We start from the raw sequence: 60,365 nt of genomic DNA, 5'->3' as shown, positions 1-60,365 counted from the left end.
CCAGGGCAAAACTGAGTGGAATTTAAATATAAACTAATTTTACCTTTGTACAGTAGTCGGGTTCCTACCACACGCTCACACACTCCTCTCTATCCTCCATCCAGTACGAAAGAGGCATTATGAGTTCAAGGACACATTCTAGCAGGTAAAAACACTCAAGGAAAGGTGAAGCAGGGCCAGTGATGGGGTTGTGGCCTGGGGAGAGGGGAGTGTCCTGGATATAGTCCAGGAGGGGCAGATAGAGTAGCCTGGGGGGCACATTTAGCCCTAGAGCTAAGGTTCTCCACTCATGGTTTAATAGCCCTTTAAATAGCTGAAGAGGGAACTTCCTACCTTGGACTTGTTCAAAGCAATGCAACGCTATCTCCTTTAAGGGAAAGCACCTTATAATATGTTCCATTGTGATTGCACCCGCAGGTCTCCACCGTGACGCAGTCGAGGCCATCGAAAAAGAACCCGTCATCACACTGGCAGCCCTCTGCGCACGTCCTGGGGCATATCCTGGAGTCGGTGATCCCAGCACAGTGAGTGGAGCAGAGATCAGCACAGAGTGAATACTGGCTGTTTGGAGGGCAGCTGAGAGCTGCAACAGAGAACGGTTTGAAGAAAAAGGCACATGACAAATTTTTTAAAAAGATTTTTATAATAATAATACTACCTGTAGTTCTCAGTACTCACGACAAAAGGATGGACTCCTCCAGGTCTGGATGGGGATCCCAGCTTCTTGGCAGGCAGAGGCGTAGCTCTGGATATTTTTGACACAAGGCCTCGCTGTCCCCATTGCCCAGGCACACATCATAGATGCAGTCTCTGAAGTACACACTGGGGTCCACCTTTGCATGGCAAGCACTAAAGGGGCCGTCCGATGCAGTGAGGATCCCGCAGTAATGGCGCTGTTTGAAAACCTCCTCCTTCTTTTCCTCGCAGACTGGGCAGCTGTTCCCAGAGCATCCATCTGAGCAAGGTCCAACTGCCCCACGGACTGGAACCTTCCAGGCAGCACCAAATTTAGCTACATCAGAGGTTGTCTTGCCATCAGGGAGCAGGAAGTCGTCTTCCTTCTTCCCGTTGTAGTTCCCACACAGGCCTTGCATTTGGTTCCAGTAGCTTCCTGGGACGGCAATTGTCACACGGTAAACCAGGTCGTAGCTCACAATAAGACCAAAGTCAGTTTCTATCAGGACTTTAGTGCCATGCTGATAAGCTCTGAGACGTCCACCAGAAAATTCAACGGGTAGGGAATGAAACACTCCGTTCACCTGGAAGAAGGGGACATGCTGTCTCAAAGGGCAGATGTTCAAAGGACACAAACTAGTCTCAGGGATCTTTGACCCTCCAGCAATAGGCCCTTATCCCACAAGTATTGTTGAACTCCACCCAAGTTGACATTTTCAGAGGATTTGCATGCGCTGGGGCACCTTGTGAATGGTTCAACATGTAACAAGCTCATGACCAAACTTATCTTTAAGGTCTGTTGGAAAGTAGATTCTTGTGTATAGCCATATGTAAACATATCCACTCACAAGTATCCATTCATATGCAAATCTAGTGTGCACATTGTATTACTGGAATTGGCAGAAGGTCATACTTCCTGGATGCTAAGGAAGACAGATTGTATTATAGCAGCCCCATCTCAGAGCGGCTGAATTGGTGGCTCTTCTGCTTAAGACACTCATCACTGGTTATTTTTGAGTAGCGCAACCCCTTCAGCACAAAAACTACAGGACTACAGATTAGTGGTAGTGTCCATGATTTGCATGCAAAAGATCCCAGTTTCATTCCCCAGCATCTCCAGGTAGAGCAGTAAGAGACTACCTGTCTGAAATGCTGGATAGCTGCTCAATGTCATTGCAGAGCAAATAATACTGAGCTGGATGGACCAAAAGTTTTACTCAGTATAAGGCAGCTTCCTTTGGCCTAACCAAGGTGAAATGCAACTGTGGTCTTCTGGGGAGAAAAGGGCAGAGGGGATGTACAGTGGTACCTTGGTTTACGAACTTAATCCGTTCCTGAAGTCCGTTCTTAAACCAAATCCATTCTTAAACCGAGGTGCGCTTTCCCTAATGAGGTCTCCAGCCATCAGTGCCCTTCCACTGTTTGGCTTCCATTCATAGACCAAGGTAAAGTTCGCAAACCAGAACATTACTTCGGGTTTTGCAGAGTTCATAAACGGAATAGTTCGTTAACAGGACTGTTCATAAACCAAGGTACCACTGTACTAATGTAAAACTAGAGCCATGATTAAAGCAGTGGGCTTTCCCCCCAAGTCTGGATTTATTCAGTGAAGAAAATCTCATGTTCAAACATAGCAGCTGAATTTTTCATTGAAATGATAGGGCTGTAACTTTTCACTGGCTTAATCAATAGCTTCATTAATGTTTAATTGACTTAAGATGTGCAGGAGATAATATATACAGATAGCTATGTTTGCATCAGCTACTGGCCATTACACTTTGTGTACAAAAGTGTAAACATATGTTAGCACCAATGAGGAGATAAAATTGCCAAGTGAAACTGAAAATTACACAATTAAAAATTCAGAGAGGATAGTTGTGACCCTTATTTTAAACATAGGTGTGCATGAGTGAGTGTTAGATATAATTCATTAAAATTAGCTTTATAAAATGAACTGTAGATGGCAAACTCCATCCAATGTGCACTTTCTGGACAAGTACCTGGATCGGAACACAGTTATCTGTCAGCTCTCACACATCTCTGAATTTGGCAATGCAATTCTTGGCTCAGAAATACCTCAAATGCATATATGACATCAGGTGTCGGCAGTGCTATTTTTATAGAAAAGAGGTGCTGGAACTCACCATAAATATCTCCCTGGTTCTCTTATAATAGCAATGGCGCCCACCTGAGAGGTGCCAGAACTGAGTTCCAGTGAGTTCTGGCTGAAAAAAAAGCCCTGGGTGGATGTAACGAGCAGGTGGATGTAACTTGACCAAAATAGCCTGGTATGCCTAATTAGGCAAATCTAAATAAATGTAGTATAAACACCGACAACTGGGAAACACTGGCCTATGAGTGCTCCAATTGGAGAACAGGTTTTACCAAAGGTGTCATGGACTTTGAAGAGACTCGAACTCAGGATGAAAGGGAGAAATGCGCTTAGAGGAAGGCACACTTGGCAAACCCTCACCGTGGTCAACTCCCACCCAGAAACCTATGTCCCCACTGTGGAAGGATGTGTGGATCCAGAATTGGCCTCCACAGTCACTTATGGACTCATTGTTAAAACCGTGTTTATGGAAGACAATCTTACTCAGCTACGAGTGATTGCCAAAGAAGAAGAAAGAAGAAGACCCTGGAATTAAAAGGGAGAAGTATGTGTGCTGCTCAGAGCTTCTTGGATAAGAGTATGGGCAGCATGGAAACATCTACCTTGATCTGTCCCTTCTTGTTCTGGATCAGAGTAAGTATGGTGCCATAGACTTCTACAGAGACCATCTTGGCAACCGAGGCTTTTCTGCTCCCCCAGGCCTCATTTTCTTCAGTGATGGTGAAAGCCTTCAAGTTCTTCTTGTCTGTGATGGCAGCCTTAGCAAGGACATAGGTGCAGGTGCCCTGGAAGTTGAAGCGTACTCCATCGAAGGAGATGTAATGGGGATCGCCAGAGACTGAGCAAGTGGCTGAGCCAACGGGGTGGCATTTATGGACGCCGTCCACTGCCCTACACTCCTCGCCAGGGCCACATGAGATTTCCTTGCAGGCAACTGCTCCACCAGCCTGGCACACACACTCCACGTTGCACTTGCTGGTTGGGTAGAAGGTTTGCCCAGCTGTATAGTACCGCTCCTGGTAGACGCAGCCACACTGAGACATGGGGACACAGCGGTCGCCGCTGAGCACAAAGCCTTCATCGCAGACGCATCCTTCTGCACAGTGCGCTGAGCAAGGCAGAGGAGAGTAGAGGCTGCTGCAGGTCTGTTGGCAGCTCCTGGCACAGAGCTCGTAGTGGCTGTTTCGGGGACAGACCGGCTCTGGAATGAGAGGGTTAGGAAATGCATTTCCCATCAACATCACAAACTCTTCTATTTCCGTTACTACACCGGAGACTAACATAAACCCAGGTTGTTGTGACAGCATTGCTCACCCTGTTCCCAATGTTCAGGATACGAGTGCTGTTGCTTATGTAGCCAAAGTGGCATCACCCACCCATACAGGAAAGGGAGATGTCAGCAGGCTCAGGAGAACCTTAAGGGGCAACCCACCTACCCTAAACAGCCCCATGGAGACAGAGCATGCTCAAAGGGGCCACAGATTATTGGCTGCCTGTTGCGGATGTGGAAAACTGTGGGATAGTGAGGAGGGAATGGGAGGGTTGGAACCAAGGCTGAGGGCCACCTCAGCAGGCAGATGCTGGTAGGTGGAGAGGAACGAGACATGGAAGGAAAGAGCAATGTGTAGGGACAGAGAAATATGCCAGTTCTGGTTTCTCATTATTCCAATGTTAAACCCAGTTCTCCATATTTCCACAACAGTTTGCACCCCCCCCCAAAAAAAACACAACAACGCTCAAATGTTCCCACAAACATTCTTCAACATTTTAGAGCATATTCTCCTTATATATTTTAATGCAACTTTCCCTTTTATAGCACTTTTTCATGTGTTATTGTCATTGATATATGCATTCGTTATCCTTTACCCGACCTAATATATGCTTTTTGAGCACATTACTTGGCTGGAGAAATGCATTGTTGAATTTGGGAAAGTGTAGATTTTGAGGGGTGGCTGCCTTTTGGTTCACCCATTGCTTTGGAAAGTGTGAATTGTGTAATTTCACCTTCAGATGAGAACTGGATCAATTTCTTATCGCTCCTATCCTTTATGCCATGTGCACCCTCTAAACTAACCCCATTCCACCCAATCCAGCAATACTGAGGGGCCCAAGGTTAAAAACAAACACTGCCCTAGGGAGCGCACCCTCTTCCCAACTGGAGCAAACTGGATTATACTTACTCCAGAATATGTGTATCCTCCAGATATATATGGTCACCTGTATGGCTTGGCAGGCTGCAGTGTAAGCAGCAATGACATGGCCCAGCACAGCCTTCTGACCATTAAAGGTGCAGTAGTCATAAACACAGTCCAGGAAAAAACACCTCAGGGTCAATTCTGCCATGGCACTCCCTAAACGGGCCACTCTTGTCCACTAGGAGTCCACATTCTGCACTGACACCTCGCTGGCGCTGGGCAATGTTTTCCAAGTCCGGACAAACCCTGGGGCTCACTTCTCCGCAACCCAGAGACTCGGCCACCTTCCAGCGCCGTCCCAAGGCTGTCGAACCTGAGGCTGGCCCAGTGTCACTGGGTCCCAAGTCGTCTTGTTTGTTGCCGTTGAAGTTGCCACAGAGACCGCCGAGGGCCCCTTCATAGGACTTTGGCACAGTGACTGTGAGGCGGCTTTGCCAGTCAAAGCTGATAGTGAGGCCGAAATCTGTTTGGATCACAACATCCCAGCCCTTTTGATAGATGAGGACTTGGTCCAGGCCCATCCTGTAGGGCAAGTTGGTCAGCAAGCCGTTCACCTGGGAGGAGAGATAAAGTGGGAAAGGTGAGTGGGGAAGATCATGCTCAAAATCTGGTGCTATGGCTTTGAGCTATGCTAAATGATGGCTTAGCGCAGACATTTTGGTGCATTCAATTGACATGCGATTGCCGACACATGGGTTCTTTTGGACCCAGAAGAAGGCAGAACGAGGGTGGAACGGAGGGTGGAACAGGGTGGAATGGGGATGGGGCCCACATATATGTGCTCTATAGATGTGTGCAGGCTTTTAACAGACTCGCTCACCAAAGGAGGCCTCATTTAGACTCACCAGAACTCTTCCACGATGAGCCCAGCTGACTGTTATCTCCAGGCCATAGACTTGAACCTTGACCAGTTTGTTGAGGGATGCAGACCAGCCGCCCTGGCCTGAGTTCTGGACTAAGACTTGGAAATCCACCAAGTCATTGCGCTTCTGGCTGAGTCCTGCAAATGTGTAGAGGCAGGTGCCCTGGAAGTTAAAACTCTGACCATCAAAACCGTGGTAATGAGAGTAACCGGCAGCGGAACAGGTGGCATAACTGGTTGGGTAGCAGTTCTGGAGGCCATTTTCCACCCTGCACTGTTCCCCAGCCTTGCAGCTGGCAGGCTGGCATTTCATCTGCTTGCTCTGCGGGTCACAGACGCAGCGCTTTGTGCATGTGCTGTCTCCCCAGAACTGCTCTCCGGGGGAAAAGAGCTTCCCCTCAAAGGCGCAACCGCAAGCTGCCTTGGGGATACACTTCCCAGCTTCGAGCACAAAACCCTCGTTGCACTGGCAAGTTTCCACGCAGCGTGATGAAGAGCAGTTGGAAGGAAGAGCTTGGTCATTGCAAGTGGTAGGGCAGGCTGAGCCGCAGAGCTTGTACTGGCTGTTCTCAGGGCAACGGAGCACTGAGAGAGAGAGAGAGAGAGAGAGAGAGAGAGAGAGGGAGGGAGGGAGGGAGAGAGAAGAATAAGGGCACAATTATCCACAATCCCTTTCTTTTTCATTGGGATTTATTATCAGAGGGACCCATTTCTCCCAGCACCAATGCTAACAAAGCCTTTAGGTAGATTGAGATGGGTGCCCCAAGCTGCTGAGGTTGGGTGTTGTGAAATAGAGGCAAATTTTTTGTTATTTAATTTACAGTGTTATTTAATACAGGTGTCTCCTGTGTTTTATTTGTTTTGAGCAATGTATAATTGTTTTGAATTTTTGGGAAGGAAAGCATTATGAGCATCACCAATTTTTCTTCTGGGAAACAGGCAATTTGCGGTGCCCACGACAGTTTCTTATATTTCCAAATGTGATCCTGCACCCAAAGGATCTTGGGGACCCTTGTCATAAGCAATTAATTCTACTCACAGCAGCCCGTGAGTCTCCTCCAGTCCAACAGGGTTACGCCTTCCCTCTGGCAGGCATCGGCATAGCTCTGCAGTGCTTGGCACAAAGTTTCTCGGTGGCCTTCGTAGATATAGAGGTCATAGGCACAGTTTTCCACAAAGATTTCGGGGTCAACGACAGAGTGGCACTGGCTGAACGGACCGCCCTCCCGTTTGCTGATCCAGCCACAGAAAGTCTCCACTTTGTATTTGATGAGCACCTCCAAGGTGACCTTCTTGCATTCTCCATGACAGTCATCCCAGCAGAGCTTGTTGCCATCTTCCACTTTCCAGCTCTTCCCAAACTCCACAGGGCTGGGGGCCAAGGACCCAGCCGAGGTCTTGAAGTCATCAGTAGGGTCACCATTGTAGTTACCGCACAAGCCGCAAACGTTCTCAAAGAAGCTGCTGGGAATCTTCACCCAGAGACGGTTGTTCCAGTCATAGGAAACCTTCAGTGAGAAGTCGGTCTCAATGGAGACAGAGGTCCCGCTCTGGTATAGACGCAGCTTCCCCTCTTGCAGGGAGATGGGCAGCTGGGAGCGTTGGTTATTCACCTGGTACAATATGTTACTGTTAGATATGCATTATGGAAGCCCCTAGTGTACAGGGGCTGGCTGTTCCTAGAAGGATAGAGTTGGGAGGTGTTCCAACTACCTGCTGTGAAACAGGACAAGCCACACCCAATGTGGCACCCAACCTATGCAATCCAAGTCATGGTGTGTCACAGTAAGCTATTTAAAATAGAACTACACATGCCCATTCAGAAATATCAGGAGTGATAGTCCTAATAGGATGATCAGTCCTCAGTGTAATTAGCACATGCAAAAGTGACACAGAATAGAAGTTGACTGACCCATTCATCCCTAGCCTGATATAGGCCCTGGTTCATGCAGTTAAGACAATGGTATGCAATTGTTCTTACCCTGACCATGCCATACTCCTTTCTGGCCACACTTATGTGGTATCCATGGACCTGGACCGTCACAAACCCTATGAAGGACACGCTCCATCTGCCTTGGTTCTCATTTTTGGCTGTGATGTGGAAAGCTGGGAGTGTCGTGTCCGATCCGCAGGTCTTGGCCAGCGTGTAGGTGCAGGTGCCCATGAAGTTGTATTTCTGCTTGTCAAAAGTACGGTAATGGGGGTCACCCAGAGACCAGCAGGTGGCAGTAGATTGCGGCACACATACAGGCTGGCCGTTCCTGATCTGGCAAGTCTCCTTCTTCTGGCACTTGGTGGAACTGCAGGATGGTTGGGGGGCAGGTTGAGAGGCTGGCGAGAAAAGAGGAGGGGTTAGTATAACAGTGGGGAAGAGAGGAAGAGAACGGGCACAAGAAGGGAGAGAGAGGAGAGGTCGAAGGGGTGGCCTTCAATCCAATCAGAGCGATAGATTGAGGGATGGAGGCAGCCAATTTTTTTTCTTGTATACTCCAATTCATCAGACAAGTTAAATGATAAAGTTCTGATAGCAATACTTAAGCTATCCTCCCATTGTCTGACCTTCTCCATATACATGCCAAACACTTGGAGATGAAGGTTGGTGGGTCCATGCCAATGTTTCAGGCCCTCAACATCATGCATGCTGCTAGCTAAATCCTCTAGTTGTGCACATGCTCAAGGCAACATTTGGAAAGGGCTGCCTACCTAGGCATGCACAGTTATATAGGCACTGCACACAGAAAGGCTCTTGCACTGGGGCTATAGGGCAAAGACCTCCCAAGGAGAATTTCAAGGAATTTTTTTTTAAAAAAGGATTTCCCTCCAAAATCTCAAAGCTACACACGCTTTCCTGCCTTGCACACATTTTCTACTTACATTTTAATTTAGAGAAGCTCCTGGTGACATTTCTGTCCATCTTCTATTATCTGGCCAATGCTCTGCTCCACTCAGCCAATCCCAGTCCAAATGTATTGCTATGGCAAGAGGTCCCTCCCATGTGTTTCCGGGCAGAAATGCCACAAGAGAGTTGTATATTACTAAAACTGTCAGCTACTCAGTCCTGGTTGCACACTCTCTCTTCTTGTCATGTGTGCAATCCAGGAAGACTACGTAAGACTGGGGTGGGGGGAGGGGGGGAACTGCTGCTATGGCAGATGATCCACTGCCTGTCAGTGTTGACAATACTGAGCTAGGTAAACCAATGGTCTGACTCAGTATAAGGAACAGACTGCTTTGGAAGGTGGTGACCTCTCCTACATGCAAGGTTTTTAAACAGAGGTTGGATGGCCATCTGTCATGGATGCCTTAGTTGAGATTCCTGCATTGCAGGGGGTTGGACTAGATGACCCTTCCAACTCTATAAATCTATGATTCTAAGGCAGGGCCTATATTCCTATGTTTCCATGAACTGGAGGCTATCTTTGTATCCAACCCTTTCTCCAAGAAGCTCAGTGCTATGCACAAGGAGTTAAGCCCAATTTATTTCCCCAAGAGCCCTGTGAGGTTGGTTAAGCTGAAAGAGAGAGATTGGCCCAAGATCATGCATTGAGTTCCATTGCTGAGCAGGGATTCGGACCCTGCAATGCTGATCATCCTTTGCTCAATGGAAATTCAGCACCTTGAACTCCCACCTTAATAAGTCCCACAACTCACCACTATGGCAGAGTGCCACTGCACCATAGGCATTCCTGCTGGCAATGCCAAAACTTAGCAGGGCAAAGGGGATGCTGGGGTGTGTCATGGAATGGGTGCTTTCTTTTTTCCCCAGACTGTACTCGCTCCAGGAGTATTCTGTTCCTGGAATCTGTCTCCAAGAGGCGCCACTCAAAGCACGACCATCCATGGTGATCCCAGAAGCAGCAGCGGTCTTAGCAACGATGAACGCAGAATTGTCAAAGTCCTCCAGGCCCCCGAGGGTGTAAGATGTGCAGTAGCTGAACACGTCAGGGATACTAAGGAGGAAGGGGTCAAAGGTCAGGCTAGAACGGGTACCACCGGTGCAAAAGAAGAAGACCTGGATGCCCATGTTGGCTGTGATGTAAATGGGACCTGAACGTGAGACTTTCAGCTGAAGCACCTGCCCGGCCACAAGGTTGTAGTTCGTATGGATCCCACCAGAGACACAGGTGACTGTGGTGGGCTGGGACGCCACTATGTACGCAAGGTCGTACTTTGTCTGGAAAGAGAGTGGGAGGAGAAAGAAGGCCCGGCCCCAGCTAGACACTGGCAGAAGCTGCTCCACCACATGGTTGCAATTGGTGTTCATATTGGCGCAGGTGTGCCCACTCAGCACTGCCACTGGTCGCGCTGATCTTACAAGGGTGCCAGAGAGGTCTTGGCGGCTCTGGAGCTGGATGGCTTCGTAGGGAGAAAGGACGGCATTCAGCTTGCTGCCTGCTGGGTAGATGCGCCCCTGGAATCTCACGCTGCCCTTGAGATAGACCTCCACCGCAGTGCGGTCCTGCCATGCGATGATGGAGAACTCCTTGTACGAATTGGACAGCTCTCCAGGAGGTGTGAGGACATAGTATTCTGTGCCTAGGCTGTGGACTGGGTAGATCACGGTGGTGTCGGCTGTATTCTTCTTGGAGTTGAGGGCCAACACAGAGATGTCTTGGTTAGCTTTCACCACAACAGTGTAGCAGAATTTAGCCGTGCCGGCCATCTCAGCATAAGCTGGTATCTTCACCTTTGCAGTCTGACCCCGGGCGAGGGGGAATTGGCTGTGGAACTTAGATTTGTAGACTGAGATGGTGACTGTGGTAGAAGGTGAGTAGCCGGAAACGAAGAGCTGGAACTGAGCTTCAGAGTAGTCCAGTTTGTGGTTTTGCAGGAAGGCTGTGATGAACTCCCGGCCAGTGGGCATTATGGCATGGAAGCCTGGAAGAAAAGAAAGAAAAGTAAGCATGCTCTCCCACTGTCCTTCTGCAACCCAGAAAGCACTTTTGGGGGGCTGCAATCTCACGTGTTTTTAGGCACCTCATGAGATTTGGGAAGTGAGGAATTGGTCACCTGACTTGCCCAGGAGCATATCCCAGAAGACATACATCTGGGTTTGGATCTCCAAAGGTTGGATGGTATGATGTCTGGGTATTATGACAGGGTCTATAAAATCCACCAAAATATCTGACAGTGGGAAATAGATATTTTGTTTTTCCTTTAATTGAACAAGGACTTTATGGGAAGACAGTAAAAGAATCCAAATGCCCAGGTAGTGCCCACAAGTCTTGACAATGTGCCCTACCAAAGGGTTATCCCATCAAAAAAATTATGTACACACCCCAAAATAAGAATACTTATTACATTATCTAACAGAGTGCCCCCATGTCAGACGTTTCCAACTTCCCAGTGCAATAGGCATTTTTTGGAAATTTGAGAAAGTGCCATGGGCACCCCTCACAAAATGGATGTCAAAAGGGTGGCATAACACAAAATGGATCTAGAAGAGCAGAAAAAGAGACAGGACCACAAAAGATTGGAGGGGGAGGCAGTGACATCAGCCCCAATGCACTCACAGAGAGACATTCTTTGCTGCTTCCCTCTGTTCAGCATGGAAAAGATGGCAAGTGTCCAATCCTCACACCCAATGAAATGTGGGCGTGCCTAAGGGGTTGTGTTCAAAGCAGGAGAGGCTAAGCCAGTGCAAACAGGAACTGGTGGGGGGGGGGGAAGCAAACACTTCTCTCATGCATTGTGGATATTTGAGGTGGCATATACAGAGGTCATGTGTGCCAGAGAAGATACTGGCAGACCCATGAGCCCCTGGCTTCATCTGGGCTTCTCATGCATGTGTAGTTAGCTCTTTTTCAAAAGGTTTCATTCTGGCCAGCAGCTGTTTTGCTGGGGAATGGGAGACTGAATCCAGACTTGCCTCTCTGCCCCCTAACAGCCTGCTTCCTGGATTTCATTTATTACCTACTGCTACTGATGCTACTACTTCAAGCATCTCTTTAACTTTAAATGAGACTGGGGTGGAATCTACACACATATAAATAACGGTGTGAAAATGTTTGTTTGTTGTTGTTTTTAAAAAAAAGTTTAGAAAAATATATTGAATTTGCCATAGTTCCCCATTGCCATCTAGTGCCAGATTTGTATAATGCGCTATACAACATACTTAAAACGTTTTATTTGCAGCTGTGTAGCTGAGTCTGATTAGACTAGGCATCCCTTGAAATAGGGGACTCTTTCAAAGGGAGGGCTTCCCTCTAGACCGTTCCTTCAGTAAAGGGACTGGCCTCTGTCAAGGAGGGCCTACCTAGAATCCTGTGCAGAAATATCCTCTGCTTTCTGAAGCTTCAAGCTGACACTATCTTCTATAATAATATCTCATACTTTCCACTGGCTAGGAACTTGCTCTTTTTGAAAAAGAAAAGAGTAGCAGGGAGGAATAATTAAATTCCCAGGATCCCGGATTTTGCTCAGAATGAGGAAATAGTACACTCAATTCTGACTCTGTTTATTCACACCCTCATATGCAGCATCCTTGCATTCACACAGGCAGTGCCAGATTTACGTAAAAGCTAAACAAGCTATAGCTTGGGGCACCACTCTCGGGGGGGGGGGGGATTAAAGGGGAAAAATGGACGTACATTTCCAAAATATAAGATAAAAAACAAATAAAATAAAACCTACATACAGCAACAGTCTTTTGTGTTGTGTAGGCTCCTATGATGCAAGTAATGGGCCCCATCTGCTACCCTGCTCCCTAAAATATCACTGGTTTGCTCATTTCTATATATAGAGTTGGTCCAAGGTTTGGTCCATGGGGTCACGAAGAGCTGGACACGACTAAACGACTAAACAACAACAACATCATATATAGGGTGCCTACATTCTGCATGGACTGGTTGCATGACAACATGTGCAAATGGCTTTAGATACCTATTAAGTCCATAAATTACCATATAGCTACATGGGTAGGCAAACAAAGGCCCGGGGGCCGGATCTGGCCCAATCGCCTTCTAAATCCGGCCCACTGACGGTCTGGGAATCAGCGTCTTTTTACACGAGTAGAATGTGTCCTTTTATTTAAAATGCATTTCTGGGTTATTTGTGGGGCCTGCCTGGTGTTTGTACATTAGTAGAATGTGTGCTTTTATTTAAAACACATCTCTGTGTTATTTGGGGGGCATAGGAATTCATTCATCCCCCCCCCGAAAATATAGTCTGGCCCCCCACAAGGTCTGAGGGACACTGGACTGGCCCCCTGCTGAAAAAGTTTGCTGACCTCTGAGTCATATATTCAACACAACAAACAGTGACAATTTGTTGTTGACAAAGGACAGCTGGACATATAAAGGGCCCCATTACCTTCAGTAGCTTAGGGCCTCATCAAACCTAAATCCTGCCCTGCACACAGGCACACACATCACTACACACTGAAGTGTCTTAGCCCATCTAGTCTTGTCATCTGCTCTGGCTTGCAGAAGCCCACAAATGTCTCAGGCAGAGTAGGGGTTAAGACACCCTTAGCCCCGTGGTCCTTTTAAATAGTGATTCCCGCTCAGACTCAGGTGGGCTCACAAAACAAGTAGAATTCACTGTATATCACCCGAAGGATGTTCATCCTAGTACATGATTTGAGGATCTGCCTAGATTTTGCAATCACAGCCCACAACCAGCCCATATCCAAAGCCTGTACTGACAATTCACTTTTAATTTGTGGCAAACCTAATCAGAGGCATGGATACATTCCCTATAGATCTCCCCAACTATGTGACTCTTATCTGCTACCGATCGTTATCTGGTCACATGGCTGAATTGCGGGTTGCCCATTCAGTCCTCCTATTTGCAGACTTTAGTCCTTGGACTATTTCCTAGTCACGCCACCCAAGTCTCTACTCACCACTGAGGAGGGTGAGCCCCACGGCGATTGGCAGCAGCATCCTCGTCCCCATGGCTGCAAAACAAGAAGAGAAGAAAGAGAAATGGCACTTTGGTGATCAACCTTATGATGCAAGTGCATCAAAGAGTAAGGACCAAACTGGAGCCAATGGTAAATATGTGAATGTATTGTTTCTTTTTCTTTTTCTTTACTGGCATATGATATTCATTCTGCTTTGGAGCTCCCTGTCTGTTGACATTATGCAGGTACCTTTGCTATACTGTTTTAGATGCCTACTGAAAGCTTATTTTATTTCAGCAAGTGTACCCATTTTTGTTTTTGTTTACTGATTTTATCTGTCTTTTCTCTTTTTTGTGTATACGCAGGTGAGCTTTTTTAAAAAGGTTTTGTGCATCTTAGCTGTGTTCTGTTGATAACTTTACTGATAATTTTTGCTTAGAGAGCTTTGTGATTAAATGGTCAACAAATCTTTCTGAATAAATAAATATGTCAAACCCTCCTTTCGGAAATACTGCATCTATCTATTAAGGCTGTCTCGTTCTATAGGATTAAACTGTTAGAACAAATGGAATAAAATGAATCACATTTTTAAATAAAAAAATACCATATCATTAAAAATAACAAGAGTGGGTATTAAGTAGGCATTCCCAATTCTCTCTTGCAAAGCACAGAGTGCTTCTTCTATTATGATTCTTGCTGTGAAATATATTTTTCCTCTAGAAACAAAGTATGTTTTCCCCATTTACTTCATTTGCAAATCTATTAAGATATAATTTTGAATATAGCCTCCATACGGACTTCTGAAACTGAATAGCACATAATCAAAGAAAGCTCAGCGGACGTCTCCATTTCCTCGCACTCCTCCCATGTTCATTTCACAGGTGTCTAACGCGAAAAGTCCACTTACCTGCTGGGAAGCTCCTAATTCTCTCGGTGACAAGTTTGCCACATTTATACTGGAGGGAGTCCCCAGCATATTAAGGTAGCATATATGGCGGTCTGTGATAGGTTGAGTCATTGCTTCCTGGAGGAGGGACAGTAAGCACAGATTTGGGTCAATGCACATGCAATTCTCCTTACCACGAAAGTGTTTACGTGTTTAAGTTTGGATTACTTAAAGGATCATGAGTTGGAGTGCTCGGGGCAGTGTGGTTTACTCAGCGCAGTGTGCTTAGGGCCCAAGAGAGGCTTACTGGAGTAAATCTCGAATTTCTTCCCAGCAGTACTAAAAGAGAATGAAGTGTATCCTCTTTTGCAGTTGCATCCTGTAGGTGCTTACTTGGAAGTAATCCCCACCAGTGGAAGCTGATTGATTAGGACAAATGCCTCACCACTGCCCAACCAACCTCCTATACTAAGAACTGGCTGGTGCTTTGCTTCCAAACCCAATTCAAGGTGCTATTGCTACTGTTCAAAGACCTACATGATTTAGGCCCCAAATATCTGAAAGACCACCTCCTTTCCTACAGATCCTCTCTGGGTCTATTAAGACCAACAGAGGAGCCCCTCTTGGTAGTTCCACCTCCCACATAGGTTTTGTGGTAGTGGTGGTCTGGCAGGGGACATTCTCTGCGGTTGTGGAACTCCCTCCCCACAGAGATATGTCTGGCTTCTTCATTGCAGCTTTTGGTGAATGCTGAAGGCATCCCTCTTAACCCCGGCCTTTTGACACCTGAGATATGTGTTTTCTGGGTTCACCCTATCCCTGTGGCTGTACTCTGTTGCAGCTGTTTTTAAGTCTTAATTTTAAATTATTGTTACCTGCCCTGGGACCTGCTGGTGAAGGGTAGATAATAAATGGAATTAATGATAATGACCACCACAGTGTGTCCTCAGCCAGACCCCTCCCGCCTGCCTTACATGTTACCAGTCTAGGGGGTAAAACGTCCTGACAGTTTCCACCACCGCTGCTTCTTCTTCTTCTTCTTCTTCTTCTTCTTCTTCTTCTTCTTCTTCTTCTTCTTCTTCTTCTTCTTCTTCTGTCACTCGTAGCTGAATTAGTCTTCCATGAATATGGTCTTAACAGTGTGTCTGTAGTTACCAACAAACTGAAACTGACACGGGGATAAATAGAAGAAGACTCCTTCATCCCGGTATGGTTACCCTTTATCACATACACAGCCCAACAAAATCAATCTGGCAAACACACACACACACACACACACCCCACTCACACACACCCCACTCACACACAAAAACAAATCTCACTACAACCAACCAAAGACAACCAACCAAACCCTAAGCCACCCCCCAAGGAAATACAACAAGCGAATAGTAAGAGAACCCACACAACTGACACTGACACAAAACCCCACACATACACTAAGCAGAAGAATTGAAGCATTGCCACCTGACTCCATCCCACTCACCATTCCCCCCCCCTTCTTCCTAACCTAACATTGTATATAACACTAATGTCTCACAACAAATGAAACTGATCTGTAGAAAACACAGCTTGAAAAAAGAGACAATGTATGTATTTTTGTAATTTAAGAAATCTTTCATAATTTATTTTTTTTAAAGTGTGACTGTAGGTGACTGTGGAGGACAATTCTGGATCCGCACATCCTTCCACAGTGGGGACATAGGTTGATCAAGGTGAGGATTTGCCCAGCATGCCTTCCTCTTAGCTTAGCTTAAAGGATCTTCCTTTATTAATGTCTCCAGCCTTTGTTTCTTGCTCTCACAGCACACGCCCCATTCCTCCTCTAGCACCCCTGTCTTCACTACTCAACGCTACCGCACCTCTTACTCTAACATTTCTTGTAACCCCCTCCTTAAAAGAGTTTGCTGAGCTCTTTGGTCAATATTTGTTGCCTCCTTTCATATGGGAGGGGATGGGAATGGATCTCAGCAGTCATGGCTCCTTAACCCTCTGTTGACTTAAATCATGTCAATCAAGAGGATTAAGAGCTCATGCCACCCACTGGAACTCGCCAACTACAAATGTTTTCTGTTATTTGATGCCTTGTGTTGCATGCTACTCCAAGGGGCTTGGCCAGGGGTGGCCAACTCAGTCATCCAACCAACAATATTTGTGGGGACATAGAGGCCACCTTCATAATTCTGTGAGCCAACCTAGCACTTACAAACAACTGGGCCATTCCCCATGAGATCCCATAAATTTCACGTAGCGCTTGAGGACAAATTAATGGAGCACACAGAATGTGACTGTTTTGCTGCGGTAGATGCAAGAATCCACCAGAACTTTGCTGTGACCATCTTTGTAGTGCACAAACTTGAGGGTTTAAAATGACTAATGTGGGCTGTGACATCACGAAATGCTCAGGATGACAGGCATCACTCTTTACTTGCGAGCAAACAACTAACTCAAGATCCTGGATTGTGCACCCGGTACAAAAACAGAGCTGCTGAAACCTTATCTCTGCATCAACTTTTTCTCCAGTGAAGTCAGATACCACAGATGAAAAAGATGACATTATGTCAAAGGAAACTGTTTGCAAAAACATCTGCACTGGGAGAAATGTACACGGAGATGCTGACAACTTTCAAAAGGACTATTTTTTAAAAAAGGGGGAACTAATTTGGGAATGCACAAACTGACTTTAATATTTTTAAAATGAGTAATTGACAGGCTCATCCTAGGGTTGCCATACGTCTGGAATTTCCCGGACATAGCCGGAATACCGGTAACCCATGTCGGCAGTATCGTTTTTGATGATAAAAAAAACCAAATCATAGCTCAAAAACATCGTTTTTTGTGATTATGCCAAAAAAGCTCAACAACCCTAGTTCATCCAAACCTACTCCTTTCCCGTGAGTTGAGGTTTTTTTGTTTTTATTTTTCTTAAATCTATACTTTCTGGCTGAAGCATAGGATATTGTAAAATAAGCAAAACTGCATACAAAAGTATGTGCACTTGGGGAAATGTTGAAAAAAAAAATCAGGTATCTTAGACTTTAAAAAAGAACTACTGGTGCAGAAATGTAGCAAGCTGAATCTAAGACTGGAAAAAAATGAGAAACTGAGGCAAACAGATTAGTGTTAGGATATTCCTGCCAGTTGCCCCGGTTTCCCTGGGAAAGTAACAAAAATTAGTTCATGGTCCCACATAACCAAGCATGAGTCGCAGATTTTGCTGTATTGAGCAATACAAGAGAATGAATGTGGAAGCCAAGCTTGCTTCTCACCCCTGTGTATTCAGGAAACTGCTGCTGAAATGTATTTGAAATGACTCAAATTGGACGGGAATTCATTTTATGCTCAGTGTTTCCTGCTTACAGCAGGATAACATGAAATACAATTCTCCTTAGGCATCTCACTTTGCACATTTATGAGTGGTGCTATTGTGAACCACAGCACAGCAGGCCAGGGGTTGCCCCACGGTGTTGTGAGGATTGTGGATGTGTAAGAACAAGAATGGCACAGCAGCATTTTGGAATTGAACATGGCCACAACTTTATTGTTTACAGATGTAAGCAGGCATAGGCTATGTATCCTGAATTAGCCTATGTGCCTGCAGGATGATAAGCCATCATAGTTGATCCTAGTGATAAGGAAGCCCCTCACAGCACCACTCATAATGAGGCAAAACCCGCCAGGTCACCATTTGAGATGTTTCTATGACTTCAGGACATAACACTCCCCCTGGAGCCCTTTAACCCTGAAATTTGACCCTGAAGCTGAATTTGATCAACCCAATGCCCTTTCCCACCAAACGTTGTGACAATTGCTCTGAATAAGGCAAAAACAAAAACAAAACAAACAAATCCCCAGACAGGATGAAATTCCTTTCCGGCCCCGACTACAATGACCAAATAATTCCTCCTCCTCCTCCTCCTCCTCCTCCTCCTCCTCCTCCTCCTCCTCCTCCTCCTCCTTCTTTGGCAATCACTCATAGCCGAGTAAGATTTTCTTCCATAAACACGGTTTTAACAATGAGTCCATAAGTGACTGTGGAGGCCAATTCTGGATCAACATGTTCTTCCACAGTGGGGACATTGGTTTCCAGGCGGGAGTTGATCACAGCAAGGCCAAACATGTGCCCTGCCCGCTTACCTTCGGACAGAGCCACAGCATTCAGGGTGGGCAGGTAGGACGTCCAGTTTGTGACTGCACTGCCCAATTGCAGCACAGCTGCCTTTGGTCTGTTACCTGGGCATAACAGACCCTGACAGGTCTGCCGCCAGAGCCCAACCACATCCCCTGGGCTGATATTGGCCCATCTGGTGCACAATCCCACCAGCACCCACAGCTGCCATGATGACAGCTGGCCACACAGGACAACCATGCTACCCCCTGGCTCACCAGCACCCAAGCTGGGCCACAACTGCTGCTGCCCTAGAAAAGGTAAGCCCTCTTTATTAGTGGAGCCATGCCAAAAAGTTATTCCTCTGTTTACTTTCTCTCGATATGCCAAGAACCCTTATCTGTAACACAAAGCAATTTCAGCGGCACAATCAGCACAAAATGCTTCCTGTTCTTTCCTGATTCATATGGTCACCACAAAGCTCCGTTGCTGCAGGAAACATCTCGTGGTCGGGGGTATAGCAAAAACGTCCCCTGTTGACTCACGGCTCTCTTTAAGAACTGGACTCCCCTTGTCCAGACGCTCATGAAGGCTCAGAGACACTCACATCAACTGCCTACTTCTGCTGCCTCTCGTACTACCATGTTCCCCTTCCCCAACCCTCAAGGCCATGACATAGAGACAGAGAATCATAGAATTGGAAGGAACCACGAGGGTCATTTTGTCTAAGCCCCTCCAATGCAGGAATCTTTTGCTCAACATGGAGCTCAAGCCCAAGACCCTGAGATTAAGAGTCTGGCATGAGCACCTGACATGCAACCATGTTTTAGCTAACCGTGTCAGCCAGTTACACTGATTAGTGAAAGCTGAACCATTTGTATCCTGTGTACCCTTTTGGACGTTTTACTTGGTAATGCATCTCTTATTGTGTAATAACCCTTTGTAGAATGTTCAGGTATATCATCTCATTTATTGTATTTGAATGTAATTGGTTTTATTTGGTATTATTATCAGCTGAGGAAGAACATTTCAAACAATCGGTTATCCTGGAAGGACTTTCCTGCTGCTGTTTTTGGTGTACCAACATCCTTCAACTTATTCCCTAAAAAACACTACAAAAGTTGTGCTTTGTCTGACTCTACGCTTACCTTGGAAGGTATGTTGCCTCAAGCTTAAGTGATTCTTTGTGATGTTATACTAACAAAAAAAATCCCTTACTTTGGGACGTTTTCTTAACTCATATTAGGTGGTGTCACCATGTATATATTGTAGGCTATCTGATTGTAAATTAAGATACAATTCAGTAGTGATATAAAAGTGTTGTAATCATATTATTAGCCTACCATGTTGCTTTGGGATTGTTAGATTGTTCTGTTTGCAACACAGGGGATCTTTGTTGTTTATCCCCGGGGAACTCCCTGAGTCCTGCAAGGGCCCACCACCAATGTCTTCCCTGGGACCCCCACTTTCTGCTCCCCCAACCTGACAGGGGCTCTGAGAACCACATTACAAAATTCGGAGAAGTGTGAATTTTGTAGGATGACTGTGTTTCATTTGACATATTGTTTCAGAAAGTTCACATTAGATTTGCATTTCACTGTGAACTGAATCAGATTTCTCCCCCAGCCCTATAAAGAACCCACAAAGGAAAAGCATAGTACTTGGAATCCAATTTCTGTTTGCATTACAGGGGAAGGGCTACAGCTCAGTGGTGGATCATCTGCCTTGCATGCAGAAGGTCTCAGGTTCGATCCCCAGAAACTCTTAGTAATGCTCGGTGAAACCCTCATCTGAATTTCTGGAGAGCCACTGCTAGTCAGTGTAGACAAGGCATGGAGAACGTTTTTGTTATGTATCTCCACCCCTGCTGGTTGTCGAGTGCTTGGGAACCACAGCACAAGGGGCTTTCTCAGCCCTGCAGTTGGCATTTGCAAAGCTGCTCATCAGCTCAATGGCCATCAGGTGCTGGGCACCAAAGTCAAGCCTGCCAACTGCAGGAATCATTAGCATGAAGTGGGTTGCATTGAAATCACTGCTAAAACATAAGAAAAAAGGAACAACCAGGAGCTAACTTTCAGTTCCAGATTGTCCCTTTGTAGCCAGGTCTGTACATGCCCCACACTTGACATCCTAGATGGCTTCAGGTGTGGGGCAGGTGGGTGTGTTTTGTGAAAAACAGCCTCATGGGCCAAATTGGGACTCCTTGCTGGGCCAAATTTGGCACATGGTAAGCCACAGCTTCCCCACCCCTGGTGTAAACAATGCTGCACTAGATGAGCTAAATGGTCTGATTCTACAGTTCCCCCGGTTCCTAGGAGCAGATCACTTGCTCTGAGAACACAAGAACCTTCGCCTGCATATTGCTGGTTCATAGCATAATTGCCCAGTTTTGTTCCATGCCCATGTAACAAACAAATAAACAACACCTCCTGAATGTGTGAAATGATGAAGGAAATATATTTAATTTCCTGATCTAAGGACTTGTCCCGGAAGATCAGTTTTTGACTGGAATTTAACCACTCACTACGAAGTCTCAGAGAGCCTATTATTCTGTGGTTTGTGGCTCTCAGCCAAAGCTCTCCCTGGGGAATATGCATTGCTTGTAAATCACTGTGTAAGTTTACATTACCAGATGATGGAGTTAAACAGAAACCTCTCCTGTGTTAGCTGAAGGTGTTAGACAAATAAAACACCTGACATCCTACTCACGTAAATGAGATTCTCACTGAAGCCTGGAGATGTGCACCTCAAGCAGCCCAGACTCAAGAATAGAATAGAATTTTATTTATGGCCATAGGCCCATACAAATAAAAAACACATAGAAAACAGTTTGTGCAAGTGGGAACAACAGCTGCTAAAACCCCACAGTAACAATAAAATACAATAAAATAGAATGGCAAACTAAGCCTTAGCTAGCTTGTAGTGCTCCTTGGCGTCGCTTTTGGGTAAGGACAGCGACCAGGAACCTTGCCACTTTCAGGGTCGTATGAGCGTCCTTATCCTGCAAGATTTGGGCAAGGTGGAATTCTAGTTTCTGTATGATTGATCCCAGCAAATTTGCCCGTGGCACGTTGAACAAGGGGCAAGCGAACATAATGTGCTGGAGAGACTCCAGTGTCTCCTTATCACATTCACACATGGCGGAGGCTTGGCCCTTTGAGAATCTATGTCTCAGGACATTGGAGGGAAAAACATTGACTCAATGACCAAAGCAAACCATCCCTTTCTCCCCTCTTGGAACCCAGGAGGATATTGGTTGCAATTTTCATGTGGGCTTACTGCAAAAAATATCTGATTTAAATAATTGCATCTCCATCTAAAAATGAAGCCCTGTTCACTAGTCATTCAGGCACACCTTTCTTCACAATATTCCAGTTCATTTAAAAAAAAATATTTATTTGGTTTTTCAGATTAAAATTTTACAAACTGTCAGGGATTTGCCTTCTCCTCACGAGGAGAGCCTGGGCGGAGGTCCTACTCATGAGGAGAGCCAGGGCGGGAGTACTCATCACGAGGAGAGAGGGGAAAGAGATCCTCTGAGGGGGGAGGATGAGGGCAGGGAACTTCCTCGAGAGCAGGTCTTGCTCAGGTACAAGGATCCCTAGCCACTGCTGTCATCTGACTCTTCTCGCAGCCCGTCTCCAGAGCTCTCTCCCATGGAAGAGGAGGAGGAGCGGACAGTCAGGGATGCCAGAGAGAGACCCAGCACCACCAGCCAGACACGATCGGAGGGAGAGTTACAGCTTCCAGCACAGATGCAGCGTCGGGGGGCTAGGAGAGCCAGAAGACATCGTTTCAGGGTGCTGAGGCTTTGGTGCTGGGTGGGAAACTGGAGAGGAGCACTTCCAGATTCTGCAAGTGACTGAGCAGCCATGTTTTTAGCTAGCTCTGCACTGTAAATAAGTATGCACAATAAAGTAGTCTTTAGAGTAGGAGGACTGCCGTTACTTGTGAGCAACCCCCTGAGGTATCCTGACACAAACACATATCCAACATACAACATAAAACAAGATTCCAAAGAATCTCCTGGACTTCCCTCCTCCCCTTTGTGGGTCCTATTGTTAACCATTTCCTCCTGCACCTTTTATGATAATCCAAATCTTTTACCTCTCCACTGTGTCCAAAATTCACCATAAAACTGCAAGTGTTACCATATTTTTCGCTCCATAAGACGCAATTTTTTCCTCCTAAAAAGTAGGGGGGAAAGAGTAGCCATCCTCTCATAGAATTACAGAATTGTAGAATTGTAGAGTTGGACGGGACCCTGAGGGTCATCTAGTCCAACCCCTTGCAATGCACGTTTGCATCACACTTTTCCCTATAGGAGTGCTAGACTTTAAAAAAGAAAAAGAAAGAAAGCACACAGTTTGAGGCCTCTGCACAGGGCCACCAATTAAAACCTTCGCAGGCACCTTGGTTCCTGCAAGCACCAGGTTGGCAACCCCTTCGAAAGGCTGTGGGTCTGCAGGATGTCAGACTGGGGCCTCTCATAGTTCTACTTGTAAATTAAAGTTCCCAGGATTCACTGGGGGAAGTCATGCACTTCAAATAGCTCAGTTGCTTAGAGCATGGTGCTAATAACGCCAAGGTTGCAGGTTCAATCCCCATAAGCTGCATCTTCCTGCATTGCAGGGGGTTGGACTAGATCATCTTCAGGTTCCCTTGCAACTCTATGATTCTATGAAATGTGTGTTAAGTGTACTTCAAATGAATGGCATGGTGCATGTGGCCATAGTGGAGCACACATCTGTAAATGTCATCCACCAAAGTGACCAAGGCCAACTCAGTCCCTAGACTGAGCTGAGTCTCAGCCACCCATTCCAAACCAACAGATTTCAGTGAGGTTCTTGCCAAGTTAAACAAAAAAGTGTGGAAACCAAATTTCATGGGTTTGCGTAAGAGGAGGTTCAGGATTCCGCTGGACTGAGCCCAGAGTAGGAGTCTCAAGCCTGTATGGACCATTACATACCCCAGAGCCAACATTTGTTCATCATTATTTTCAAGAAGGGGAGTGGAAACAGATGGTGCCCTGAGGGAAAAGCTGACGAATAGTGGTCTCTGTTGAACATAACAAAATAATTTATAATAATTGTGGAAATGAAAATGTGAGCAAAGGGGAAGAAATGAATGAAGTGGGACTGTATTTGGGAGACTTAGTGAGATGGATATGAGTATAAATTCACCACTATTTTGAGATGCGGGTGGCGCTGTGGTGTAAACCACTGAGCCTTGGGCTTTCCAATCAGAAGGTTGGCGGTTTGAATCCCCGTGACGGGGTGAGCTCCCGTTGCTCAGTCCCAGCTCCTGCCAACCTAGCAGTTTGAAAGCATGTCAAAGTGCAAGTAGATAAATAGGTACCACTCTGGCAGGAAGGTAAACAGCATTTCCGTGCACTGCTCTGGTTTTGCCAGAAGCGGCTTAGTCATCCTGGCCACATGACCTGGAAAAGGAGTCTGTGGACAAACGCCGGCTCCCTTGGCCTATAAAGCGAGATGAGCACCGCAACCCCAGAGTCATTCGTGACTGGTCTTAACTGTCAGGGGTCCTTTACCTTTTTTATTTTGAAACTGTGATATGTACTGTTGTACATATTTGTATATGTGCTGCTTATTTCAGGAAACCTGGCATATTTTTATATTGCTTTATTTATCTTTTATACTGCTTTATGCATGTATTTTATATGGCTATTTATTTTCTATCGCTTTTCTATAAAGCAATGTTTTGTGGGACACACCTTCCTTGCTGCATTTATACTGTTCTGTTCGATTTGGAACAGTTTTATTTCGCCAATAATTATAGCGGTTTTATCTCTTTTTACAACTGTGCTTTGCAGTCTGCCCTTGGACCTTATGGTGAAGAGTAGTCCAATGGGGTCTGGGGACTTAAGGTCATATTGCTTCCTTCCCTTCTTGCTTGAACATCGCCATGAGTTTCCTACCAGACTTCTCATATCTCTGCATACTCCCACAGTTAAAATCATGACACCAAAGTGAAGTTTGGAGGAAAAAAAAGCTTTATTGATTCTTAAGCAAAAGTGCCATCATTTTATTAGGCAGTCAGAGTAAACCTGATAACAGGTTGAGCAACATTGAACTGTGAAGCCAGGGAATACGCCACACCAAGGAATTTTGCCCAAGAGCTTAAATGCGAAGTTTCTCTCAGAAGCAGCATAAGGAGGGGTTCATTTTGCTTCAGGCACCTTTTAGGCCTCACTAGAAGAGAAAATTGTGAAGAAGGCACAATGTATTTGTGAGAAGTGAGTGTATTTATGCTTCAGTAAGAATCTTCCCAATGCTTCCCACAGCACTGTAGAATTTTATTTAACATGTAATGGCTCAATTTGCAATGACTTTGCTCACTGAGTGTAATTAATCAATTACTCCTGGTTTTACAACCTGCCTATTGCTACCAGATGCTATTTTTTCTGTCTGTAGGGAGTAACTGCCTGCCATCCAGCCTGCTCTCTGGGGAAAGAGCTGCATGGCAGGAGCTGCCTTGTCCTCCTGGCCTGGACACTGTCACCTTCTCTGCTCCTGGATTTGATCCGGGATGGAAGGATGCCTCCAGGGAGAGGCTGCTCTTTTTAAAAGACAAGAACTTTAAAAACTCCAAGACCTGTAACTTGAAGAGCTTGAGTCTGTGTTTGAGTCTTCCATCCTTCTCTTATTCCTGGTTTTGCCCCTATTGTGTCATGATCTTTTAGACTGCAAGTCTGCCGGCAGGGATTTAATAACCAATTTTTGTAAACTGCTCTGAGTGTCTTTTTAGCTAATCAGCAACTTTCCATGGCCTTACTTCTGCTAAAAGACTGATATTGATACATTGGAAAGATAATACAGTGGTACCTTGGTTCCCGAACGGCTTAGTTGTCGAACAAATTGGCTCCCGAATGCCGCAAACCCGGAAGTGAGTGTTCTGGTTTGTAAACGTTTTCAGAAGCCAAATGTCCGATGTGGCTTCTGCTTGAGTGCAGGAAGCTCCTGCAATAAATCAGAAGCCGTGCCTTGGTTTTCGAATGGTTTTGGGAGTCAAGCAGACTCCCGGAATGGATTAAGTTCGAGAACCAAGGTATCACTGTGCCATGTCCCCCTTTGAATGAAGGGTAGAAGATATGACCACACTTGCAACATGCAAATGGATTGATTTAAGACGTAGAGTATGTATGGATAAAAATAATGATATTTGACATCCATTTATTAAAAAAGCATAATGACTTCTTAATAGGTATATATACTTGTTAGAATAATTGTAACACTTACATGTCCTCTTGGTCAAAGACCTTTCTCAGAGCTGCTCACTTAGCACAGAATTCCTCCTCCTTCCAGACAGCAACAACCTCAGACAAGCTTCTTGCTACCTTCCCACTGGGCAGCTTCAGGTCGTCAGCACGATTTCCATTGAAGTTCCCGCAGGAGGCACATAGCTTTCCTGCCAGGGCTTTACAGACTTGCATCTTCATTTCCCCACGAGGTCCGAGCAGAATTCTTACTTCAGAGGCCAAATGAATAGTTATCCCGTCTTGAGAGAGGCTCACGTGGGCATCTTCAGAGACCTTTGCTGGGAGCGTAATTTTGCGCCCATTGGCCTGAAGTGCAGAAAAGGAGGGGGAAATGTGTTGGGTTAATGGGTGGAGCAGGGGAGAGAAACCTTTTCAGCCTGAGGGCCACATTCCCTTATAAGGGGGCTGCATGCCAGTGGTGGGTGGGGCCAGAGGCAAAAGAGCTGAGGCAATTGATGGCTGCTCACTTAACTTTGTACAGTAGGCTATAATTATGTTAATTATTATTTTTTTTATGTTGGAAGTAGTCCAGAATAGCTTGGGCAACTCACTCAGACAGGCAGGGTATAAATAATAAAATGATGAGGATGATGATTGAATATGATGCCCCTTCTCTATTATGCATCTGGGCAACCAATATGCATTATTCCTGAAGGGCTATGATAAGGGGTGTGGCCAAGGAAGGGGGAGTGACCTGGGAAGAGTCCCATGGGCCAGATAGAGAGGACTGGATGGCCTCAGTTTACCCTCTCCTGCTTTGGCCAATGTGGTGATCTCTGGATGCTGCTCAACTACAATTCCCAATGTATTCGGCTGACGTCTACTCAGAGGAGATCCACTGAAATGAATGGACCTAAGTTAGTCCTGTCCATTGTGTGTGACTAACATTGGATGCAAACCAGGATCCTGCACTGGGAACTTACCCATGCCTCCTTGTTCGGTTTTACTGTGAGAAACAGGCATTTGAAAAATACATGTATTGTTGTCACCGCTGGCAAATCCCAGCCGTTGTTTCTGTCGACAACTGCCACGATCTTGAACCAAGAGGGGTCACTGCCATTGCAAAGGGTCGCAACCTCGTAAGCCCCTAGATACAGAATTTTCCCAGAGACACCGTCAAAGGAAGTCAAGTGTGCTCCAGGGATGACAACGCACTCTCCGTTCGGCCTTATGCAACCACGCACACCATTATGGAGAGCACAGGTCTCTCCTTGCTGGCAACTGTTTTCTGCACAAACCAGTTGGCCTGATGGGTGGCAGGTGCATTTTTTCAAGCAGTCTTCTGAGACAATATTCTCTCCAGCCTGTAAGATTTATAGCCCAAGAGAGAGGGAGGGGAGAAAAAAAGGATTAAATTTTAAATCCAAATGTTTTAAAATATTATTATTTTTAATTCAACATGTACAAGCCTAAGTACTTAGAATTACCTCTATAAAGGTACAATTGATGAATGTGAAACTGACATAGACCAGAAATAGGCTGATATATCTATCCCTGTTAACAACGGAGACATTCAATGGGGCAGAGAATAGGGAAGAATCTAATCTGGATCCTTAGAAGGGTCTGGGCAAGCTTCCAGACTTATATGCCATAGCATGCTGCATATAACATTATCGGGATCACACAAAGTCCCAGAAGCCTTTCAGATTTTTCTGGCCCCTTGTCAAACTCCAAAATAGAAGCAAATAACTCCTCCTCCCCAAATACAGTGGGCAGGTCTGGACTCAGTCCATCCATCCTATCACTAACTCCTTTGTGCTCAACATGTTTGGAGGTGAAACCCTGTTCTTCAGGGGTCAAATAAAGCTTTGTTATATAGCTGAAGTTATATAGCTTTGTTGGAGCACAGCCTGGACAAGGAATAGAGTGCCCATCTGTCCTCCTTTGCAGTCCTCTGTTTGAAGGCACACTCTATTTGAAGGCCTGTCTACTGTCCAGTATAAAGAATCATAAAAAGGGGAAACAGGAGTTATTGCCCATCAACAGTTCAGTGCAGATCAGTGGCGTGTCGTCAGTGGACTAGGGGGACTATGCTAGTCTCTTAAATGCCCCCCTTCCTGAGTCCCAGGAAGTTTCTGCCCAGCTTAGGGATGGAGGCACGATGGTCACCTGCACTACATCTCCCCCCATCACCCTCACAAGATAGCACCTCTGGCCCTAACTGTTCCCCTAAGAAAAAAATCACCACATGCCACTGGTGCAGATCACCTGGTCGCAGCCTTTCCCACAATGTATTGTATTCCTACTTAAATGATGCAAATTATTTCAGATGTTGGGTTTTCTTGTGTCCATCACCTCCAAGGATTTTCACACAGCCAGTTGCTTATTACAGCTTCCACCTCTTGGCTCCTCAACTCCCCCAGGAGGAAAGTGCTTTTCTTATCAAAGGTTCTCTGCTGTGATGTGCAGGCCTTCTTGGTTACCTTTTTTATAACCTCAGATCTCCATCGCCACCTATCTCTTTCTCCTTCCCAGCTGTTCCTCTCACATCTGCTTCCCTCAGCCTCCCTTCTTGGCCTCTGCAACAACCAGCTTTGTCTCACTGTCCTCCCTCTCTCCTTCAGTACTCTGCCCCCATCAGTTTCGCTAGGCCAGAGGCTGTCGCCCTCTATTCTTATTGTATCTCCTTTGCTCCACAATCTTGGCCTATATCAGCAACTCTTCCTCCTTTTCATCTCTCTGTGTTTTGCTGCTGCTGCCAGCCTCACCAGCTGTCCTTTATGAGGCCAAGGTGGGTGTGAGAAGGTGACAACCACCCCTTTGACATGGTGTGCTCCTTCAAGCCTCTCATCTACAAGCATGCATATACATTCGCCTATGTTACTGTTGTGAAAATTTGAGTTCAGCACAAAGCAATGCATGAGTGGCAATCCAAAGGAAGGTAGAGATACTAGCCCTTGCAGACTCACTAAGGGTTCATGTAGACTTCCGCTTGTCCCTTGTCTAGATGTTTTCCACTTGTCCTGTGCTTTCCAAGCTGTTTTGCCTTTGCTTCACCTCTTACCCTTGGAAAACCCTTTCTATAATGCTAAATTGGAGCAATCCACAATCTGCAGAAAACCAAATTGCCATTTGTTCCAATTTAGTGCTAAACCATGGGTTTTCCTGGTGGAAAGTGGCAGGGCAAAGGGAAGTGTGGGTGAGCTCTTAAAGTGGCATACACATAAGCACAGACACAACAGTTTCCATGAGTGCTGGACTTACCTTGATGTAGCGCCCTTCATGCATGCAGCCACAGTTCTCCATTGCCACACACCTGTCACCATCAAACATGTAGCCACTGTCACACTGGCAACCTTCAAAGCATTTCTTTGAGCATTGGCCTGGAGTGGACAAGCTGGTGCAGGTGGAACCACAGGTCCTTGTACACAACTCGTAGTGGCTGTTGGGTGGGCAAGTGAGAGCTGAAAAGGAGAGAGAGAGGACCAGGGGTTATAGGAGGCAGGAACAGTCCAGGCAGGTATAGCTAACCATTCTTAAATTCTGAAGCATTTCATCCATATAGGACACCCCTCCAATCACTGTTCCATCTCTGGCTGCTTTACTGTCCCATATCAGGGCTTATTTTTAAGGGCAGCAATAAAAGGACATAGGTGCCAAATCATCAAAACGAGGGCTGGAGAAGCAGGCCAGATCTTTATTTTCCCCAACCCCGCAGGACAACTTTGACAGGTGAGTGGGACCACCTACCTGCCCATCATCTGATGTCATAATGATGTCGGGTGCTTCACATGTGTCAAAGTTGAAAGAGCTTGCAAAGCACTTTGCCTTGTGTGTCCCAAACACCCAACAATCTGCAAATTGACATGGGACTGGGAAGCACACAGTTCTTCCAGCTGGTGGTGGAGCATTTGGAAAGCACTTGCACAAAGCGATTTGCACAGTAAGTCCTGTGCTCAGTGCTTCTCAAATGCCAGGCACAATGTGCAAAGCTTGCAAAGCACTTCCAAAGCTCCTGGAAAACCATGACTCAGTTAGCAGTGCCTGCAAAGCCCCTTTGGGCCAAACCTCATTCTTACCTTTGCCACATCTGACATCATATCTGATATCAGGTCTATGTAGGGCAAGTGGGTGTAGTTTAACCAAAATGGCTTAATAGGCCAAATGGGGCAGTGTGGAGGGTCTCATTTCTCACCCTGATCTAAATGCCAGACCCTCCAAGTGTCCCTATTTTCCAGAGACAGTCCGAGATTTACAGAAGCCATCCCGGTTTCTGATTTGATCCCAGGATGCCTTGCTTTTCTTTAGGACATCCCTATTTTCATTGGAGGGAATGGAGTTATGTGACCGCCAAGTCAAGGAGATAAGTAACTATATAACCTTTAGAAGACATCTGAAGGCAGCCCTGTATAGGGAAGTTTTAAAAAATGTTTAATGCTCTGTTATGTTTTTATATATGTTGAAAGCAACCCAGTGAGATGGGTGGGGTATAAATAATAAAACTATTATTATTATTATTATTATTATTATTATTATTATTATTATTATTATGTAGCAGGACATCCCTATTTTCATTGGAGAAATGTTGGAGAGTATGAAATGCTGATTTAAATGTTGACCATGTTCTCCCACTGTGCTCCTCCCAATGGCATATACCCAAGTGGCTGTCTATTCTGATACAGTGGAGTAGCCAATATGGTGCCCTACAGTTGTTTTTGGACTCCAGTTCCCGTCAGCCCAAGTCAACATGGTCAATGGCCAGAGTTGTTGGGAGCTGTAGTCCAGCAGCATATGCAGGGCAACATCTTGTCTAATATAGCAGTATGAATATTTTAAGCATCAGTGTGAGTGGGTGGGATAAAAAAAGAAGGCGGTACTTCAGGTTGCTGTGCAAACTTACGGCAGAAGTTGTTTGTTCTCCAGGCTCCAACTGTAACTCCTGCAGCCTGACATACAGTGACGTAGGCCTGGATGCTCCTACAGAGAGTTTCTCTGGCACCATTGGTTGCACACATGTCATACAGACAGTGGTTGAAGAATCCGGCAGGGTCTACCAAGGAGTGACAGCCCCTGAAGGGGCCGGATTTGGCTTGGATCATTCCACAGGAACTCTCAGGTCGGTACGGCGCTGTCTTGGCTGCATCACAGATGGGGCATTTATCACCACAGCCATCAGAGCACCTGACTCCATCAATGGGGACCTTCCAAGAGGCCCCAAACTCAATCACATTCTGGGTGCTTTTCCCCGTAGGTAGAGTAAAGTCATCGGTCCTGTCACTATTGAAATTACCGCATAGGCCAGTGACATGTCCCTGGTAGTTACTGGGGACAGACACCAAGATGTACGAAAAGGTATCAAAAAGGACTTTGAGACCAAAGTCAGACTGGACAATGATATTATTGCCTTCCTGGTTGGCCCAGAGTTTCCCATCCTTTGTCTTCATGGGTAGTGTGTAGAGCTGTCCATCCACCTGCATTAAGCACAGAGAAGGTGACCATGGAATGTGACAATTTTAAATTACTATTATTTATTATTAAATGGATTTATCAACCACATTTGGGGGGGGAACCTCCTAACGCATTTTTCGAACTAAGAGTGTCTGCAGGCTGCTACTATTTTGCAGGAGGGATTCAAACACATGCCAGAAATTTAAGAGCGGAATACAGTGGTACTATTACTATTACTTCCCTTGATCTAGATGCTATACTCCTATTGATGCACCCCAGAATTGCATTGGCTTTTTTAGCTGCTGCATCACACTGTTGACTCATGTCAAGTTTATGGTCTACCAAGACTCCTAGATCCTTTTCACATGTACTGCTCTCAAGCCAGGTGTCACCCATCCTGTATTTGTGCCTTTCATTTTTTTGCCCAAGTGTAGTACTTTACATTTATCCCTGTTAAAATTCATCTTGTTTGCTTTGGCCCAGTTCTCTAATCTGTTAAGGTCATTTTGAATTGTGATCCTGTCCTCAGGGGTATTAGCCACCCCTCCCAATTTGGTGTCATCTGCAAACTTGATCAGGATGCTCTCAAGCCCATCATCCAAGTCATTGATAAAGATGTTGAATAAGACTGGGCCCAAGACAGAACCCTGTGGCACCCCACTAGTCACTTCTCTCCAGGATGAAGAGGAGCCGTTAATGAGTACCCTTTGTGTTCGGTCGGTCAGCCAGCTACAAATCCACTGAATGGTAGCCTTGTCCAGCCCACATTTTACCAGCTTCTAAGAAATGATCAGTTATCCAGATTTTACAGTGCAGTTCTCCAACCAACACATGTGTATAAAAATGCATATATTGGGGTAAAATGTTCATAAATGTAATTTACTGACCAGAATAACATATGAAAATACATTCTGTTAGGGAACGTTGCTTGCCAAAATGTGTATATTATTTATTTTACAATTTGAAGAAGATATAAACCACTTAATATTTTAAAAAACCTTTGAGCAATCAAGTGCATATCACTAAAATGTTGGTGAATTTCTATGAGGATTTTTTTAAAAAATCACATATTGCTGCAGAAATGAACTGAACTTGGGGAAAATGAGAAATGAAGGGAAAGCAAAATTGGCAGATTAGTCAATATCTACTGACAGGGAACAGGGGACAATGGGAGATGAAGTTCTCCCCAGTGCTCCTGAAACTGTGGGTGAACTTTGTCACCATTTCTACCATGAAGAGACAAAACCTGGAACAGGACTTACCTTGATCTTCCATTTCATCGCCCTCTCAATGACAGCTGTGTATCCATGAAAAGAGACTGTAAGAGTCTTGGTCAGTGACCTGTCATTCTTCACCAACACTGAAAAGTCTGCCAGCTGAGAATTCTTTCCTTGCAATTTAGCTAAAGTATAAGTGCAGGTTCCTTGGAAGTTGTAGGCCCGTCCATCAAAAGTTACGTAGTGGGAGCCCAAAGCCAAACTGCATTTCCCACACCCTACCGCATGGCAGCCTGGGACACCATCCTTCACCCTACATTCCTCATGGGGCCCACAGGAGATTTTCTGACATTTGACAACTCCATTGTCTGCACATTGGCATCGTTCCTGGCAAGAGGAACCAGGGTAGAAAATCTCTCCCTTCTTGTAGTAGTTGCCCTGGTGCTCACAGCCACAACTGTCAACAGGGACACATTGGTCCCCACTCAAGACAAACCCAGGCTTGCAATAGCATCCTTCCTTGCAGGACATTTCACACCCCTCAGGAGCCGAGAGACCACGGCAAGTGGCAGGGCAGCCATTTCCACAGAGCTTGTAGTGAGAGTTGAGTGAGCAGGCAAGGCCTGGAAGAAAGGACAAAAACAGAATGTGGATCATTTCAAGCTAGAATATAAATTATTTTGGCAGACACCTGGTTCTTTGGACACCTGGAGTAGAATAAGTCTATTGTGCTCTGTTGCAGATTCTGTCTACAAAGTGACATCTGCTGGTTAGAGCAGATAGATCCTAGTCTGACTAAAAAAACAGCTTTCTCATATGGCAAGCCCACGACTTGAGTGCATTTAACTTGTGCTCATTCAACTTTATGCTCTTCGCAAATAAGAATAAATAAAAGGGGGAGAGAAAAGGGGCTGGGGTTTCAGGAAAAATGACTTTGACAATCCCACCTGCCATGAATTGTTGTTGTTGTTGATGATGATGATGTTGTTGTTGTTGTTTATACCCCGCCCATCCGAATGTGTTCTGACTATATGCAATTAGACTTTTGATGCGATCCCCAGCATAGCCCCTGCGTAAGTTGTGGGCTTACTGTGTTCCCCATATTACTTGAGTAGTTGAAGGACATGGATGTCTGTCTGTGCAAATACTACTATCACTACCTGGCTTTGTCCTGCAACACCTGAGATTGCTGGAAAATACCAAGCAAAGCTATTAAAGATGTGACACCATTCATAGATAGTGCTGCCCAGCTGTTTGCTGGGATCAAGACTTAAAATTGGACAGATCTGAACCCTGAGTGATCAGGGTTGAAATGAATTCAACGCTTAAATGTTCAAATTGTGAATTGGAATGTGGAGATCAAATTCAAAACACTTCAAATCTAATGTCAAATTTGTTATTTGACCTTTTTTTTAACAGAGTGGATCTTTCAGGTGGATCTGAATTCTTAAGTGGTCTGTACATGCCAGGACATAAATGCTGGCTGACAAGTCTAGAGGATCAAACTAATTACCGCATTTTCTGTCTATAAGACACCCCCATGTATAAGACGCCCTCTATTTTGGGGGACTCAGATTTAAGAAAATGGGGGGATGGCCCCGTGTATAAGACGCCCCCTAATTTTTGACATTATTTTTTAGGGAAAAAACCTAGTCTTATACACGGAAAAATGCAGTAAAAATATTCCAAGTAGTCTTTGAAATCTATACACTATGGGTTGCACCCAACTAAGTTGTGCTCAAAGCTACCCCAATGAAAAGAATGGACCTGAGGTAGTATTTCCGATATTTTTAATTAGTCTGCTCTGAGCATGACTCAATTTATTACTTAAATAAAAACATTTGGAGGGAGGAGGAATTTTCCTTCCAAACCTCAAATTTTACAGATGTCAAGATTTTGTACAATTTGTTTTCAGCTCATGCATCTTTACATTTGGCGCACACCTCCCTACAGCAAAACATGGTAGGGGTAAAAGGTACTCGGTTCAATCCTTAGTATATCCAGGTACAACTAGGAAAGGGTCCCTGTCTGAGATACTAGGAAATGCTCTGACTTGGCATCAGGTTGCTCCTCATATTCCTATGCTAAAGCAGCACCAGGAGGTGATACTTACTGCAAAAACTGTTAGATCTCCATTGTTCAATCACAGCTCCCAGGTCCTGACAGGCTGCCACATAAACACTGATGGCATCACACAGAATGCTGTGCCGGCCACGATACTGGCAGACGTCAAAGACGCAATCAGTGAAGTAGGGTGTTGGGTCAATGAGCTGATGGCATTGCCTGAATGGTCCATCCTTTTTGATGAGGATCCCACAGAATCGGTCGCCCTTATAGGGGAGTTTCTGTGCCTCTTCACATGGCGGGCAATTCTCTGTGCAACCTGGTGAACAACCAGGGACCTCTGCCACCTTCCAGCTCTCTGCAAATTGGGATATGCTAGACGTTTGTCTCCCATCCTTCATGATGAAGTCATCATTGGGGTCCAAATTGTTGTTGCCGCAGAGGCCACCAACAGCATTGGCGTATTCACCGGGTACAGTGACTCTGGCATAGCTGTTCCAGTCGAAGGTGACAATCAGGCCAAAATCAGTCTTGATGAAGCCATGAACACCACTGATATAAGCCTTTATCTTGTCTCCTTGGTAGAAAGGCAGGTTCACAAAGACACCATTAACCTGGAATATGATGCAAAGGAACCATCACCACTGCTATTGTAAGTATCCAACATTGGTGAACACCAGTCATCCAAATAAGTAGACACAGTTAAATTAATGAGCATGACTGAATTAGATCCATTAATTTCAATGGGCATATTTTGAGTAAAACCATCACCGCTGTCAAAATGCAAGAGCTACTTCAATGAGTATTTACATAAGAAAATTTCATTTTGCTGCGGCAGCACCTGCGCTTTGAAATCTCCCGTCCCTTGACATTAGGTAGGTAACTTTGCTGTATTATTTTTGGTGCTGGTTTAATTTTTTTTGGCTTAGGCAAGCTTAGTAAGATGCATAGATGCCGACTTGCTGTAAATTCACTTAAGTCTACTATTAATATTACCGGTAAGCATTTTTAAAACAGAGTTAATTACTTGTTTCTAACTGTTCCGATATTTCATGTAAAGCACCTAAAGTTTCATTACAATCAAGTGGTGTGTAACTTCTGTTAAATAAATGAAATGTTTACAACATTGGTTAGCCCCCCACCCCCACTCCACCCTCGAAGCCCAGGCACCATTTAAAATGATCCTGTAATGACCCAAGGGACCAACACATGCATCCAACTATTGCCCATGTCAGTACCTGGATTCTTTGTGGATACTCCTGGCTCAACATGATGGTTACATTGTAGACTTTCAGAGTCACCACCTTGGTGTAGGAAACATTTGTGTTGCTGCCCCGGTGGTTGTTCTCCACACTGACAGTGAAAGGCTTGAGAGTCGGGTCCTTAGAGGAGAGCCCAGCCAGCTGGTAGATGCAGGTGCCCATGAAGTCAAATTTCTTCCCATCAAAGGTGGTATAGTGAGGGTCCCCGGTGGCTAAGCAAGTGGAGGTGCTTACGGGATAACAGCCCCGGACTCCCTTGACCACAGTGCACGTCTCACTGTCTTTGCAGCCAGCTGGTTTGCACACCACAATGCCCAGGGTGGGGTCACATGTGCAGCGGGAACCACAGGTCTCATCAGCCCAGAATTCTTCTCCAGGTTTGTAGTAGAGCCCATTGTAGGTGCAGCCACAGCTCCCAACAGGCACACACTTGTCAACGCTGAGGACGTAGCCATCGTTGCACTGGCAGGTTTCCACGCATGGCTGTTTGCAGGCAGAGGGAGCCTTGCGGTCAGCACAGCTGGCGGGGCAGGCATTGCCACAAAACTCATAGTGGCTATTCTGAGGGCACAGCAAGGCTGTAAGGAAGAGAAGAACAGCAGGAGTCTAACAACTGATAGAATGTGCTAAAGCCTCAAGTTGGCAAAAGCTGATGTAATTAATGATCGACGTATAGGTACTTTGGCAATTTATGGATGAAACAAAGCTACTCTTTGGTGTGGTAGAGGCTACCAGTATAAAATAAGATTCAGCTGTCAGTGTTGTCAGCTTCTGTATATATACATGTTAAATAGAATGGGGAACAAGATGGAACCCTGTGGGACACCACAGGCAACTCCCATGGCGCTGAACAGAAGCCTCTCATGACTGCTTTTTTGAAATGGCCCCAGAGATAGGAGCAGAAACACTGAAGTACAGTGCCACTAAACCTCCACCTCCTTGATATGCTGCAGAAGGATCCCATGGTCAACAGTATGGAAAGCCATTGAGATATCAAAATCAAGGAGAATAAGCAGGATTGCACTCCCTGCATTCAGTGCCATGACCTGGTCTGAAGCCAGGATCCGAGTAATCAGCTTCCTCCAAACATGCACGAAGCAAGACCGCTGCCTTGCCCAGAAAGCAGATATTTGCTACTGACTGATAGACATTTTAGAACTTCAGGTACCCCCCCCCCTTCTCCAGTTAGCATTAATCACTCCTTAGACCCACCCAGTCAATCCCTTATGGCTAGTTTGAAGAAGCCAAGATGGGCAAGAGCAAAGGAGGCAGATGGTCGGCTGTGCTTCTTCAAGCAGCGTGTCCATATCCACAGGCTGCAATAATCTATAGGCCTTACTGAGACAACTAAGCTACTGTGTTTCTGTATAGAGGAAGAGCACTCACCACAGCCAGATGTTGTCCTCCAATCGTATATGGTGGCCCCTGCTTTCCTACAGGTTTTAGCATAGGCCTCCAAGGCCTGGCAAAGCATGTTCTTGGTCCCTCCGTTGAGACACACATCATAAATACAACTATCAAAGAAGTCATCTGGATTCACTTTGGCATGGCATTCTCTGAAGGGCCCCCCTGAGGTTTTGCTGATCAGCCCACAGTAATCTTCCTTTCCATACAGCACCCTCTTGCTCTCATCACATGTTGGGCAATTCCCTCGGCAGTAATCCCAACAAAAGGGGTCCCGGTCTATGACTTTCCAGCTGCTGGCCCAGCTTTCGATGGAGGCAGCCTTGGTGCCATTGGGGTAGGCCATGTCGTCTGCAGGGTTTTGATTGAAGTTTCCACACAGTCCACAAATGGCCCCATAGTAACTACTGGGGATTGTGATCAGCAGATACCAGTTATAGTCATATGATACTTGGAGGCCGAAATCTGTTTGCAGGACAGCATAGGGACCGCTCTGGTACAGCTTGATCTTACCATCTTCAAGGGTCAGTGGCAGGCTGGTAATGATGTCATTTAACTAGAGGCAGAATGGCAAGACAGAACATACACAGGAATTATTGGAGGCTTTTTGGAAACTGTGCCATACAATCCCACAAAGCTTTAGGTTGCAGTTCTAACAACACATCCCTGGGAGTAAGCCCCATTGAATTCAATACGACTCATATCTGAGTAGATATGGTTAGAATTGTGTTGTTTGATGTTAAAGTTGTCATGGGGACCAGTAGCAGTATATGCAGTAGCAGCGCTTACCTGACCTCCCATAGCCAGCATCGCTCTGGCTTATCAGGAGGGAGAGGGTCAAGGGGTTAGTGAGGCTGTAGTAAGGCAAACACACCAATGGTGCCAATCCAGTGCTCATGCTGGTGCATTTTCATTGCACTGAGCTTGCTGTGGTCTCAGCCCTCCCATGAAGCCACAGTGACACCAGTGACAGGAGGTCAGGTCAGTGATGCTGCCCCATCTCACTGACCAATACTGGATTTAGTATTGAACAGAACAGCCTATTTTCAGAAGAGCTTTGACAACCCCTTTGGGTTCTTTCCTCTTCTTCTTCTTCTTCTTCTTCTTCTTCTTCTTCTTCTTCTTCTTCTTCTTCTTCTTCCTCCTCCTCCTCTTCCTCTTCCTCTTCTTCTTCTTCTTCTTCCAGTTGAGTCATTAAGATGACACTCTTCTAGACCAGTGTTTTTCAACCTTTTTTGGGCAAAGGCACACTTGTTTCATGAAAAAAATCTCGAGGCACACCACCATTAGAAAATGTTAAAAAAATTAACTCTGTGCCTATATTGACTATATATAAAGTCATTTTTCAATTTTTCCCACGGCACACCAGGCAACATCTCGCGGCACACTAGTGTGCCACGGAACAGTGGTTGAAAAACACTGTTCTAGACTATGTATATAAAAGGTTGGAGTGAGATATTTAACATCAAAGTTGGCTATTTATAGGCTGTATTCCTAAAAGAGAGACAGACGGATAGACAGAGACACACAGACAACAGATAAACAGAGAAAGAGAAAAGTTCCCTGTATGGAAGGAATTACCCTTCATAATGTAAATCAGGGAACTCTGCCAAATCCAGCCTGGATGTTTTTCTTATTTAATTGGCTTGGCATTGTGCATTTGTATTGGACCACATTTGTACTTGCTGGTGGTTGACATCATCCTGATTCATGTTTGCTGAGCTGAGTCACAGCCACCTTCTCATTCATTGACGTCTCTGTTAGCGATGGCTCATTTCATCCCAAGAGACCATTACTTATTTACATGATCAGACAACATTACGCACAACAAGGCCTTGTTTAAACATAGGCTGGGAAATCTGCAAGCATGAGGAACCTGTAGGCCACCCAGACGTTCTTGGACGACAGCTTCCATCAGCCCCAGACAGCATGGCCAATAGTCAGGGAGGGTGGGAGTTGTAGTCCAGCAATACTTGGAGGGACACAGGTTGCCTATCCCTGACCTAACCTATTGATTGCAGGTGACTCACAAGGAACTGAGACTTTGCTACCTACCACTGTCCATTGTTCTGCTTCGCATGACGAATTATCTATTTTTGGTAGCTTAAACTGTTCAATGGTCCTTGGGAACATTACTTGGCAAGCCAGACAAGTCAAGTGAACACTTCTGGTTTGGCAGTGCATTCACATAAGGGGGTCCATAACCAAGCCAACTCCAAAAGTACTAACAGCTGCTCATAATCCAGCTTGAACCCATGAGCTCAAGACACAGATTCAGATTGTGTGTGTATTTGTGAACCATTCAGTTTTCACTTTGCAGCATTTATAGCATCATTATTCCGTGTAATGCAAAGTTGTGTGTTGGTGATTACCACATTTTCTGAATGGTATAGATATCTGAAATCTTGACACTGGCCTGCAATCATTGGCCTCTATTCCCCCTCCTGATTTACTTATTGTTTTTGTTCTACATTAGCCCAATACTGGGCTTTCAAAGTGCTATATATCAGAATGAATTCCATTACACTCAGCGGGGTCATTCTCCCCTGACTATTTAACATACCCTGATTTTTCCAGTTTCCTGTTTGTGGATGGAGATCTTATACCCATAGACATAGATGTTGGTCAGACGCACATAGGACACAGCCTGGTTGCCTCTGTTGTCATTCTTCTCATCGATAGTGAAAGGCACCAGTGTAGCATCGTTCCCACAGTACTTAGCAATAGTATAAGAGCAGGTGCCCATGAAATCAAACTTCAAGGTGTCAAAGGTGTGATAGTGTGGGTCCCCCCAGCCCCAGCAGCTTCCTGAGAAGTCTGGGATACATTTGGCTTGGCCGTTCTCAATCCTGCATGTTTCCTTTTCTCGGCACTTCAGGGATTTACATGGATCTGAAAAGGAAGGAGGAAATGTGAGAAAGTGCTAGATGCTATTTAGGGATGGCAACTATCAGTGGAGAGGTGGAGCTGAGTTTTTTGGCATGGCGAAGGACAATGGGACATCTTCTTGCCAGTATATCTGTGCCATGAACAATGTTCAGGGTTGATGTAAATTGTAGTTCAACAACATCTGGAGGGCCACACGTTGCCCAACACTCTCTTGAATGAATCTTTCCTTACCCTTATTTACACATCTCATGATGCCATCTCTGGTTTCACAGTTCTCGTTTGCCGCACAGCTATGGGCTTCGCAGATAACCCCCTGGCCTGGGATGCAACGGCAGCTCTCTTGGCATACATTTTGCAGAACCTTTTCATTGGGCTGGTGGGAAATTTGGGAAACAATAGAATGTAGTAGTGATAGAATATGGGCAGAATCAGATCTACAGGTATAGGTGTGTATTGCTAATAGTATCCACTAGGGCTGCACAAAGATCACCCCCAGAATGGGAAGAACTGTCCTATGCATCCCCAGGGGCCAACCAGGTGTCCTCTGGTGTCAGGGACTGGAATGAAGAGGCAGAGGAGTGGTGGAGATCGCCTCCCCCTTCTCCTGTAGCTGACAGGGGAGAGAGAGACAGTATTAAATCACAGCCAAGCTATGAGGGAGATAACGAAGCAGAGACTGGCGAGCTGCCAAGCTATATTACAGAGTAAGGAGAAGTAAGGGGGGACTTCCGGTTTGGTGCCGGTTAATGGCGGCCGGGAGCTAAGAGCTCTGTCCTTCTAGGGGTTATAGGGACTACTGTGTCTGCGCCACAGGTCCCTTAAAGCCACGGGAAGAGCGTCCCGTGGACCTTGGTCTTGTGGGTCCCAGACGTGCCGTCCTCGCCTCCGATTGACCTTCGTAAGGGGGAAAATCGGAGCCAGGCTCCGACACGGGACTGAAGAGACAGCTGCCCCTAAGAGGACAAAGCAGCGATACTGCCAGACTTGAGCGCCAAGCATTTCCTGTCAATTTAAAGAAGAAAGAAAAAACCCCAGCTGCTGTAAGTACGGGACTAATTGGATTAGCAATTTAACAATTGGCAACCGGGAGGGATGTTAAAAGGAAGCCCGTCCCTCTCTTTTGTTGTGCAGAGAAGGCAACTCAGTTACAAGCGGCTGCAGCTGCACTGTTAGACGTCGCTTTGAAGTATTTTGACGGAGGAGATGGATTAAATCCCTGTGAGGGGTTGAAGATTTTGGAAATATCTCTTTTGTGGTTTATTGGACTGTTCTTGGCACCCTGCCTCAGGGGAAAATGGCGCTGGGAAACTTGCACTTAAAGATGGAAAATTACTGACACTTGACACCCTTTGTCCTTTCCAACCATGTTTGCTTTCGTTTTTAAACTGATCTTAGACCCGGACATTACCCAGGAAGAAAGGACAACCCTTTTACAATTTGAACTGATAAATCAAAAAATGGACTGGATGAGCCGTAATCTTAAAGAAATTTTTCATGGAACAAGAAAAACCAGTCAGATTTGGGAGAACTTTGACAAATTGGAATTAAACTTTACCAGGGAGCTGCAGGAATTACTGGAGAAATGTAACAAAGAGATTGAGCAATTCCAAGGACATGAAAAACTCTGGAGTGAGAGTCGCAGGGTTGTTGCTTTGGCTGAAAGAACAACATCCTGGAGTGGGAGTCCAGTGATGAAGGCGAGAACAATTTTGAAGATACAAGTGCAAGATAATCCAAAATATGGAATGGAAAAGCTGGAAGATGAGAGTTGGTGTTTCCAGAGGCTCCCAGGGGGGAGGTTTATAAACTGTGAGCTGACATTGAATAAGGATGATAGAGGGAGATGCAAAGAGGAATGGTGGGTGAGCCTGGGAGAGGGTAGGAAAATGGTGAGAAGGGGGATAGGGTGAAAAAGATAGTAATTTAACTAGGACGGCTCCAAGGTACCCTGAAGACAGTGTGTTAAGACTATAGGATTCTGAGCTAGTAAAGAGATATGTGATAGATTATTAGCAGCAGTCTAAATAAGAAGAATTATAAAATGGTTTTAAGAATTGTTATGTGGTATTGTAAGAGGTTAAGTATTCATGATTTAGATTCAAAGATATTTGAAGGACTATTAAGTTAAAGAGATATATTGGAATAGTTCAATAAAAGTGGATTTGGATAATGAATTTTAAAGCTAAAATTGGATGTTACCAAAGTATACTAGTATTGAAGACAAAGGAGGGAAAGCGGGGGAAGTCAACCTTTTTTTTGTAAGAAGATCCGGAACAAGAATTTCTTTCATATGTTAAAGTAAAGGGATGTAGGTGTTTTGTTATGGATGTATGGATGTTTAGATTTGTTTAAAAAAAAAAGATGTATGTTGTATTTGTGTATTGTATTGTTTTTGTGTTTTTGTCTATATGGAAAATTAATAAAATCTTATTAAAAAAAAAAGTAAGGGGGGAGATAGAGCAGCCAGCGAACACCTCAATAGACAGCATAGAGGATCCTCCGTCCCCTAAAATGGGACGGTCGTTAAGGGTACAAGAGCAATGTACACAGAGACCTTTGGCAACAGGAGGCTTCCGTAGGGACCGATGCTGTTGGGGAAGGGGGAAGCAGGAGGAGCCAGAGTGAGCAACTCCATCATGGAGGAAAGACTGGAATGCTTTGTCTGTTAACACAGTGACTGAATAAATCATAAGTAAAAGCTTTCTTGTTTCCTCCCGGCGCCTTGAAACCAACGGGATTGGAGGGAGAGAATTCCTCAGGCCTGACATCTGGCTGGTTTCTTCCTAAGCCCTCCTGGCCATTCACCTCTTTGGAGCTATGTATGCAACATGACATGTCCTGGCTCTCCTAAACTATCCTGCTGGAGGATTTGATTTGAAAAGGAAGGGAGGTAGATGAGGTTCGGAAAGTCACCTACCTTGTAGTAGCGTCCATTCTTTAAGCACCCACAGTCTTTTGCGGAGACACAGCCAACGCCATTAAAGAAAAAGCCATCATTACACTGGCAGCCCTCAGCACAGGTCTCCGGACATTTCGTAGAGTCTGTGATCTTGGCACAGGAGGTGGAGCAGAGCTGGGCGCAAATCTCATAGTGACTGTTGGCAGGGCAGCGCAGAGCTAAATTGGAATAGAAGAAAAACACTCATATTAAGCAAAAAGATACCGAGTGATACTTAAAATGACTGGGAAGCTGGAGAATGAAATCAGAGACTGTGACTAGTAAACTTTCTGCCTGGCTAGAATTATTATCATTAATTATTAAAAATTCGTATATTAATTAATAAATTTTGTACACTGCCCTATACCTGCAGGGTGAGCCACAACATAAAATCACAATATAAAACACAAAATGCATGGTAAAAACAAAAACAAGAATAAGCTAATAGTGCCCCCTTCTACAACCCATTTTAAAAGGGCATTGGATGTCAGTCAGCCCAAGGCCTGGTTTAAAGTAACATTTTTGCCTGTTGCCTAAAGGTGTATAATTAAGGCGAAAGGGAAACCTTCCTGGGGAGACCATTCCATAAACGGGGAGCCACTGCAGAAATGGCCCATTCTCATGTTGCCACCCTCCGGACCACTCGTGGAAAATGTATCCTTGAACTCAAATAATGTCTCTTGCTTGCCTGGATGGAGGGGTGCATTCGTGTATGTGTGTATATTAGCCTACTGTGCAATGGTACAAATTGCATTAAATTTTCCACCCCTGGAAGGTTATATGACACCATAATATAGTCAATTATAGAGGCTCCTACATTTGATATGATAGTGAATTCCCCAACCTTCTCCCCTTTGGCGCAACCATTCAATATGACCAGGTCCAGCTTGTTACACAAGCGCAATAGGCATAGTTGCAACCCTTATCTTTTGTGTGCCTGATTGGTATAGAATGGGCTTCCTCTAAGATGGGTGGCGATTCGTGGAAGTGACCATATAAGGCATCGTCAGACTGGCCAATTCTAGCATTTAAGTCACCTGCCAGCATCATTGAGGCTGCAGGGAACTGATTCATCAGTTTGTCAATGTACGATTCCAGCCTGGACCAAATGTTTTTTATCAACTGCTTTCCTCTTTGAGGAGGAAGATATACATTAATCAATAACAGGCTATAGAATCTACATCTCACTAACAGGGCTATGGTTCCAACTTTACTAGAGTCGCCCTCAGCCCCTGGAAGGTTTCCTACAAGGTTTCCTACAAGAGTATGGCACTTAGGCTGAAAATTTCTCCCTATCACTGCCTTACACTGCTGGCTCTGGCAGGAACTCATTCCTAGCCATTCTCTTCACTCTTAGCAAAGTACGGTTGCCAGGGTTTCTTGGGGGAGGTCATGACTATCAAAGTAGCATATGAGGATTTGAAATGTATTGGGTGCATTTGACCACACACACCTTGGACTGTGTCCTGAAGCCATAGGGAGTCAGATCAGAGTCTGCTCTCCTTTCACCTCTCCAGTTAAAAGCACACCACTGCTCAGTCCCCACTACTTACGGCAGAAGGAAGGGCTCCTCCAGGGCTTGACAGAGACCTTGGCCACTTGGCAGGCAGACACATAGCTCTGGATGCTGTCACACAACACCTTGCTGTCCCCACCACCCAGGCACAGATCGTAGACGCAGTTGCTGAAGTATAGCCTGGGATCGACCTTTCCTTTGCAAGCACTGAAGGGGCCATCAGACGCAGTGAGGATCCCACAATAGTGGCGCTGTTTGAAAACCTCCCTTTTCTTTTCCTCGCAGGCTGGGCAGTTGCTCCCAGAGCATCCATCTGAGCAAGATTCAACTGCCCCACGGACTGGAACTTTCCAGGCAGCGCCAAACACAGCTACATCAGAGGCTGTCTTGCCATCGGGGAGCAGGAAGTCGTCCTCCTCCTTCCCATTGTAGTTCCCACACAGGCCTTCCACTTGGTTCTGGTAAGTGCTTGGGACTGTGACTTTTATGTCATAAACCAGATCATAGTTCACAATGAGACCAAAGTCAGTTTCTATCAGGACTTCGGTGCCATGCTGATAGACTCTGATCCGGTCAGCAGAGAAGGTTATGGGGAGATTGTAGAACAGGCCATTCACCTGGGAGAAAGAAACAGAACATCTCCTGGTTGAGTAGGGCTGGCTTCTTGCAGAAATGTTGGAAGAAAGTTCATGAAGCACATGCAGGGACCATATTTTATGCCACTACTCTGATATATTAGCCCAGGCACAGGTAAACTTGGCCCTCCAGATGTTTTGGGACTACAACTCCCATCATCCCTAGCTAACAGGACCAGTGGTCAGGGATGATGGGAGTTGTAGTCCCAAAAACATCTGGAGGGCCGAGTTTGCCTATGCCTGTCTTAGCCCCTTTCTGGGTGTTATAGACATGAGAGGAAGAGAGTTTGTGTGTATGAGCATACTGACAAATCGGGGCCATAAAGACCTATATCAGAAATAAGAAGGGATTGAAGATCTACATTGAGAACTGGGGTGGGAGACCTTACCTGATGGTTGAAGTGGGTATCAAAGGACACAATGGAGGTGGGAGGGTTCTGTTCTGAATCATGCCTGTCAGGTGCAAAGCCCAGGAGACTCCAGAGGGCAGCCCCTCCATTTCCTTCTTAGAAGACCAGCAGTGCCTCCTACTCACCAAGAGGCCACTGTAGAGGAGCATGGGGTGGGGGCTTCTGAGGACGCATCAGATCTGGCCTTCAAGGAGTGTACAGCAGCTGTTGTTGCTCCTGTGACAGCAGCAGCAGGCAATGCATTTTTGATGGCCAGATGTGCTGCCCCTATGGATCCTGCTACCTGAGGCCTTACTTCATGGGTGAGCTTGCCCTGGTTATTGGACTCCAACTCCTCTCAGCCTTAGCCTGCAGAATCAATCGTCAGGGATAACAGGAGTTGGTCCCATCTGGAGAGACCCGGGTTCCCCATCTCTGCTTTAAGTGCTCTGCCCATTTATAAATTTACCAGAGACAGAATCGCAAGACTTTCCCCTCTCATACATGGATAGCTCCCAATGCCAAATCTGATCTTCTGCATAAGTGTACAATCACACAGAAGCCCAGATTTCATTACTGTATTCATTCCTCTTCAAGAAAGGAGGGTAAGAACCATGCAAACAGAATGCTATTCGCATGGTGGGAGGGAGGGGCTCATGCTGCTCTTTCCTATGATACTGAATTGGGGATACCGGGGCAGGATATAAATTGAGTTTGGTTTTCATTTTAATTGAAATCTATGTAATTTGTGCTTCCAGAAACCATAAACGAAACAAAACACCTTTCTGAATTTTGCAATGCAGTTTTCAAACCAAACATGTACAAAAATATGTACAAGTGTCCTTTAATGCATACATTTAAAGCTTCTTATTAGTGAAAACAACATACAAAATGCATCCTGGTAGGGAAAATTGATTGCAACAAAATGTATATTAAACAAATCTGCATACAAAACTTTGCATATTAAGAGAACTTCGCAATAATGCGGACAGCTGAATTTAGGACTAGAAAAATTAGAAACTGAGAGAAACAGAAATTGGCAGATGTTTTCATGACTAATTGAATGAATGAATAAAGACAATGCCCTAATGGAAAAAGACAGTGAGAATAAGTAAAGATTTAAAGATTGGCCTCCCCTTTTAGCATGGACTCACCTTCACTTGACCGTCCTTGTTCTGTAGTAATGTGAGTGTCATGCCGTAGACATTGACTGAGACCATCTTGGTGACAGACACCTTCCCATTCCCCCAGGCCTCATTTTCCACATTGACAATAAAGGGCTTCAAACCTCGGCTGCTTCCGCTGGCTCTAGCCAAGGTATAAGTGCAGGTGCCTTGGAAGTCAAAGGCCCGTCCATCGAATGAGAGATAGTGAGGGTCACCTGAAGCGGAACAGGTGGCGCTGCCAACAGGGTGGCATTTCCGGATGCCATCTGACAACCGGCATTCCTGATTGGGGCCACAGGAGAATACAGCACAGCTCACGCTCCCCCCAGTTTGGCACGTGCAACGCTCCTGACACGAGGGGTAAAACGTGTCTCCTGCCTGGTAGTATTGGCCTTGGTGGAGACAACCGCATTGGAAATCTGGGATGCATCGATCACCACTCAGCACGAAGCCCTTGTTGCACACGCAGTCTTCTTGGCACTTAGAGGGACATGGGGCTGCAACACAGGTCTTAGCGCAGCCTCTAGCGCAGAGCTCGTAGTGACTATTTGGAGCACAAGAAAGACCTACCAAATCGAAGCAAGGTGGTAAAAAAACTGTCAGGAAGAACATGGCTGAAAAAGCAAAGTTCTAGGTTGACCTGCTAAAAGTGGTTATGGGCTGAGGGACATAAGGAGAGCCCTGCTGTATCTCACAAAGGCTTCCAGTTTTCCGTTCTATTCTCAAAGTGGCCAATCAGATGACAATGGGAAGTCCACAAGTAGGTCAGAAGCACAATAGCAGTTTCCTACTTGTAATTCCCCTGTAGGGGTGCCAACTTCAATAAAATGTCGGGAGAGGGCAGGTAAGCTCAACCCCACATAACTGATCACAGGTTGTGGTGCATGCACACCATTTGAATGGCAGTTACTTGGGGGGGGCGTTCCTCTTCAAATATTTTATTGGGGGCCCTGGAGGGACTTTGGACCTAGAAGAGGCGCCATGTTCCACCTGACATGGCGAGGGGGTCATCATGTGCTCATGACATCAAAAGTGTGACACACACGTGTGATGTCACAGGCACTGGGAGGAGGCTGCGAGGCCTGATTAGGCCTGCCACCACTGTGCGGAGGCCCAGGAAGGCCTGACCCTTCAATATGAGGGAGTGGCTCAGCCCTGTCCCACTTATTTTGTGCGGGGAGATGTCCTCAATCCCATAGAGTTGGCTCCTATGTTCCCCAGCATTGTATGGACAATTTTAAGGCAGAATCCAGGCTGTGAGCTGGTCTTTGACCTATTACTCCCATCTGGGTCCATGCCCCACAAAACACATTTACATTTTCCCCCTTTTCAATGGTAGTATATGCAATTCTTCATAGTGAGTGCCTCTACCGATTTCCAAAGGTCCCCTGCTCCTTTGCAACTGATCACTGAAGAAGTGAATGCTTGGCCAGGGGGTCAGGTGGGGCAATCAGGAGCCTCTGGGGGCACAGGCAAGGCGGCATAAACAAGGCTGACCTGTCCAGGCCATGCCACTGGCCACTACTGGGGTCATTGCTACATCCCACCCATCTGCTTCAAGGCAGATTATCAGCTGGGAGATTTTTGGACATAGGTTTTTACCTGAAATGGCACAGAAACAAAGTTAGTATAAACATTTCAGAAGCAAAAGCAGTGTTGGTAACTTTGTGTGCCATTTCAGATAAATTACCATGTTCTCGGAAGATCTGAGGGATTTCAGAAAACAGCACGGGGCATTAGCACTTACTGCAGAAGGTGTCCGATCTCCAAGGATAGAGGGTCACCCCAGCTTCCTGGCACGCTGCAGCATAGCTGGCAATGACCTGGCAGATCACAGCTTGTTGGCCATCAAAGAAGCAATAATTGTATACACAATCTTGGAAGTATCCTTCTGGATCCACTTGGCTGTGACATTCTCTGAAGGGGCCGCTCTTGGCTAGGATGAGCCCACACTCTTTGTTGAGGCTCCGTTGACGCTTCTCAATGGTCAGCCGTGCAGGGCACTCTCCCTTGCCCCCCTCACTGCAGCCTGGCACCTCCCGCACTTTCCAGCTCTGACCAAAGGCCGATGAGCTTGGAGCCACTTTGCCACCTTTCATGGCCAGATCATCCTGCTTGTTGCCATTGAAGTTCCCACAGAGACCACACAGGGCACCATTGTAGCTGCTGGGCACAGTCACAGTGGCGCGGCTTTGCCAGTCAAAGGTGACGGTCAGCTTGAAGTTTGTCTGGACCACTGCCTCTTGTCCTCTCTTGTATATGGAGATTCTGCCATTGCCGATGCTGAAGGGCAGGTTGGTCAACAAGCCATTCACCTAGAGCCCATTTAAAAAGGGAAACATTTCAATGAAAAAATATGGAATGAGATCAAAAGAGATTTAGAAATTTGGACAAATTTGAAGTTATCTATATCAGGCCAAATTTCGGTGGTAAAAATAAATGTATTGCCGAAAATGCTATTTTTATTTCAATCATTACCAATCATTGATAAGATGGACTGTTTTAAAAGGTGGCAAAAGGATTTGTTGAAATTTATCTAGCAGGGGAAGAAACCAAGAATTAAATATAAGATTTTAACTGATTCAAAGGAAAGAGATGGATTCTCACTGCCAGATTTAAGGATTTATTATGAGGCAGCTGCCTTTTGTTGGTTGAAAGATTGGTTTATGTTAGAAAATACAGATGTATTAGATTTGGAAGGACATGACAAAGTATTTGGATGGCATGCATATCTTTGGTATGATAAGATTAAGGCCCATAAAGGTTTTAAAACACATATAATTAGGAAATATCTGTTTAAAGTATGGATGAAGTATAAAGATTTGTTAGAAAAGAAAACACCCAGATGGTTGTCATTGTTAGAAGCGAAAGCCCATAAAAGAGCAAATATGGATAGGCATTGGCCAAAATACAGTGACATTTTGATACAAGAAGGAGAAAGTTTAAAATTGAAATCATATGAACAATTGAAAGGAAATGTAATGGACTGGCTACAATATTATCAGATTAATGAAGTATTTAAGTCAGATAGAAAAATTGGTTTTCAGTTAGAAAAATCTACATTGGAGACGGAATTGTTAGAGCCAAGGACTAAAAATTTATCCAGAATGTATAATTTATTGCTCGAGTGGCATACTAAAGATGAAATGGTGAAATCAACAATGATAGATTGGGCAAAGGATGTGGGGCAAAACATCATGTTGGAGGATTGGGAAAAATTGTGGAAAACTGGTATAAAATTTTCAGCATGCAACTTGCTTAGAGAGAATATTATGAAGATGATGTATAGGTGGTATTTGGCACCTGTTAAATTGGCAAAAATTTATCATGGACAAAGTAATAAGTGCTGGAAATGTAAACAAACAGAAGGAACTTTCTTCCATATGTGGTGGTTGTGCCCGAAGGTAAAAGACTTCTGGGGAAAGGTTTATAATGAAATGAAAAAAGTGTTGAAAAACACTTTCAAAAAGAAGCCAGAAGCCTTTTTACTGGGCATCCTAGGCCAAGAAAGTGTGATAGAACTTTATTTATGTATGCCACAACAGCAGTAAGAATTTTAATAGCTAAAAACGGGAAGACAGAAGAAATACCAACGATTGAAGAATGGCAGATGAAAATGATGGACTATATGGAGCTCGCTGAGATGACTAGGAAACTTTGTCACCAGAGGGACCAGAGGGTGGAAGAAGAGTGGAAGAAATTTAAATTGTATTTAAAAAATCATTGTATGATTGAAAATTAGATATAATTTGGAAGAAAAGTTTAACTGTAGATTTAGAGTTTGGTTAAGTGTTTAGGAATTGTGAGAGAATGAGTTAAGATATTAGATAAGATTAATGATTAGGTATTTTTATAGTAAAATAAGATTTTGCAAGATGTATAGAAATTACTAGAGATGATTGACAAGGAACGCAGGAAGGGGAGATGAGAGGAAGTCAATATACAATGTAAAGGATAGAAGTTAGTGATAGTAATAAGGTTTTTTGTTTTTATTGTAGGTTTGTTCTTTGTATGGTTGTATTGTTTTGTATTTGTTTGTATTTGTTGATCTTTTTATCAAATTTAATACAAATTTAAAATAAAATAAAAAGGGGAACATTTCAGATGTGCCTTTGTAATAGCCTTGCCAGTCAGCTCAGTTGGTTAGAGCGTGGTACTGATAATGTCAAGATCACGGGTTTGATCCCCGTAAGGGCTAGATGATCCATGGAGTCCCTTCCAACTCTATGATTCTGTGAAACATGATGTATCTGTGGCAGCTTTGCTTAGCCTTATGCATTCCAAACTCCCTTCACCTCTGATCCTTGAGAGACCAATACCATCTGGAAGGCATAAGCCTAAGCAAGGCTCTTCCAGAGCATAGAGGTCAACAGCAAAACTTATTGTTTGGGGTAGGAAAAATTCAACTCTTATAGTCCATTCCCCCTGCAATGCAGGGGGATAATACTTCATTAAAAAATAAATTTAAAAATGCCGCTGGAAAATAGATTTCATATAATCACAGAAGGGTCTCTTTGCAAAATGGACACAAGGCAGCCGACTTCATCTTTCTAATGGGCACAAGCCATGGAGAGGAAAGGAACCGTGCCAAGTACAGTTGTACCTTGGAAGTCAAACAGAATCTGTTCCGGAAGTCCTTTCGATTTTCAAAATGTTCGAAAACCAAATTGTGGCTTCTGATTGGCCGCAGGAAGCTCCTGCAGCCAATCAGAAGCCGCAGAAGCCCCGTTGGACGTTCGGCTTCCAAAAGAACATTCGCAAACCAGGTTTGCGGTGTTTGGGAGCCAAAACGTCTGAGCTCCAAGGCATTCGGCGTCCAAGGTACAACTTTACCTTAATTATCAGAATAATCCCCTCCCCCGTTCTCAGTAGTTTCCAACTGTGATGTTCCAGAAGAGGAGTGGGGAACCTTGTTCAGGCCGAGAGCCACATTCTCTTCAGGGTGACTTTCTGGGGGCCACATGCCACTGGTGGGAGGGGCCAGAAGCAAAAGTGGGCAGAGCAATGAATGCTAATTTTACCTTTGTACAGTAGGCTAGTTTCACTGATGCTCATATATCCCTCTTTATCTTTCTTCCAGAAAACATTATTAGGGCTAAACGGATACATTCAAATCAGGAAAAGCACTCAAGAAGGATACAGAGCAAGGTCAGGGAAGGATATACCCCGGGGAGAAGTATGACAGGGCAGGGGGTGCAGTGTTGGGAGAGCCTTAGGGCCAGGAAGACTTGGGGGGCTGCATTGGGTTCCCCACCTCAATGATTGGGCATTTGAAACATGCCACAGAGTGCGTGCAGAGTAGACCACACAGATGGAAACACTGAACAGTAGCAAAAATATATTTGCATAGTTTAATAAAACTCCTCTAACATACATCTTAGATAGTGTCTATAATCATCACCCATCCATCCACCAGGGTAGAGTAAGATACATACTGCACATTATATATCATTCACAATTGCTGACAAAGCTAATTACAGTGACTTATCAGCACCTGCTACACTGCTACACAGCTGTAAAAACTAGGTCAGGATATGCACCCTGGCTTTTAAAGTGGTACACATCCTGTGGAACAATAATGAACCCTAACACTTAAATGAACTATTCAACAAAACTCACCATGACTTTTGCAGGGTTGTCTCTGCTGATCACAATGGATGCCCCATCAACCTTCACCTCTACAAGCCGGGTAAAGGACACAGACTGGCTGCCTCGATGGTCATTTTGGACGAGCACCTGGAAGTCAACCAGGCCCCTCCGCTTCTCACACAGTGCAGCAAACTGATACACGCAGGTGCCTATGAAGTCAAACTTCTGGCCATCAAAGCTAATGTAGTGGGGGCCACCGAAAGCAGAGCAGGTGGCATTCCTGGTAGGGGAACTGGTGGTGGTAGGGGAACTGGGGGTTGTGGGGGCGGGAGTGCTGGGTGGAGGCTGAGTGAAAGGGTAACAGTTCTGGACTCCATTCTGCACCTCACACCGCTCCCAGCTTCTGCAGCTTGTTGCCCAACACCTCACATCTCTGGTTTTTCCATCACAGATGCAGCGCTTTGTGCATGTCTCGTCTGCCCAGAACTGCTCACCGGGGGAGAAGGCATCCCCCTCGAACACACACCCACAGACCGTATTGGGAATGCATTCGCCTTCATCCAGCACAAAGCCCTTATTGCATTGGCAGCCCCCCACACAAGGCAACGAGGAACAGTCCTTGGGCCCAACTGGGTCGCTGCAGGTGGCCGGGCATGGAGACCCACAGGCTTCATAATGGCTGTTCTCAGGACAGGATTTAGCTGTCAAAAGAGAGAAGATCCCAGTTAACGGTGCAAGATTAAACTATTAAAAGATAGTCCTTGACAGTGCTCTGAATTCTTTTATCCTAACCTACCTCCCAGACATAGCCTCATATGCATCTTCCTGAGCTGCTTGGAGGAAGTCTTCTATGCAGATGTGCTAATATACCCTCCCTTTGCCTTCCTTGCCCATATAACTCAATTCCTCTTCTGCTGCAATATGGAAATGGTCATAAAGATCAATAAGAGCAACATTTCCTGCTGCTGCTACTACTACAACCACCTATATCAGGAATGAGGAACCTGTGGCTCGCCAGATGTTGCTGGACTACAGTTCCCATCATCCCTCACTATGAGTCATGTTGACTGGAGATCATGGGAGTTGAACAGCATCCAGAGAGCCACCGGGTCTCCATTCCTGATTTATACAGTAGATTTTGCCTATAGTCATGTTCTTTTCTCTATGGAAAAAAATGAGCACATTCTGTTCTCAAGTACTGAGAAGATAATCAAACTACTCATTCATAGCACAAATGCACGAATTATATGTGCAACTTAGTATACTTACCGCAAGAGCAAAGGGCCACAGAGCCATAGCCATCAGCATATGCACCTCCAAGGATGAAGAGCCCAAAAGGAGCACTGGGATGCTCTACAGAGAGGGCACTGGCTTCTTTGCCCAAGCTAAGTTGACTGAAAGAATACTCTGTTCCAGGGATGGATGTCCACTTGGCATTTGTAATGGCTCTCTTCTCTAGTGTGATCCCATTTGAATCTAAGGTTTTTGCTATGATGACAGCAAAATTATCAAACTCCTTAATCCCGTCAATGTGATATGATGTGCAATAGCTTTTTAAAGCAGGAACATTGATGAGGAAAGGGTCGTATTTCTTGCTGTTACCAGCGAAGAAAAAAAGGACCTGGATCCCTGCATTGGCAGAGAAGAAATAGGACTGAGATGGCTGCATTTGAAACTGGATGACTTCCCCAGCCACCGCACGGCGGGAACCTGGAGTGGCCCCAGACTTGTATTCGATCAAAGTGTTATCTTGGGAAGCTACGACATACACAATGTCAGTCTGAGTTTGGAAGGGCACAGGGGGAACTATGAAGGTGGTGCCCCAGCTAGAAACAGGCAAGAGCTGCTCAGCAACATGGTCGCAATATGAGAACTGCTGGACACACATGTGCCCACTCAAAACAGCCACAGGCGCAACTGATTCAACCTTGGTGCCAGACAAATCAGCTGAGCTTTGCAGCTGGATTGCTTGGAAGGCTTTGAGGTCAGCAACAAGCCTGCTCCCTGCAGCATAAGCCTTCCCTTGGAATGTCACAGCCCCTTTCAGGTGAATAGTGACCTGAGTGGGGAATTCATAGGCGACAACTGCAAATTCCTTGAAATGGCTTGTCGCATCCCCCACTGGGGTTACCACATAATATGATGTGCCCAACTGGTGAGTTGGGTATACAATTGTGGTAGCACTTGAGTGTCTCTTGTAATTGTGGGAAACAACTGAGATCTCTTTGTCAGCTTCAATCCACACAGATCCATCAAAGATGTCAGTCCCCTTCATCTCCAAAGAGGTTGGGACCTCAACTGACACTGTCTGCTTATTGACGGAAACCTTTTTATTGAATGTAGACTTGTTCGCTGTGACCGTGACGGTTGTTGCAGGATGATATCCAGTGATAAGCAACTCAAATTTAGGATTGGGTTGACTTTCCAAGAGGTTCTGAAGGAAGGCTGTGACAAATTCCTTCCCACAGGAACTTGCTCCACAATACCCTGAAAGGCATAATTAACAAAGTGCAATTAAGTTGTAACTTGCGCAGGGATTACGTTCTGGAGATAGTGCATAAAGTTGAAATTCTGTATAGTCAAAACAATCCTCAGAACCAACTCTTAATGAGAAATCTTACCTTTCCAGAACAGTGCACCAACTGAGCCTTGCCCCCCCCCATGTGAAGCAGATAGCTTCTGAGCTCTCCAAGTTGTTTATTGGGCTCTCGGAGGTTCTCGCAAGATCTTGGATAGCCCCACAAGATCTTCCAGGAGCCTCCCGGAGCCCGGTAAACAATGTGTAAAACTTAAAAGCTCTTTCCACACTGGGAAAACCTAACACAGAGAGATCTTTTAAGCTCTCCACCTTGTGTGCATTTAATTTGTGAAGTTTCAGATAGTTGCCAAACATGTAAAGCTGAAATTGTGCAAGTTAAATGCATGTAAGGTTGCAAGTTACCTGTAGCTCAATATGGTGCTATAATCACATGGTGTTGTAGCATCTGAAATATTGTGTACTCCTCTGATTATATTCTTGTGGGACAGGACAATTGTGATAACGGAAACAAAACTATTAATTAAAGCAATCCTTTAATAATGCTACTTGGCTATATCAAGGATGTGGTATTTCAGGAAGATAAACAAAAGGGGTATTAATCTTTTAATAGCAGCTCACATGCATGACCTAAACATGGAAATAATAATAATAATAATAATAATAATAATAATAATAATAATAATTTATTTATTTATACCCTGCCCATCTGGCTAGGTCAGTGTTTTTCAACCTTTTTTGGGCAAAGGCACACTTGTTTCATGAAAAAAATCACGAGGCACACCACCATTAGATAACAATAATAGCAGTAGTAGTAGTAATAAAAATGATAATTCTTCTCATGTCTGAATTGAGCATGTGAAGATGGCGCACCTTGCCCCGCCCCCACCAGGCTAATAATAATAAATAACAACTATAGTACTAGTCAGGACTCTCCCCCCAGCCACAGGAACTCAGTTCTGGCACCTCTCAGGTGGGCGCCTTCGCCATTATAAGAGAACGAGGGAAGGCGTCCGTGATGAGTTCCAGGCTCCAGCACCTCTTTTTCTAGAAAAATAGCATTGGTAGTACAGTAGTAGTAGCAGTAGTAATAATAATGATGACAACAAATCGCTGAAGCGAGCGTGTCTGAAGCGAGCGTGTGAGGAGAGCGCGCCTTTTCTCCCGCTCCCCCGGCGGCGGGACCCTCGGCTCTGCCAGCCCTGCAGGCGGCGGTGGCGGCGCTTCGTCCCTGTCCTGCTCACCTGGCAGGCCGTCACCTCCCTGTCGTCGTGCAAGGCGACCGGCGGAGCCTGCCCGAGGCAGCAGAGATAGAAGGTGGTGTCGTAGCGGCGGCTGCCTCGCCCCGCACGGCCCACGGGGGTCAGCCAGTTGCTCCACTCGCGCAGTGCCCAGATGTTGGGCACCCGCAGCCGCCACTCAGCCAGTTCCGAGGACGGCGGGAGGCGCTCGGCTGGCAGCAGGCGGGCGGGCCCGCGGTGGTAGCGGCGGCGGCATCAGCCACCGGGCCGGGCAGTACCAAGAGGACTCCGGCTTCTTTGAAGGCCTCGCGGATGGCGCAGAGGCGGAAGGCCACGTCTCCCGGCAGTGGCGAGCCCAGCTCCGGGCGCTCGGCGGTGAAGAGCGCCGCCCTCGGGCACTCGCCCCGCCCCGCACCGAGCCCAGTCCGCAGCGCGGCCCGCCTGGCAGCAGCTGCAGCCAGTCGGACAAGAAGTCGGCCGCGTCCGCCACGCCGCCCGCGAAGACGTGAGCACTGGGCAGGAAGGCGCCCGCAGCCGCCGTGGGCCGAGGGGGAGACGCGCCCAGCCCACCTGCCGCTAGCAGCAGCGTCGCCACCTCCCGCCAGTGCCGCAACCGCCAGCCCATGTTTTCATCACGGCACACCAGGCAACATCTCGCGGCACACTAGTGTGCCGCGGAACAGTGGTTGAAAAACACTGGGCTAGGTTTCCCCAGCCACTCTGGACGGCTCCCAACAAAGCATTTTATGCAGCTCTCTACACAAACTATTGCAAGCAAAGTGACTTCTAAGCATCTGAATTAGAAACCTGGATGATTAAATTTTGGGATTTAATAGAGATGGCAAAATGTAAAGATATAATTAGGGCCAGGAAAGGGAGGCAAAGAGATAATTGCTTTATTGAAAAATTGAGGGTTTTTAAAAAAAACGTCATATGGGAATGAAGATGACTTGAACCCTGAAATGTTCAACACTCTGCTATGAACACCAGGCCTTAACAGATTAATAATTGCTGCCTCTTTTATCTGCTAAAGCTTGGTGTTCATAGCAGACTGTTAACTGACCTGAGAAAAGACACACTGCAGAGTTGCACTTTGTAAATGCTTGACTGCAAGGATGAAGAACTGGTGAAGTCCAGATGCTATTGGACTGCCACTATCATCCCTGAATATTGGCTGTGCTGCCTGGGGCTGATCACTATTACTTATTGTTTATTCAATTTATATACTGCCCTTCATCTGCATATCACAGGGTGCCTTACAGCATGAAAATACAATACAAAACAAATCAACCAATAACACCCTCCCTCCCACAACCCCATGTAAAATAACATAGATTGTTTAATCAGCCCAAGGCCTTCTCAGAGAGAAACATTTTCTCCTGGCACCTAAAGTTATGTAATGAAGGTGCCAGTCAAGCCTCCTTGGGGAGAAAGCATTCCACAAGCTCATAGCTGTCAACTTTCGGCTTTGAAAATAAGGGATCAGAAGCAAAAGTGGGCGGAGCCTGGCCGGAGTGACGAAAGAGAAGGGGTGGGGCGAAGCCGCCTCACTATCTGGCAGGAAGGGTTGCACGGGCTCCTCCCCCCTGCTGTTGTTAGTGGCACACTATCTGGCAGTGCCCCTCTCTTACCCTCATTGATTCTCCCGCGCCTGCCCTCTCCTAAGCCGAGAGGCGCCGCCAACGTCAGTCCAAGTTTGAATGCTCCCCACCCCCATCTCCCCCCTTGTGGAGGGAGAGGAGCGTGGCCGGGGAACCCTGGAGCGGCGAGAGCCCCGGATCGCAGTCCATCTCAGTGCAGAGCGGGATTGGGGGGCTTGCGATGTGTGCAGCGCTCCGCGCCGCCCTTCCTTCTAACACCCCCACCGGCAGCAGCAGCAGAATGGGGGGTGTCGCTTCATTTTCCCAAGCAGGGGCGGATCAATCATTCACAGTAGCAGCAGCAGCGAAGCGGGAGGAGAAAGAGGAGGAGGAGTGTGGTAACCACGTCGATAGCAGCAGAGCCCCCTCGCGCCCCTCTCTGCAGCAGTGGGGCCACAGCGAAACAAGCTGTTGAGTGGGGGGGCACGTTTCTCAGGGCGCTGCCCCCGCCAGAGCCAGGCGGAAGGCTGCGGTCTGAAGGACGCGCGCGAGACCCCGCCACGCACACACCCCACTCCCCACACCGCCACCCTCGAGCCACACACAGTCTTCCTCTTGCCCGGCGAGCGCCCACCCGCTCCTGCACGGCGGGCCTGAGGCGACCCTCGTTTGCCCAGCGCCAGCAGCTCGGGCTCGGGAGCTCCCGCCTGTGCCAGGCTCCGGCTTGGTGTGACGCGGCGCGGTGGCAGCGCCTGCCGCTACAGTGACGGGACAGGAGCCCCGGCGACAAGAGCGGCAGAGGCGGTGGCGGCTCCTCCCGGGACAGTGTGAGGAGGCAACCGCGCGCGGCGCTTGCCTGGCAGCCTGCCAACTTCTCTCCCCACCCCCGGCGGCTCTCGGAGCACGCGCTCCACCGGGAACCTCCACCTCCTCCTCCTCCTGCTGCTCGTGCTCCTCCCCCCCTCACCTCAGCAATGTCCGCGAGGGGCAGCAGCAACGGCAAGCAAGAGCAAGGCGGCACACAGCACGCGAGCGGCAGCAGCAACCCATTTTCTCACACAACCCGGGAATATACGGGTTTTTGAGTCATCCGGGACAGCAGCGGGAAACAATTTTAAAAATGGGAGAATCCCGGCCAATACGTGATACTTGACAGCCATGCAAACTGGAAGCCACTGCAGAAAAGGCCCTTTCTCGTGTTGCCACCCTCTGGACCTCTCATGGAGGAGGTGGACGATGATAAGGGGCCTCAGGTGATGATCACAGGGTCTGGGAGCTTAACATCATCAGCCACTGAAGAGGAAGGGCATCTTTTCCCCCACAACAAACAGGATATTGGGCTCTGTGCCAGATATCTATCACCGTGCACTGTATGCTTTTGTCAAGGGGAATCTGCCAGGCTCTGCACAAGTTACTGTTCTGTCAACATCTCTAATTGCCCCACAGAGGTCACACCCACACCATGCATCTGTAGTACTCTTATACTACTATTAGTTATGGCCACTGGCGGAGGAAGAGGAGGGGGAGTGCACTGCCCCTGGCACCACGATACCGGTGGGGTGCCATCGTAGCTGCCCCCCGTGCTACGCGCCACGTCCCGACAGGCAACGCACAATGCCTCCAGGACATGTGCCACGCCCCTGCGAGTGACACACCATGCCCCCAGGATGCGACCACTCCCCTGCAGGCGGTATGCCACGCCCCCAGGACATGCGTCATGCCCCCTGGGATGCAGGCCAGCCACGCCCCCCCACCTGCTCTCTGCCCCCGGTGCCGGAGCATGAAGCTCCACCACTGGTTATGGCTTCCCCCAAGGAATCCTGGGAACTGTCATTTATGTATTCTAAGAGTGCTGGGCAGGGGTAGATTTAGCTTTGATGAGGCCCTAAGCTACTGAAGGTAATGGGGCCCTTTATATTTCCAGCTGTCCTTTGTCAACAACAAATTGTTGCTATTTTTGTGTTGAATATATGTTATATGGTAATTTATGGACCTAATAGGTATCTAAAGCCACTTGCACATAACAAAATATGTATTTTATCAAATGTACATCCAGGTATTTTTTCCTTTAATTTTTTTTTGGGGGGCCCAAGTGAGTGGGGCCCTATGCTATAGCTTGTTTAGCTTATATGTAAATCTGGCACTGGTGCTGGGACTTGTACCTCTGTGTGACGTAAGGGACAGTTCAACTGTTCTTTGGGAGAGGGTTGTGACCACGTACAAAACTGCAAGCAGTGTCTACCTTGATGGGTCAACCTGCAAGTTCATGGTTAATTCCAAACTCACCACATAAGAGTGCCAACCAGGTCCAAAGCAGTAGCTGTTTCCTTGCCATGGCTACAAGACAGCAAAATAAAGTAGTTCAGATATTATGATTCAGGGTATAATTCAGTCCCCACCAACCCACCCTGGCTCTGATCATCTACAACTTCCCTCTGGTTCAAACATGTCCTTTTACCTAACACTGGTAAACTCCATTCCCCAAAGCTCTTGGCAGTAAAGAAATGTGTATTTGTGTATGTCAGTTTGCATTTCTTGGTATAGAAAGTATTGATCTGATGTGTAGAGATCTTTCCTATTCTAATTAATT

At 46.0% G+C, this 60,365-nt stretch overlaps 1 protein-coding gene across 1 annotated transcript; it reads right to left on the bottom strand.

The window, feature by feature from the left end:
• Positions 1 to 24,672: 24,672 nt before the first annotated feature.
• Positions 24,673 to 60,043, bottom strand: LOC117051985 (IgGFc-binding protein-like). Its single transcript, XM_033158712.1, has 21 exons — positions 60,018 to 60,043; positions 59,328 to 59,415; positions 58,360 to 58,533; positions 56,199 to 56,246; positions 53,688 to 54,909; positions 52,449 to 53,119; positions 48,577 to 49,144; positions 46,818 to 47,395; positions 44,677 to 45,256; positions 43,103 to 43,302; positions 40,417 to 40,558; positions 39,860 to 40,188; positions 37,279 to 37,852; positions 35,869 to 36,470; positions 34,680 to 35,244; positions 32,612 to 33,189; positions 30,802 to 31,372; positions 29,166 to 29,365; positions 26,885 to 27,265; positions 25,942 to 26,267; positions 24,673 to 24,894 (listed from the first exon to the last, which is right to left on the bottom strand). Exons 1-20 carry the CDS (start codon positions 60,041 to 60,043, stop codon positions 25,977 to 25,979), a joined length of 8,388 nt encoding a protein of 2,795 aa, XP_033014603.1. The 3' UTR covers positions 24,673 to 24,894; positions 25,942 to 25,976.
• Positions 60,044 to 60,365: the final 322 nt, after the last annotated feature.

Source organism: Lacerta agilis, chromosome 8 (genome assembly GCF_009819535.1).
Source record: "Lacerta agilis isolate rLacAgi1 chromosome 8, rLacAgi1.pri, whole genome shotgun sequence".
NCBI classification, from domain to species: Eukaryota; Metazoa; Chordata; class Lepidosauria; order Squamata; family Lacertidae; genus Lacerta; species Lacerta agilis.
This window is presented reverse-complemented; position numbering and strand designations above follow the sequence as displayed.

Coding starts and splice junctions, on each gene's coding strand:
- LOC117051985 (XM_033158712.1), bottom strand. CDS start 60,043: ATGAACTTGCAGGTTGACCCATCAAG. Junction 43,303..44,676: donor GAGGAGCCCTTCCTTCTGCC/GTAAGTAGTGGG, acceptor ATTCCAATTTAG/CTCTGCGCTGCCCTGCCAAC. Junction 35,245..35,868: donor AGTATCCACAAAGAATCCAG/GTACTGACATGG, acceptor ATCATATTCCAG/GTTAATGGTGTCTTTGTGAA.